The sequence below is a fragment of the Aristolochia californica genome, unplaced genomic scaffold, assembly GCF_029961685.1.
Source record: "Aristolochia californica isolate CCGP_79_NKW_82.1479 unplaced genomic scaffold, dmAriCali1.0.hap1 SCAF_3, whole genome shotgun sequence".
In the NCBI taxonomy this organism is placed as follows: domain Eukaryota; kingdom Viridiplantae; phylum Streptophyta; class Magnoliopsida; order Piperales; family Aristolochiaceae; genus Aristolochia; species Aristolochia californica.
In genome coordinates, this window is record NW_027181992.1 from 11,793,007 (window position 1) to 11,865,095 (window position 72,089).

Below are 72,089 nucleotides of genomic sequence, written 5' to 3' on the forward strand. Positions count from 1 at the left end.
GAAGCTAGCTTTAATCCAGCGTGAGACAACAGAACACAAGATTCCTGGCAGATTTAATTCCAGATACCGACCAGAGGATTTTCCACAAAATCAAAAGAGTCATCGTCCTCCCAAAGCGGCAACCAAGATAGCTATGAAGATGAGCCAGAAGAGTTTTCGGCAAAGGAAACAACAGCTGGTTTGAAATATTTTTTCGGATTCTGAACTCTCTGGAAGGAAGACTAATTTAGAAAGCAATAACGATCTAAACATAAGGTAATTGGCTCGGGAGACAGAAAGGAATTTCTGAAATCAGATTATTTCTACGGCTAGCATGCTCTATTCTGGGCTACTGTTTTGGAAGATGCCACCGAGATAATCTTCCAGCAAAAATGGCAGACGTGCTTCAAAAAAAAAAGTCAAATGTGCTTCCAGCAAGTGCTTCCGAAAAAGAACAATGACAAAACCTTCCGAGCAATCAGCAGCAATTTTTTCATACATAAATAGCACCAATAGGAGGATGATTGTTGTATTAGTTGCTTTTAATATATTCATAAAATCATCAGATGGAACCAGAGATTGAAATTTTTCGCAATAGTGCAATGCCGGTCTTCAAACTGGAATTAATCTCGCAGCAGGTTTTCTTTTCATCGCTATAGATCACTCACGCCTCCAAAAAAGCAGTTCCTCTTACACAAAAAGAAGACATCCCTTACATAAAATGCCAAGTTTGGGAAAAGCTCTCGGCCCAGCTTTAGCAACAAGTCCAGAAGAAGGAAAACCAAATCTTCCCCAAGAAGGTTTCTGAGTTTCAGATTATTGAAATGGCTGAGTTTTCTGGACCAGAGGATCCGTCTACTGGAATGATGATATGCATACTGACAAACGTTCAGCCGGATCTTATCATTTTAGAAATAAACCAATCCGGCAATCTTCCGAACAAATTCAAGCGAACTTAGCACATTGTAGTCTATGATCCTGAAAACCTCGTCGTTCACAAGCAATGAGGAAAAGAAAGCTTTTGTAGCATGAGCAGTGTATTCTCTAGCAACTATATGGTACAAAACATTCATATGTGAGTTTCATTTCCTACCTGGCCCAAAAACAACATCAATTTCATCCCTTGCTGACTTGTACAATTCAAGCTGCTTGGATTATGTAGTTTTTAAAAACTTTGTAAGATTATTGAGTTAAAAAACCTTTCATTGATGCAAGATTCTGTTAAATTTTCCAAGGATAAGACAAAGATGGGAAGAATGAAGGTGATTCCACGATCCACCGGAAAAAGAATCCAAATGATGATAAAGTTTGTCGTGTGGTTGCAGCTTCGACTTCAGATGATGAATAAGGAATTGGCTAGAAGTAGTTCAAAAAGATGAGAACGCAGGACAAAGTACTTGCAGGAGAAAAATAAGAAACGTAAGAAAGCAAAGACAGATGAAAGTTTAGATCAGAAGGCAAAAAAAAATAGCACCGTGTAATGCTAGACAGCAAGAAAAACGAGCAACAAAATATTAAAAAAAAATCAGAAACTATGAAAAAAAAAGGATGAATCTTGAAAAAAAAAGGATGAATCCAAAAAATCAATGCTCTGATACCATGTTGATTTTCAGGAGTCCATGGATTTAACTCATATAGAAAAAGAGAAAAACACCCATCAGGAGAAAATAGGAAGAAGAAAAGATGTTATGGACTTGTGTCTGAACCCTCCCCCTGAAGCTCAATTTATTGATTGATAAAACTATGATATTATAATTATGCCCTTGGAACTTGAACTAATTACATCAATGCCATATGTATGGGATGATTCTTTATTTACCATCGTGTTATCATAATATGGGCCTATGGGCCTTTTCCTTGATCTGTGAACCTTGAACCCATCTTCCACATCTCTTGGATGTGTGGGCCTTCCTTGGTCATGTGGGCTTGGTCCCATCTCCCAATAGAACACGTACAAGTAATAGCAACTGTGGTGGTTTTTTTGCTTTGGGAGCAACCATCATACTTTTATAATTCTAAAATAATTCATGATCCTCTTCTGATAGAGTCAATCTTCCTCTGAGGATACTTCACTGTTGGTAGATGTAGTAAAGGTTGATGCTTGATTAACCTTGAAGTAAGGTCGTTTTCCATGTAGGTTTCAACAATTTTAAACTAGATGGTTTTTGAGTCTACAATGGGTATACTTCCTTTGTTGACCACTAGTGTTAGAAGTGGGAGCATTCGCACATCTACCTCTTCCTCTGCCAGGTATCTTTCCACCTCTTCCTTTACCTCTACCAAAACCATTATTCCCTCTCCTTGGGATAACGTAGTTGAGTTTTCCACTTGTTCTAGTTGATTGTTGGACTCCATAACTGGAATTTGTAGCATAGTTACACATACATCATTAAAAGAAGGTTTTGCAATAGAGCTAAGTACCTATGATTTGGTAACATCCAATTAGGGTGGTAGATTAGCAAGACATATAGTACAGACCAAGTCTTCCACCTATTTTTCTTGTGTGGCAACATCAAGTTCATATGGTTGTGTAACCTTCCAATTTTGTAGCAGCTCTCTGGATCTGGCAAAGTACTCATGAAGACTGTCTTTACACTTTGTGTTGCACATTGTTGGAAGACATAAACAACATTAGGTGTCATTATTTTAAATATTTTATGCTTCTAGTCATTTCGTCACACTTTCTAGGATGAAGGGTAAACTTATAATTTATGTCCTCTTGACATCTATAAATAAAGGTTAAGGGGGAGAGTTTTGGATATCTTCCACAACCCTAATTCTCTCCCTTTCTCTCTCAGCCACCCTCACTTCACTCCTCCTTCTCTTCACCTCTTCGCCTCTTCTCCTCTTCCCTTTTCTTCTTCCTTCTTCTCTCCAATATTTTCTTTAGAATATCTTAATAGTATGGAATCTTGAAATCAACACATCTTTTTGAAAAATGTCATAAATCTATAGATTGTCAGGGGTAGAATATAATTCAAAACATGTATCCCAGATTGATTTGGTTGTCTCTAGGTGGACCACATTGTTTGCCACTTGTTCCTAGATATTATTAATCAACTGGTTAATAACTAGTGTGTTTCCCCTCAATGACTTATGGTAACAAGGTTGATTGTGGCTGAGTTATATGCTCAACAAGGTCTCTAGTAATCAGAAAATGTTTCACACATTGGGACCAAGACAAGTAATTACTCAATCCTTTAAGTGGAACTATAGTAATTCTCGAGAGATCACCTTTGCTGAAATCAGCATATGTAGAGGAAGAGGAAGTATTCGATAAAATAAACATTAAGACTTAAAAATATTTTTTTTTTCAAAAAGCCAACACCTTTAGGTTAACTTAGGAGGAAAAGTATAAGAATTTATCAAAACTAACAAATATTTGAATCTATGGAATGCTAAACTATGTAATGTCAAGTGATCAAATTCAGAAAATAATAAGCAAGGAAACCGACCGATAAATCACACAAGCATGACCCCTTTTATTATTTATTTTTATTTTTTTGTTTGAGATTCTAAACCTGAACTTTTATAACTCAACAACCAATGGTGATTAAAAAGGAGAAAAAAGGAGATAGGTGCAATAAAAAAAAGCAATAAAAAACTATCTAGAACTAGTGATTACTTTCAAAAACTAATCTTCAAACCCTAACTTAGGGTTTTAAAAACTTAATTGAGCAACCATTCCTTCAACAAACCAGAACTTATGGAGAGCTTCAAGGGGACTTTTATCATTCCTAAGGAGGAATTTTAGGCATAAAAATTAGATCAAATAAACAAGGAAAAAAGGAAACTCATGCACATGAAAAAAAAAGGTGATTTCAGCCATTCAATATGAAGAAAAAAATAAATTTTGAGGGGGATAATTAGGCTTGAGTAAAAAAAACTTTGTGACTAACAAAAACTTGAATCAAATCCCTCATAATGTGAAACATAAGGTGAAATCTATCTGATTAAGGAGAGAAGTTGTTGAATTAACTTCATCCTTTTGCTCGTCTTCAAAACTTGCCAAACCCTTTGTTGCTTGGAGGCTGAATTGAGTTTCCTTTCCACTAAACTTTCATAACTTCAACTTTACTTTAAACCTTATAATTTTAGCTCTAATACCATGTTGAATTTTAGTTTTTAATCCATGGATAACTTGGTTTGAGAAGAAGAAAGATGAAAGAAGAGAAAAGAAGATGAGAATGAGCAGACAAGAACACAATTTGCGGAGAGAAACTTCAGGGCTTAATAGAGAGCATGAATTTGAGCTCCTCCCACTCTCTTTCTTATTTATATCGGTGGGGCATGGATGTCCTAATACATAAGAATAAAAAGAACACTTAAACTAACCACTAATTACAACTTGTGCCACTCACTCTCATAATTACATAGAATACCACTCAAACTAATTCAACACGATTAACTAGTAGCTTAATTTGAAATGATACTAATATCAACTAGTATCATGATACTAGTTAATTTGAAAGGACAACACTTCTAGCATGATAGTAATTTGAAAATCATGCTAGAAGGTTGACAGTTATTAGCAAAGTAATCTATAACTATTATCTTAATTTCATGCTAGAAGTGTTGTTCTTTGATTTTAAAATCATTTCATATTTTAGCAACAGATGTTTGGTTCCGTATTTTCACATTTGACATCGATTAAGTTGTGATTCTTTCTAGGTTGAGTACAATTAAATCATTATTTTGAAATATATCATTGCACTTTGTGAATTTAAGTTTGAGCTTATGTCTTTGAATGTAATTTACTTGGCAGTTCAATAAATCACTATAAGCTATTATTTTCAAATCCAATACTTCTTTTGGGTTGTTTTTAAATTGTGCTAATATTCAAATCTTCGTTTAGGTTTGTAAGTTGATCTAGGACTTTGAAATCATCTGAATTTGCATACTTTCAATAGTTGAGTTGCTTATTGGATTGAAAGGCATACATAAAGTAGGGTATATATTGTTGGAAGATAGGGCCCAAGCCCACACGACCAAGGAAGGCTCATCTATCCAAGTGTATTAGAAGATGTGCCCAATCCCACAAGACCAAGGAAGGCCCATCTATCCAAGTGTATTAGAAAATGGGCTCAAGGCCTACATATCAAGGAGAAAGCCCATAAGCCCACATATAATGATGGCAGGATGGTAAATAAAGAGTCATCTCATAGAGATGACATTGATGTAATTAAGTTAAAATTTCAGGATTAAAACCCTAAACCCTAAACCCTAAGTTTAGGGGTATTATTGTAATACAGTAGTTTCATTAATCTATAAGTAGAGTTTCAGGGGGAGGGTTAGGACATCAAGTCCATAACCTCTTCTTCCTCTAGTTTTTTCCAATGGGTCTTTATCCCTTGTTCTCCATGAGATAAATTCATGGAGTCCTAAAAATCAACATATATAAATCAAACTTGTATTATAAAATCAACCTATTGAGGGGGTTTTTGTTTGCATTGAATATTGCAAGTAACTCTTGCATAGTATTCAATAACTCGTGTAAGCTAAATCAAATTATCAACTCTCTTCTATTTGGAGAACCATTGCGACTGGATTTGAGTATTGAAAATCCTATTAAGGGTGTAAGCTTGTATAATATACGTTTGCTATTGCTTAACTCCTTGTGGGTCTATGCTTTGGTAGCTTACTAAGCTACTATAAGTCCCTTTTTTTGTGGGCAAATTATTTTAATTGGCTTTGGTGACATCTTCTTGTAAGTGTTCTTGGCTTTTGATATGGTGGATTAACCTCCAAGTTGTGAAGATATTTTAGGAGTGGACGTACTAATCTGGGTTTGAGTTATGAACCACAATAAAAAGCCATGGATTTTTTTATGTGGTTGATTATTATTTATTTGTTTAAACTTTAATTTCATATTAAGTTGAAAAAATGTGAAAATAGTTTAAAATTTCATTTATTGCTAAGAAACCTATTCAACTTCCACCCTTCCCCTCTTCTTTAGGTTTGTGCTCCACAAAACCTAACTAGAGTTTTTTTTTATCATTATTTTAGTTTTAAAATGGTAAAAAGATGGTGGAAGCCCTCCTATTTTTCTGCCAACCAAGGAATTGGGGAGGAAGCCTTCTCCTTCTCCTTGTACGGTGATTTAGATTAGGTTCAAATCATGTCAATATTGTAAAATTAGTTGTTAAACAATTAAAAATGTGGATGCAAACTTGGATCCTTCAAATTTTTTCTAACATGAATATCTTAGATAAAAATAGATAAGATATACATAAATAGGAAAAATAAGGATGTAAATTCATAAGTAGACAAGTTGCCCTAATTACTAAAATATGTAAGTACTTATGGTCTCATTTTACTCAATTTGGTTCAAATATATCAAACCTGACTGATTAGGCCTGACTAATACCAAACAATTACACCAAGACTCATCGGGTCCTAGTATCACACCCAATACCTTGTCAAACATTAATCAAGCTAGGTAACTAAACCAAGACCTTATTTATAACTTGGATTGGATCAAATAAATGGGTTAGGTTTGGAATAGAATATTATGTCAAGTTAATTTTTACTATCCCAAGTCCCTTGTTTTGATTTACATTTAGGGAGGGGACCCATCCCCCTTTTTCAAAAAAAGGTGAAGGGGGAGGCCCTCTAATGACCATAGGTTGATTTCCTTACTGCTTTCGATGATAGCAAAATGTAGTAGAGTTGTTAATTAGTAAAAGTAAGTATTTTAGATACTTGACCTGCAAGAGTCAATGTATCTCAAGGTATAAAGCTTAAAAACAATGAAGCCTATTTAAGACATCAAACAACATTGAAGGACGTCTCTTGAAGAAGCACCCACAAGGAGGAAGACAAAAAGAAGGCTAGAGTTTAAGTGTAAAAATCATATGTCAAAGCACAGTCACAAATGTAAAGAGCTTTCCTAACTGCCTTTTTAAAGTAAAATTGTGTGCATGGAGCTGTAGGACATACGTTGCACATAACCATGTTTAGAAACATCATATAAATCCCTTAGAACATGTTAGAGAACTTACACAAAATCATTCTCATGCTTTCAAAGGAACCTTAGTTGAATTGTGTTGGAAGATAGGGCCCAAGCCCACACGACCACGAAAGGCCCACATATCTAAGAGTAATATAAGATGGGTCACACAACCAAGGAAGGCCCACAAGATGGGCCTAGGCACATAAGAAGTAGGACCCACCCTGTTTAGCACGAGCTGGCATCGTTATCACATAAGTTGGAAGATCAAGAAGGACTCCCAAAGATAACCACAAACTGGTTGGAAGATTAAGAAGGACTCACAAAGATAACCACAAGTTGGCATCTTTATTTTATGGTCACATCCTCATAGAAGAGTTCTAGTTTGAGTTATGTTGTCTTCTATTATAATAAGTTATTTAATTAATTTAAGGCTTATCCTTAAGTGTTAGAGTTTGGGTGTAATTGGAACAAAGATAGTTTTATTTAATTGGACTCTACTACCTTCCTCTATTATAAATAGCAGTTTATGTACTCTAATTATAATAAGTCAATGAAAAAGTCAATGAAGTATGTCTATTATCCATAAATTCAATATGGTATCAAAGCAGGTTCTATGAGTAAACTTAGTCAATCCACAGAGATAATGAGATCATTTTCTCTAAACCCTAAACCCTAAGTCTAGGTTCGTAGCTATTTTTTTTAGTCCCTATGCCCGTAGTCTGCCTTACATTTTTCACCTCTATAATGAGATTTTCATAATTTAAATTATATATTTACGAAAATATAATTGAGTCTAATTTCCAAGGAAAACTCTTTTTTTTTCAATCAGAGTTATCTACAAAGAGATATCGATATTTGAATGAGTGAAGGTCAGATTGCAAATGAGGTTCGAGCATTAACAGAAAGCTTCAACTTCCGAGGTATTTTATGCAATCAAGAACGAGACCTTATATGGAGAAATATATATCAAAGGAAATATTTGTAACTTTATTCTCTTACCTATTCAACCAATTTTTTATCTGATTTATCTACAAAGATAAAACGATATATGAACCAGTGAAGATCAGACTGCAAAAGAGGTTCAAGCAACAGAAGAAATCTTCAGCTTCTGAGGTATTTTATGATATCAAGAACAAAAATTTATATGGATAATTACATACCAAAATAAATATATGTAAGTCTATGTTCTTACTTATTTAATCAATTCTCGATCTGAGTTTTTTATAAAAAGATATTGATCTTGGAAGGGTCAATGGTCATGCTGAAAAAAAGGAGAAATAGTACTTAGTTCGGCCAGATGACAGAGACCGAAATCTATCAGATTATTTATCTTCTGATAATTATATTTTATGAAGAGAAATTATACTTGGATGAAATTTATTTAAGTTTAGTTTTATAAGGAGAAAATTTTATGTCAAACTTATCTATATTTAAAGATATATTTGCATTGAAAGAATCAAGGGTCATGCTGGTATTTTGTTGTTTTGAAAAATTCAAATTTATGCCCATTGTTTTGCATCACTTTTTGAGTTGATATATCAAGAAAATATCTCACTTCTCCCTGGTTTGAGGGATTATTTATACATCTCTATTGTTTGGGCTTATTTCTACATCTATGATCTTTGGTTCAAGCTGTGATTACTGCCATTACCTTCTAGCTTGAGGGGGAGAAGTACAAAAAGTACAAGAAAGAGGTAATTTATTCCATATTTAGTGGATAAGTTTATGTGACCAAAATATTCAAGAAAGGGGGAGCACAAAAGATGAAGCTTTTGCATCTAAGAAAAAATATTTATATCGAATTATGATTATTTCGTGGGTCCTTCTACAAGGTTTATTATTTTGGTTTGTGTTATATGTGTTGGAAGATGGTCATGTTATATTCAGTTGCAGCTATTATGTCTCTTTGGGGACATTATTATTGAAGAAGAGGTGACCTCGATATCCTTTCTCATACCATTATTTATTTGTCCTCGTCAAAAATATCAATAATGTCAATGGTTGGGATTCCATGACGGAGGAACTTAATACCCCGTCAAAAATATCAAAAATGTCAACGGGTGGGATTCCATGATGGAGGAACTTAATACCCCGTCAAAAATATCAAAAATATCAACGGTTAGGATTCCATGATGGAGGAACTTAATACCCCGTAAAAAATATCCAATGTCAACGGTTGGGACACCATGACGGAGGAACTTATTATTGGATCTATGTTGTACCCCCCTGAATTGGCCAGCTGAGCCTCATGGAAGAGAGCACCAGCATGAGGGGGAGTGTTTTGGAATATGGGAGGACTGTCATTTTATTAAAAAAATTATATACATAATTTAAAGCAAGTTGGGAGTTCATAATGTTCTCTCATCCCCCAGCTTGAGGGGGAGTGTTGGAAGATAGGGTCCAAGCCCACACGACTAAGGAAGACCCACATATCTAAGAATATGATAAGATGGGCCTCATAAACAAGGAAGGCCCCCAATATGGGCCCAAACACATAAGAAGTAGGACCCACCATGCTTACCACGAGATGGCATTCTTATCACATAAGTTGGAAGATCAAGAAGGACTCCCAAAGAAAACCACAAGCTAGTTGGAAGATCAAGGACTCACAAAGATAACCACCAGTTGTCATCTGTATCTTATGGTCATGTCCTCATATAAGAGTTCTAGTTTGAGTTATGTTGTCTTCTATTATATTGAGTTACTTAATTATGCTAAGGCTTATCCTTAAGTGTTAGAGTTTGGGTGTGATTGGGACAAAGGTAGTTTTATTGTAATTGGACTCTACTACCTTCCTCTATTATAAATAGAGGTTCATGTACTCTGATTATAATAAGTCAATGAAGTATTTCTCTTTTCTATAAATTCAACAAATTGACACTGGAATGATTGATCAAACTCTACCAATGATCGATCATCCAAAAGTGCGTAGGCCAAGACTATAAAACATGATCGATCACCCATAATCGAACAATCATATTAGGAATTAGATGCCCTAATTCCAAACTAACAAGAGCAATAATAATAAACACATAAGAAGGAAAAACCAAGCACGAAAATAAATGATAAGATTTATACAGGTTCACCTCAAGGTGAGACAACGTCCTATCTGCCACCGTTGCAATAATCCACTATGAAGATGAAATACTTTACAACAAAAATCGCACAGTTACAAGTCTTTCTCGCTAACCTCTCGGGCTGCAACTCGAGTTGCTCCTCGGTATAAGCTAATAAAACCCTAATAGTGGCGCCCCTCAATTATAAAGAGAAAATTAGAGCAACCGCATTACAAGAGTGAAATTCCCAAACTACCCTTAATTAGGCTCCACAACTTAACAATCTCTCACTTGGAGACTAATCCATCATCAATATCTCCTCTACAGTGGCAACAACTTCTCAATCCTCATAGAGAAGTCCAATTGAAGTTGAACACAACTTCAATTTCTCGATCGTAATAGTCTTTGTCAACATATTTACCAGATTCTGACTTCCTTGAATCTTCTCAAGAGATAAGACTCCATCCTCTAGAGCCAATATGATGAAGTTATAACACACCTGTATGTGCTTTGTTATGGCATGATATACAAGATTCTTTGTTAAATGATGATTATCACAATACAACACATTCTTCCCAAGCTTGAGTCCTAATTCTTCCCAGAAAGACTGCAACCATATGATCTCTTTGTTGACTTCGATCATGGTAATATATTCTGCCTCAATAGTGGACAAAACAACTATCTTCTGCAACTTAGAGATCCAACTAACTGCTATAGCATCCAACGTGTACACATATCCAGTGGTACTCTTCCTGCCATCAGTGTCTCCAGCCATGTCAGCATCTATATAACCCTGTAATCCCAAGTCTGACTTTCTAAAATATAACGCTGAGTCTGGAGTGCCTCTCAAATATCTGAGAATCCACTTCACTGCTTCCCAATATTGTTCATCCGGATTACTCATATATTTTCTCACAACTACCACTGCATGAGCTATGTCTGGTCTAGATAGCCTTATGACATTGGCATACATGAGACTGCCAATAGCATAAACTATGAGGCACATTGACCATGTTGGCTCGCTCCTGCTCCGTAGATAGCCTAAAGTGACTAGCCAAAGGAGTATTCACTGGTTTTGCTTCATACATGTTGAATATGTTCAACACCTTCTTCACTTATTCTTCTTGTGACAGTTTCAAGACATCAGTATCTCTAGTAATCCACATCCCAAGGATTTGTTGAATTTACGGAAAAGAGAAATACTTCATTGACTTGTTATAATCAGAGTACATGAGCCTCTATTTATAATGTGGGAAAGTAGTAGAGTCCAATTACAATTAAACTACTTTTGTCCCAATTACACCCAAACTCTAACACTTAAAAGATAAGTCCTAGCATAATTAAACAACCCAATATAAATAGAACACTAACATGACAAAAACACCTTTAAACTGAAACTCTTTTATGAGACCTATTTCCATAATAATTGTGGCTCTGTTAGACTTCTTATTGCGTAAGACTTCTTATGCCACCTCACGTAATCATGGTGAGTCCCATATCTTATGGGCTTGGGCCCATCTTCCAACACTCTTGGATATGTGGGCCTTGATCATATGGGTTTGCGTCCATCTTCCAACACAATTAGATATGGGGGCCTTCCTTGGTCTTGTGGGTTTGGGCCCATCTTCAAACACACTTGGATATGTAGGCCTTCCTTGGTCGTGTGGGCTTGGGCCCATCTTCCAACACTCCCCCTCAAGTTGGGGGTGAGAAAACAACATGAACTCCCTGTTTGCTACAAATGATGTATATGATCTTCTCGTATAAAATGGTAGTCCTCCATATCTTCCAACACTCCCCCTCACGTTCGTTCTCTCTTCCATGAAGCCCAGCTGGCATAAGATAAGTGAGAGTAAAATCACTCCAAGCCGTATGACATTGTTTATACGCAATGCTTAGAAGTGTAATAAAACTCCTCCATTACCATGTCCCTCCACAGGACAACGACTCTCAAGTGGTAGGAGTAATAAATGCCAATTAAGGGGGGTAACATATATGTAGTAATAAGCTCCTCTATCACGGTGTTCCAACCTGGGTACCGAGTCTCACAGATAGAAATGAGTGATAAATGCATGTCATTCACAAGACATTGATAAAAAATGTGATAAGTGGGTAATGTTTGTCATTCACAAGACGGCGATAAAAGACCCACGGGTATATATATATATATATATAAAGTCTCAATGGACTTACAAATTCCCAACCATGATGGACTTAAACTCCCAACTAAAGCAACACACAAAAGGTTGGCCCAAAGATGTATGTGAGAGTCAAATAAAGGATGGTAGGAGAAAGGATGCTAAATAACCAATGGGTAATGGGTAAAGAGGAAGATAGGATGTTCAGGCCACCACTTCTTCAATAATAATGTCTCATCCAAAGAGACACAATAGCTGTAGCTGAAATGGGCTTGGGCCCATATAACATTAACCAAAATAATAAAAATCCCTGTCAAAAGGACCCATGAAATAATCCGATGCAATATGTTGACCAAGGAATATGTTGCAAATACATCAAAATAATAATCCAGTCGGAGAAATAGAATCGAGTAGAGCGGAGTCAGGTATCATCAATAATTACCATAATTATTATTACGAGTCAGGATTCTTGATCTTCAATTTTCTTTGCTGCAAAAAATTTCTTCTTAGATGCAAAACCTTCATCTTTTGTGCTCTCCATTTCTTAAATATTTTGGTCACATAAAACTTACCACAACATATGGAATAAAATACCTCTTTCTTGTACTTCTTCTACTTCTCCCCCTCTAGCTCGGAGGTAATGGCAATGTTCCCAGCTTGAACTAAATAACATAGATGTAGTAACCAAAAAAGGGGAAAGTGAGATATTTTCCTGATATAGTTGATCAATAAAAACAACTCAAAAAGTGACGCAAAACAATCGGCTTAAATTCGAATTTTCAATGCAACAGGATACCAGTATGACATGTGATTCTTACAATACTAATATATCCTTAAAAATAGATCAGATTAACATGAATCTTTTTCCTTATGAAACTAGACTTATATACCTTTCATCAGAGTATAAATTATCTTCATAAAATATAATTCTATTGAGATATATAATCTGATAGATTTCGGTCCCTATCGAACTAAGTACTATTTCCCATTTTTCTAGCATGGCCATTGACTCTTCCAAGATCAATATCTCCATATAAAAAACTCATATCAAGAATTGGGTGAATAGGTAAGAAAATATACTTATATATCTTTCTTTTGATATATAAAGTTTCATTTCCAATAGCATAAAATAGCTCGAAAGTTGAAGTTTGTTGCTGCTACACGAACCTCTTTTGCAATCTGACCTTTGTTGTTTCAAATATCGATTTCTCTTTTTAGATAACTCCGATTGCAAAAAATAATTTTTCCTTGGAAATTAGACTTGAATGTCTTTCCTTCAATATATAATATGTAATATGATAAGCTTCGTATAGAGGTAAAAAATCAAATCAAATAATCGGTATAAGGACTAAAAAAAGATAAATACGAACCTAAACTGCTAGAGATAATAAATCAGAAAATATCACATTACCTCTATGGTTGACCGATTCAACTCACAAAACCTACTCTGATACCATGTTGAATTTATGGAAAAGAGAAATACTTCATTGACTTATTGTAATCAGAGTACATGAACCTCTATTTATAATAGAGGAAGGTAGTAGAGTCTCATTACAATAAAACTACCCTGTCCCAATTACACTCAAAATCTAACACTTAAAGATAAGTCCTAGCATAATTAAAAAACCCAATATAGATAGAAGACTAACATCACTAAAACACCTTTAAACTAAAACTCTTTTGTGAGACTTGCTTCCATAATAAGTGGCTTTGTTAGACTTCTTAATGTGTAAAGACTTCTTATGCCACCTCATGTAATCATGGTGGGTCCCATATCTTATGGGTATGGGCCCATCTTCCAACACTTGGATATGTAGGTCTTCCTTGGTCTTATGTGTTTGGGGTCATCTTCCAACACACTTGGATATGTGGGTCTTCCTTGATCTCGTTGTCTTGGTCCCATTTTCCAACAACAATTAATATATCATGGACAAGTGGGAGAGGGGGGGGGGGAGGCTCCACCCACTACACTCCCGGGAGGGGGGCTTCCCGCCTCCCTTCCAACCCCCACGATGACCTGACCGCACAAGTCAATCCGCGACCAACTCAGTGTAGGGCATTAATTAGGCTTCACAACTTAACAAGGATGAATATCCCAACTGATTATGCCATAGATTTTTCTTAGTTTCCCTGGTTGAGACAGCATTTATTTGAGGCACGTCCACGTAGTAGAGTCCCCCCTTGTTCACGGTCTCCACCAATCACCTACTTCATTATAAGGTTCTAAAATACACATGAAGTAGGTGAGAAAGTAATTGAGAAAAATAAATGTGGTGTTAACTGACTAATAGATAAAAGGTTCAAGGGAATTGTAAGAACAAATAAAATATCTATGAGCAGAAGGGATGGTGTAATAGAGGTGGATCCTTTCCCGAGAACTTTAGTTTGGGAGTCGTTAGCTATGGTAAAAAATTTAGTTAAGAGACAAGGAGAAACTGAGTGGAGTAGATTTTTGTTACCTGTGAGATGCTCGGAGGCCCCTGAGTCAATTATCAAGGATGAAGAGGAGGAAGTGGCAGAGAGCATACCTAAAGCGGTGGTGGCAGCAATAGCAGTTAAGGAGGAACTTGGAGGTGAGACCATCAGAGTTTTTATTTTCTAGAATAAGTGCTACTCATCATCGGTAAGGGTTTTCTTTTCTATTGGTGGGGTAGACCGGTCCTCCTTTGTATCACTTATTGAGGTTTGATTATCCTTAACACATTCCAGTATGCCATGGATTTTAAAATGGTGATCTATAGTGTGGTCATATTTCCCACAATGGGCGCATTCCCTATCGTCTGTTCTGACAAAAGCATTCCTCCCACCTTTTCCTCGTCCTTCTCTATAATTTCTTCCACGACCTTGGTCATGGTCGGTTGATATTCACTTATGCCCGGAGTACATAGTGGATGACACTTCAATAGGAGAAAGAGAAGAAGAGTCTAGAATGCAGAGTAATGTGGCACATATATCATCAAAGGTGGGAATAGCAGAGGTGCTAAGGAGTTGACTTTTAGCTACTTCGAGATATGGCTTAATGTGTGCTAGGCAAATGACGGTGGCTAAGTCTTCCTTCTGCTTGTCTTGGATAGAGGCATCGATGGAGGTAGGCTGAGCTAGCTTCCATTCTTGAAGAGAGCCAAATATTCATGGATATTTTCTCCTTGTTTAGTGTTGAACATTCTTTGGAGAATATCATATGACCTGTGTAAGTTGTCGGGGAGATAGAGTACAACTTAGCACATGTCTCCCAAATTTGTTTGGTGGTGTCAAGATGAAAAATATTGCAGGAGACAGGTACTTCAATTTTGTTGATGAGCCAACTAATTACCAAAGTGTAATTTTTTAACCACTTAGCATAAGCAACATGTTCTTCATCAATGGGTGGCCCAAGTTTGTTGAGGTGACCAAGTAGGTCCCTTGTTTTAAGGAACCTTCGAACCGATGTAGACCAGCTCAAGAAATTTGATATCCCTCGCAAAGGTATGGTAGTAATCTTGAGAATATCATTCTTGTTACCCATGTATTCTTCAGCCATAAGAGGCAATTCAAGGGTAATAATGTACTTAAATTTGAAGTAGCCTAAGTAATCGGCTTGGAGATTCAAGTGCAGCCAAGGCTAGCTCGGGTAGATGGAAGGAGAACCCACACTTATCAAGTCTTTAGGAAAAGAGGGAACCCAATTAGGTCAGTCAACTTGCTGGCCAAAAATTACTATAATTAATTCTCTAGTCTTCCTTGTAGATAATAGTAAAAATCAATCAATAAGCATGAGATCAAGTAAGGTAAGGTAGCAATTCAGAATTAGATCATTCCAAGATCATCACAAAAATATAATTGACTCCAGCTTGGGATAAATCAGTCTAGATTCAGTTCTTCATAAATTAGTCAAGATATGATAGATCAAAATCAAACAAAATCAGGCCTAATCAAAAATATATTGTGAGATCTTCAAAAACAACAATCTTTCTTCAAATGGATTGGCGTCAACTAGACTTTCAAATGATCACTTCCTTTATTATTTTTTGTTTGATTCCTTTTATGTAAAACACAATATTCTATTCTTGATTTTCCAAGAACAATCAGCCAACTCGTGGCTCTTCAAAAATTCTCCAAAAAATTACAAAACTGAGAAGAGTTCTTCAAACAACTTGGTTAACGGAGAAGGTTAGCTTAGAAGCTAAGTTATTAGATTTCTGAAATCCAAAGGATAAAAAACCACTCATAATAGGCTCAAGAACAATTTTCTTCATCAGGAAAATCTTGTTCCCACAAAATTATGACTTTTTCTGTAGAAAATTTCAACATAAACATATTTTCAGCCAAGAACTTGCAAACCGACAAAACTGCCTTGGTAAACTTCTTCTGATCTGAGATGCATAAATATCAATAATTTCATAAGATGAAAACATAAATAAAATCATCTCTAAACCATCTTCTAAAGATCCGAAAACCAATAGCATGAAGTAATAATAACAAGAATGAAAAACTTATATCACAAGCTTCAATCTTGCTTCACAAAGAGCCTTCTATGAATAGCTTGGATCATAACTTCTTAGAGCATTTATTTGACGTGGGGATCCAAAATTTGATGCTTTGATACCATGTTGAATTTAGGACCCCATGATTGAAACCTCGAGCAAGATGAGAGAGAGAGAGAGAGAGAGAGACCTCAAGTAGAGAGGAGAGAAGAGAAAAGAGAGAAAAAGACTTTAGACTAGAGAGAGATTCTTCCACGAGTTGAGAAGTGAACAGCTTGATTGAACCCTTCAACCAAGACCCCTATTTATACTATTTCCATTACATATTTAGGGAAACTTAAGAGATAAGTTAGGATCCCTAATATCCCTAATTATATCAATCATGATTATCCAAATCTACATAAATCAAGGGATGATAAATCAATTACATTAATCAAGGAAAATCGTCAAATATTCCAATTCATGTTATAAGGATTCCATATCGTGTGATGACTCATCATGCCACCTCATGTGGTGACTCATCATGCCACCTCGTGTGATCATGGTAGGTCCCACCTTATAACAACTTGTATTTTTTTCAAATTGAGTGGACACCATGGCATGAAAAGACTTAAATATGAAAAAAAATCAAATTTTTCTTTGAAAAAAATCTTCTAATAGGTATCCAGAGGAAAAATTAGACATTAGTAAGTGAAAGTGATGGTGTAACAGAGGAGCATCCTTTCCCAAGAACTTTGGTTTGGGATTTGTTGGCTATGGTAACAAAATTGTTTCCTATACCTGGAGACATTGAATCTAACAAACTCTTATTACCTGTAAGATGCTCGAAGACCCCTGCGTAATGATCCAGGATGAAGAGGAAAAAGTAGTAGAAATCATATCTTAAGTAGTGGTGGCAGCAACAGTAGTTGAAGATGTAGGAGAAGATGGAGAGAAAACTATAAGAGCTTTCATTCTCTATAATAATTCATAATCATGATCTGGTATAGTCTTCTCGCCTCTTTGTGACCCAAATTTGTCTTTATTTTTCTCATTATTAATCGAGGCCTGATTGGCGGTGACCCATGTCTGGTTTGCCATGAAGCTTCCACTAGGTATCCACTAGATGGTTTAGTCCTCCACAATGAGTGCAGACTCGGCTATCTTTCCTTAAAGAACCAAAGCCAGCTCTACCTCCTCTTGCTCGACCTCCTCTATAATTCCTACCGCGCACTTCGGTGGTAGAAGATGTAACCCTATTACTTGAGTACATAGCAGATGACACTTCTGTATGAGAGGCGGAAGAAGGGTAGAAAATGACACTTTAGTATGAAAGGTGGAAGAAGGGTCTAGTATTCTAAGTAGTGTTGCACTTATGTGATCAAATGATGGAAGTGTTGAACGGTTGAGGAATTGGTTTTTGGCCACTTCAAGATATGGCTTAATATTGGCTAAAAATAGCAGTTGTTAAGGCCTCCAGCTGTTTTTCATGAATTAATATATTAGTGGAGTAGGGCAGAGCAATTTTCCACTCCTGAATCAGCCATCTAAACTGTGCCAAGTACTCATATAAGTTGTCTCCTCACTTTGTATTGAACATGCTTTGGAAGACCATATAATTTGTGTAGGTCTCTGTACTTGAATACAACTTGACAGTTGCATCCCATATTTGCTTGGTGGTTTCAAGGTGAACTACATTGTTGGCCATAGGGGTGGCTTCGAACCGAGCCAACTCGCGAGAGGCTTGAGTTCAGCTCGGTTTGATTCGGTATTTCTTGAGATTAAGCCAAACTCTAGTTCCAGAATCGGCTCGTTTAAATTAACGAGCCAAGCTTGACTGAATCAAGGTTTGGCTCGATGGCTCACGAGTCGGCTCGTTAATTTAACGAGCGGCGGATTTGGGAAATTTTCGGGAGAGAGTCGCATCACAAGACTCTCTTCCATTCTGTCTTTGCCATTTCCATGCAGTTTCAGCATGATTTTCTTGCGGAAATCGTTCTCTGTCAACGGGGATTCATGGGAAATGGGGGATTTTGGTCTTCTTATCCCTCGTTCTCCCTCTCCCCCTTCAATTCCTCACTAGCTGTCTCAGACTTCGATTTCTTCCTCTGTGATTTCTTCCTCTTTTATCTTCTTCCTCTTCGATTTCTTCATCCGAAGTTCTTCCTCATTGATGAGATGAATGCGACAGTTCGATGGAAGGAGGTAAAATTTTTATTTAATCTTCTATTTTTTTTTCATTGCCGACCTAACCCTATAAAAGCTCTAACTCTCACAATTTTTTTCAGTATCATCCAGATGTATGCAAGGGGAACACCTACGGCGTTCAGTTTCATCGAATCAATGAAGCTCATGATATAAGTAATTAAAAAATACCCCCTTTCTCTCCAAGTTTTAATCCATTCCCTTGTCTTCCTTCCACAAAATCAGAAAGATCGATTACTGATTTCTTCTAGCGACCCTTTTCCATGTTCAGATGGTGATGAGCCTTTTGGGGGAATCCAATGAAGATGAATCATATTCTTACAACACCAAAAGCTACGAATACGCGAATGGTTGCGACGAACCCTTCAGGGGAGTGAACGATTAGACCTGGGATTTATGGGAAGAATGGATGGGTTGGGAAGGAGCTGGAATCCGAGACTACTCATCTCACAACAACCCTTACATTTAATTCCTTTCATCATCATCTTCTTCTTTTATTTTCTTCTTATTCTGTGAATTTCGCCGCTGCAAAAGGAAGAGGTTGTTGGAATTATTATTTGGCATATTTTTTAAAATTTTGTCTTGATCTTCATCTCTTCACAAATTTTCTCATTCCCATATATAATTTTAGCTCTGGAAGGATTAGATATCCTACTTCTTTATTTCTCTTCAGCATATTGTGGAAATTATCTAGTTATCTCGCCCCTCTAAGTTCTTCAATGTATCATCGTCTTCAAAACTTTGTGAGATTTATTTCAACAATTGTGACTTGTTTAATTGTTGTTACTTTCTTATCTTACACTATAACAAACACTGAGTTTTGCCACTATTTTTTTTTTGTCTCTGCTTTTGAGGGTTAGTAGATATCATTCATGTCTTTTGGTGTTCTTATTTTTTTGAGGCTCCTGAAGCTTGAGTGAGAGTTCTGTTTTAGTTGTGGCATCTGGAGCTTAAAAGTATGATAAATATATCTTGTCTTTTCTTATGATTATTCTTGTTTTCATACTCAATTAATGTTCTTATCATATTTCCAAATCTATAAGCTGCAATTCAAGGAACAATCCCAGCATTAGATATTTCTTTGTTGTTACTTGAAGCTTCCAGTGTGTTTTGCTACCAAATTTGCAACATTTTGTATTCTCCATTGCTTCCTTTGGTCTTTGCAATTTTTCACTTGCCATGTCATTAATAGTTTTTACTGTCAAGTATCTATTTGGCAAGTGATTGCATCCTTATTCACTTCAATAAATACTGGAAATTTGAATATTTCTACCATATTCTATTTGAATGACAATAACATGGCAAATATAGTAGTGATCTGCATTCTGATTTCTATGGTTTCATTTCAGGTGGGTTCAACTTAAGTTAGAGATGGAAAACTTCAGAATGTACATAAAACTCTTTCTTAATCCAATAACTTTTTTATCTTAATTATCTGTATCGGTTGTTTTGGTTGTGTGGCCGTCCGGGCTGTTGATTTTTTTCTTCTTCTTTTTGCACTTAAAAGAATTAACTTATTTTTTTATTCCTTCGGCACAATAGAATATGCCTTAGGAGGATGAATCATCATGAATGTGAAGAGTTGTAGAAAGGACTCGAAAAAGGAACTCTTTAATAATTAAAAAATAAAGAGTGGAGTAAATATACTTCTTAGGTAGGTGAAAAGGAATATACTTGTTATTAATATATGACTCTTACCTCATTCGAGGATATTTGTTTGCTTATGTACACAGTAATCTTGATTCATATTAATATGAACCTATAGTTGGTTGGTGATTAGATTTGGACTTTTGAACTATAGGTTCATATTAATAAAGACTTTTCATAGTTACTTTTAACTGGTGGATGTGGCCAGTGGTCACCAAAGTTCAAACTCCTTCCCCTACTTGAAGATTCTTTTTTCTTTTCTTTTTTTCTAGATTATAGGTTTTCAACGAATTTTCACTTTAAAATCTTATTAAAGTCCTACTTAAAAGTCACAGACACAACTTAATAACGTGGACTTAAAGCAATATCAAAGATGAACGTTTGATGCCCTCCTTTTTCTGTTCAGTTGGTGAAAAGAACCTGCCAGCATGAATGATTTTCCATAACTGTATTTTTCTTAGAAATTAAAAGTGAAGGCTCATAAAAAAAATCCCTATTTTTTTAGGGTACATTTCTAGAGAGATAATACTTTTTTTCTAAAAATTAGTTTCTTTCTACCCATAATAGATTTCCCAAGGGGAACGGGACAAAGTGACCCTATAAATCTTTTGCAAAAGTGGAAATCAGATGGGAATTCATACTGGCCATCATGCCCAATCTTATACAGGTATTATATATATAGGTTATGCCTAATTTTATGTAGAGGTCATGCCCAATTTTATGTAAAATGTATACATAATTTTATATACAATTTAATTGATATATATTTTTTGAAAAGTTTTAAATGTATGTTAAAGCTCGAGCTCGGCTCGAACTCAGTTAAAATTATTGGGCTCGAGCTCGATAACAATTTTAGGCTCGAGATTGGGCTCGGCTCGAGTTCGAGTTCCAAATATTTAAATCAAGCTTGGCTCGAACATAGGTAGGTTCAAGCTCGGCTCGGCTCGGCTCGGCTCGATGCCACTCTTAGTTGGCCACATGCTCCACCATGTTGTTTATCAGCCAGCTAATAACCAATGTATCATTCTTCAACCATTTAACATAGGAGGTGTCCTCCTCATCAACAAGTGGAGCTGGTCTATTTAGATGTCTTAAGAGGTCTCGGGTAAGGAGAAACCTTCTAATCGATTGTGACCAGCTTAAGTAATTAAACAACTCTCTCAAGAGTATAGTAAAATAATTTATGAGTTTACTTTTACTTTACTTCCCATGCAGTCTTCAGCCATTAAGTATTAATGACATTTTTCTTATGCAATATAGAGGAAGCTTCAACAACTGATATAATCCAGGGTTTAATAAACTATCAAATTCAATATCCTAAAACTAGCAAGTTTAATATATGTAAGTCTTGTCCTTTTATTAATTCACTTCTCAAATGATTAATCAAATCAAACTCAAGTTAAGCCACCAACCCGAGCCAAAGGATGAACCACTTTGAACTCGACTCATAAAAAACTGAGGGATATAGACAAAATCTAGAGGAACCAACCCAAGAATAAATCAATAAAAATCCCTCATGCAAGTCAATATCAATTAGATAAAAATGTATATTTTTTAATTAAGAAAGGGTATCAATCTAACCATGGAAGATTTTCCTCAAATCAGCCACTTCCAAAGATAGAAAAAGGAATCTTTCCTTTTGTAATTGGTGCCACTTCAAGAGGATCTCAATCTTGACTTGTTTTGATTATTTTTTGCAAGGATGCCAAGATATTTCCAACAATCAAAGATCTCAAGAAGGCCAAAAAGACAATATCTCGTGGGCTGGAAAGGTGATCTAAAGAAGGAACTTTCTTTCTTAACTAAGTGCCAACTATCAATCCAAAGAAAACACTTTCTCTTTCCGTTTTTCTTAGAATCTTTGGGCAAGAAAATCCACCACTTATCTCAATGTGGAGGAGAGGGATATAGCAACTTAAGGTTCAAAAACTTCTTTCATGCAAAAATTATTATAAAAAAAAATTTAAGGCTCAGCAATTGCTAAAAAAAAAGACTTATCCTAGTTGTTTTTAGAGTAGCAACGAGAGCAGCACAACAATTGATTTAAATCAATTCATCAAATCCAAGAAAGATATACTATTTGATCATACTAATCAATGGATGATAGAACTGGATTTCATTATAACTTCCAATGCATAAAATATCTTCTTTTCAAGCACATTATCACAACATAACCGATCTTGATTAATAGAAACCAACTTTACAAACCGAGTGCAAAATAAGCATCATCATAACATCTTCTAAACCAAGAGACATATCCTTCAAAGCTTCTATATGAAAATCATCATCTCTTGATCCCTTTTCAGAGATTAAAAACTTGACAACTATGTCATTAAAAGAGATAAAGAATGAAGATAAAAATCATATCTTGCCATTGGCTTGATACCTTGCTTCGTGAGTGAGGCTTGATCAATAAAGCAACTTAAGCACCATCTTAACATGAGGATCCTAAACCCTTAGCTCTAGTACCATGTTGGATTTAGGATCTCATGACAAAGTCCTCGACCAAGGTGGTGAGAGAGGAGAGAAAGAAAAAGAGGAGAAGAAAGGAGAAGTAGAAAGGAGAACGTAGAAAGGAGAAAGTAGAAAGGAGAGAGAGACGACTATAGAGATGGAGAGAGAGAGAGATTGTAGAAGAGAAAAGTTTAGGGATGAATTTGAGAGAGAAGAGGGGAGACTTAATGATCTTTCCCATGTCTTGTGCCTCTATTTATAGTTGTAAAATGAGGTTTACAATGACTACAATGCCCTTAGGGCTACAAGCTTTGTAAAAGAAAAGACATAAGTAGACAAACATCATTTATTTATACCCTTGTGCCATCCTTATGAGAAGTCCTTTTAATTACCTCCTTCGCCACCTCCTTGACATGGGGAAGGTATTTACTTTGATGCCACTTCGAGGTGTCTTCCAACAGAGCATTTATTCTCAAACTTGAAAAACTTCTCAAAAATGCTTTAGAGTGACAAAGTGAGACTTAACCTTGGAAAATTCGCTATTATTTCCCTTCCTTTCCTTGCATTACATACTAGACAAGCTCCCTCACTCCACATTGAGCTACTAAAGAAGTGGAATTTTGGATCTCTCAAGGAGAAGGAACTCTCCAAGTCAAGGATGTATGTTTTTCTTTCTTTGATTTTACTTTGTGAAATGTTCATCTAGAACCTATTCAATCTAGATAGAAAAGACCTGCTAGAGCTAGAACCTAGCTAATCTCTTGGGGAGATTTTAATAGTAAAAAATGTGTATTGAGTTACACTTGGCTTAAATAGAGAATCTCTTTGTGAAAATTCCAGCTATTAGAATCTTAAAATAGTGAATACCAATAGGAGAACATCGATAACAAAAATTCTCCTTATCTTATGGTGTGTAAATGTTTATTTTTCATTAAAATTGCAAATTTTCATGACTCTTTATTTACATGCCTTACATAGTTTTTAATTTGAAATATTCAATTCACCCCCCTCTTGATAGTTTTTAATTTGAAATACTCAATTCCCCTCCCCCCCCTCCCCCCCCCCCCCCCCCCCTTGAGAAGCCACTTGGGCCAAAACCCTCTACTACATGCAAGAGAGGGATTTCTCATCTCCTAATAGGTCCTAGAAGAGGGGGGGATTGAGGAGGGGAAATAAAACATAAATTTCAGAAAAATAAATAACATATTGATTGATATAATAATGTTATTATTAAAAATATTTTAAGAGTAAAATTAAAATTCTATATATACTTTGACGATTATGTTAATTGTCATGGTGTCATTAGTAGTAGTGTGTCTATTAAATTCTAATCATAAGATAGAATTACAAATATATATAGTTGAAACTAAAATATTATGGAAATTATCCATCTAATATTACTTTTTATGATATCAATAGTTTAATATTGTGAACCGAGAGTTGAGAAAGATCAAATGTTGGTGCTTTGGAATTTTTGTCTGTAAATGATTTTTTAAATATTATTAAACATTATTGAAATGTGTTAATAATATGTATCAGATATTTAAGAAATTGACACGACACAGTTATTTTTTGTTGGGGCTTCAACAAATAGCAAAATTACCCCATTGAATCTGCATGTCTATCTAGTTGTCGGATCCATGCAGCCCCAACATGGTCTGATCTATTGCGATTGAGGGGGTCAGTGCACCTTTGAAGTTAAAGTGAAAGTGAATGAACTAGGGAAAGTGGTGAAAGTGAATTACTTTTTTGTGTTAGTGTGCTTAGGGGTGGCATCGAACCGGTTCTCGAATAGCTCAAGTTCGGCTCGGTTAGGTTCATTCCAACTCATTTAAGTAATGAGCCGAACTCAAATGAGGCTCAGTTTGGTTCTTGACCTCGTGAACTGGCTCGTTACTTAAACCTAAGATCAAGAGTTAGGACTCGAGACTCAAGGCTGAAGGACGAAAGGTGAACGCCGTAACCTCTCTAGTTAGGACGAAAGGCGAAACCTCTCCATCTCAAAAATATGTGGGTTCTTTACTTCGAGCATATCTTGGAGAGTAGGTGATTCTGAATATTTGGAATGCGACTTTCTCTCGATAGCATCCAGATATTCAAAAGTGTTTCCTATTTTAGCCGCCATGATCTTCAACTTCTTCAGTTTCTTCCTCTCATTGCCGAATTTGGGTGTTGTCGACGAAAGCCACGCAATAGACCACACCCACAGGTAAGTCATCTTTCCCAAGTTAATCTCCCATTAAACCATAACAACCTATTTTTTAGATGTTCAAAAACCTAAAATTCTCCATGATTAGCGAATGGGAGAAAATCCAATTTTTTAGTTGTTAAAAAATCTAAATTTCTCCATGATTGGTGAAATGGGGGAAATAGCCCTCTATTAAAAAATTTCTCCATTCACCATTTCTCCCTTTCTATGAGTTGTGAAGAAATTGGTGTGTGACGTCTCTGACTCTCCAATGAGTGGTAAATATCACATTCGTTATTATTTTCTTTGTTTTTCTATTAAAATTTATTTTGTACGTATTTTCTTCTTAATATTTGGGAGGGAGGCTCAATCATCTTTGTTAATCTCCTTATATCTCCTTAAGTTAAATATTTCATTTTTTTTATTGATTTGTATAATTCATTTTTCTAGATTTGGTTAGTCCAATAATTATATTTTCAACATTCAAAATGAGATGGTGGGCCTACTCTTGGAGTTGTATGATTGTTATTGTTAGGATTGTTTTCCTTATTTATGCAAGATAGGACGATTTTGGGTTTACCTAGGTGTAATTTTCATGTAAATATATGTTATAAGGTCTAAAAGGAGAGAATTCTTCTTCATTTAGGGTGGATAGACCAGACTATGCTATTAGGAAAGACGAACCACCAACAATTACAGATACCAGCACTGCAGTTGAAATCACGCTTTATGAACGATGGGAGCGATCTAATTGCCTCAGCATGATGTTCATTAAGATAAGAATTTCTGTTGGTATTCGTGGTTCTGTTGATCAGCATAAAAAGGTCGAAGACTTGCTGAAAGCCATTGATGATCAATTTGTCACTTCAGACAAGGCACTAGCAAACACCCTAATCATGAAGCTCTCATCCCTAAAGATCAACAGCATGAGAGGAGTACGCGAGCACATCATGTAAATGAGGGATATTGCAGCTTAATTAAAAAACTTGAGGTTGAAATATCAGATTCTTTCCTTGTGCACTACATCCTGAACACCCTTCCACACCAATATGTACAACATACTTAAGGATAAATGGTCAATTAATGAACTTTTGACCATGTGTGTTCAAGAGGAAGGGAGACTGGTGATGGAACAAGGAGAAAGTGCATTGCTGGCAATACATGGAAAGGGCAAATATCAAGTCAATCCCCCCCCCCCCCCTTCCAGGGACACATGAAGAAGGAAGGAATGCACAAAGTTTCAGAAATGGCTTAACACATGGTGGATTGATTCTGGATCAACAATCCACATCTCTTGCAAAACCTAAGGAAGCTAGTGGGAAGTGAGCAAAGCATTTTTTTTAGAAGACAAGATGAGCTCATATGTGGAATCTTTAGGAACTTGCTATTTAATTTTAAGTAGTGGCTTTGTTTTAAAGTTAGAAAATACCTTTTATGTTCCAAATTTTTCTAGAAACTTGATTTTAGTTTCAAGGCCTGTACCTTTTGAATATTCCTTTAATTTTTTTAGATATATCTTTCAGTCTATTTTATAAATCTGATTGTGTTGGGAATGGTACTTTATCTAATGGTCTTTATTGCATCAATTTACAAAACAATGCCACTTATGATTCAATGCATGTTCACATTGGCACTAAAAGATGTGTTATTAAAAAAGATTCCTCTACGTTGTGGCATCGGAGATTAGGTCATATCTTCATGGAAAGAATTAAAAGATTAGTAAATGAAGGGGTACTTAATACTCTGGATTTTACTGATTTTGAGACTTGTGTAGACTGCATAAAAGGAAAGCAGTCTAACAAGTCAAAGAAATGTGCCAATAGGAGTTCAAACATATTAGAGATCATACATATTGATATATGTAGTCCAGACATGGACTCGGACTCACATTATAAAAAATATTTCATCTCTTTTATAGATGATTACTCTACATGTTTTATAACAAAATGAAGCATTAGATACCTTTAAAATCTTTATGGCTGAAATAGAGACAATGCAGTAAGCAAATTAAGATTGTGAGATTAGATAGAGGTGGAAAATATTATGGTAGATACATAGAGGTGGACATGCACCTAGGTCATTTGCAAAGTTTCTTCAAGAGCATGAGATTATTGCCCAATACACCATGCCTAGTTCACTGGACCAAAATGGTGTAGCAGAAGGAAGAAACCGAACATTATTAGGCATGGTGCCGAGTATGCTTAGCAACCCCAATGTTCCTAGATTATTGTGGGCTAAAGCACTTAAGATGACATTGTATATATTAAATCGAGTTCCAACCAAGGTTTTTCCTAAAACGTTATTTGAATTATGGAAAGGTTGAAAATCGAGTTTAAGACATATGCGCGTTTGGGGATACCCGTTTGAAGTTAGAATTTATAATCCACAAGAGAAGAAGTTGGACCCAAGGACCATTAGTGGGTATTTCATTGGATATGCTAAAAGGTCTAAAGGTTACAAATTTTATTGTCCATCTCACAGCACTAGGATTGTGGAATCAAGAAATGCAAAGTTTCTTGAAAATGACTTGATCAATGGGAGCAATCAAACTCGAAACATAGTTTCTGAGAATGATCATTCAGAATCTCAACCTTCCACCTCAAGTGATAGATTGGTTATTATTTACGGCACCCTCAAGTGCAAACTGGTGTTGAACAACCAATCATTGAAGTTCCACAAGCTGCTCGTGACATTCTAGTAGATCAAGTAGTTCAAGAGTTGCCAAGAACTTTTGAACAACTAGTTGAACTACATACTTCTCAAGAATATGATGGTACAATATTAAAAATATCAACTAGACCAAAAAGATCAACAATTCCTGATGATTATGTTGTGTATCTACAAGAATCTGACTACAACATTGGAGTAAAAACTGATCCAAGTTCTTTTCACAAGCCATGAGTTGCAAAGAATCAGAATTATGGTACAATGCCATAAAGGAAGAGATGAATTCTATAAAGAGTAACAAAGTCTAGGATCTTGTTGAGTTGCCTACTCGAGTTAAAGTCATTGGATGTAAATGAGTCTTTAAGACAAAAAAAGACTCATTGGGCAACATTGAGAGATACAAGGCAAGACTCGTTGCTAAGGGATTCACTCAAAAAGAAGGAACCGATTACAAGGAGATTTTTTTCTCCTGTATCTAAGAAAGATTCCTTGCACATTATTTTGGCATTAATAACCCATTTTGACTTAGAGTTGTAATAAATGAATGTGAAAACGACATTTCTTAATGGGGATCTAGAGGAGGAAGTTTACATGAAACAACCTAAAGGATTCCCCTCTAGTATTGGTGAACAATTGGTTTGCAAGCTCAAGAAATCCATATATGGATTAAAACAAAGAGCCGCCAATGGTATTTGAAACTCCATAATGTAATTTTTTCATTTGGTTTTGTTAAAAATATTATGGATCAATGTATATACCAGAAGTTCAATAGGAGTAAAATTTGTTTTCTTGTTTTATATGTGGATGACATTTTGTTAGCAACCAATGATAAGGGTTTTCTGCCTGAGGTGAAACAATTTCTCTCTAAAAATTTCGTTATGAAGGATACAGGTGAGGCAACTTTTGTCATTGGCATTAAGATTCATAGAGACAGATTTTGAGGTATCTTAGGTCAGTATCAGGAAACTTGTATTAATAAATTTTTAGAGAGATTTCAGATGAAGAATTGTTCACCAAGTGTAGTTCCCATTGTGAAGGGTGATAAATTCAATTTGAACCAATGCCCGAAGAACCTTGAAAGGGAACAAATGAAGAACATTCCATATGTTTTTACTGTCGGAATCCTAATGTATGTTCAAGTCTACAAAAGACCTGACATTACATTTGCTGTAGGAATGTTGGGACGATATCAGAGTAATCTAGGGTTAGACTACTGGAGAGCTGCAAAGAAAGTAATGAGGTACCTTCAAGGAACTAAAGACTACATGCTGATGTATAGACGGACGAACAATCTAGAAGTAATTGGCTACTCAGATTCTGACTTTGCTGGCTGTATTGATTCACGTAAATCAACATCATGATACATTTTTTTGATGGCTAGTGGAGCTATATTATGGAGGAGTGCTAAACAAAATTTGACTGCCACATCCACTATGGAAGCCTAGTTAGTTTCCTGTTTTGAGACTACTTCACATGGTGTATGGCTTAAGAGTTTCATTTTTGAGCTTAGAATTATGGACTATATCTCTAGGCCATTGAGAATGTATTGCGACAATTCAACTGTAGCCTTTATGGCCAAGAACAACAATAGTGGAAGTCGTAGTAAACACATCGACATAAAGTATTTGGCCATAAGAGAACGTGTTAAAGAAAAGAAAGTGGGCATTGAACACGTAAACACTGAATTAATGATAACTGATCTTTTAACTAAGGGCATGCCACCGTTGAAATTCAAGGATCATGTCATGAATATGGGACTTCGTTCCATTATGTAATTTTTTATTGTATGAACAATATTATTTTGGTGAAATTTTTAATTATTGTGATGTTTTTCTTATATTTATGTATACCTTAATCTTGAGAAAATTCATCTGTGTTGGACCAAAAATAAACATAGAGTTTATTCATTAAGAAATTGTTGCTACAAAAATTATAAGAAATAAATACAATATAATACATGGAAGGTAACTCGTCATTAGATGACTTATTGCCATGATTCATGTATTTATTACTTAAATTCAGATTATTGATGAATTTAAGATTATATTAGAAGTGCGGAGTCGTCAACTTCTATAAGGAGTTATAACACGATGCCATATGGCTTGATGGGAACTTGGCTAAAAAGACATGTTTTTTGTAATCAGAGTTTTGGAATACTAAAGTGAATTAAAATATTTCACTTTCACATTTTTCATTCACTTTACTTCCGCTTGTGGACACGCACTAACTGTTAAATTCCAATCCACTTTCACGTTCCATAGGTGAAAACAGATCATCACGAAAAAGAGCTGGAGTGCTGAACTCTGAAGCATGAAGCAAAAGAGAGAAACTCCACCGTCAGCTCTTCCCTCCCTATTCTCGTTCTTTCTCTAAACCCCGCTGTTCCTTGAGTCAGTAGCACGATTGAGATCCCAAATCAGCCGCAGTTAGACCTACAACAGTAATTAAACCTTTGTGCTTCCTTGGCGCCATGGCGTCTGGTCCGGATTCCGCTGGCACAACTCTCATGGATCTAATCACCTCTGATCCTTCTTCAACTGCTCCTCAATCAACTTCTGCTCAATCAGCTCCTTCAACGTTGGGACACCCTGTACAGGTAGAACGGAAGTCCAGAAAAACGACATTGTTGCAGATCCAAAACGACACCATTGCTGTAGCAAAAGCCCTTAACCCTGTCAGGACGAACATCATACCACAGAGGCAGAAGAGAAAGGTCCTTTCCTGATTAGGGGTTCTATTTGTTGTGAATGATTTCGTTTTTATTAAATAAATAACTAGTTTCAGGGGTCTCAGCTGTCAGATCTTTGTGCGCAAAAAGCATGTTTTTTCTTTCTTTCTTTATTTATTTGAATATGCGGAAGGGAATTGGACGCCGAGGTTATGTATTACATTTTCAATTCTCTGTTTTTCTTTCATATAGTACTTTATTTCTCTGTGTGGTTTTGTCTAAACTCCAAATGTGGTTGATGATTGGGTATTGGAGGGGTCGTTCACAACTCATGAAATGTTATACTCATTGAACCGGAAATAGCTCACAATGTTAAAACTTAATTTTGATATGTAATAGGTTGGTTCTTGGTGAATTTCGTTGTGTGAACAGAAGCTCTTCAATATCTGACAATGCATAGCACTCACTGTTTTATGTTCTTTTTAACATCTTAATTGTCTTACTTTTAATGGAAAATTTATTCATCAAGACGAATGAGTTGAAAGAAGACTCACCTTTCTATCTTGAGGTGCTTAATTCTGACTTGTCATTTTCTGTTACATGGGTTTTTCAAAAGGGGATGATTAATGGCTGATGGAAATGTATATGTTGCTTATCAGTATCCCCTATATAGATGTAGCTTAAACAATATCCTACTGAATTTTTGACACCATTATGAAACTAAGCTATATGAATTTTCTTGAAAGTTCTGTTCCTCCTGTATTTCACTCTAAACATCATTGTAGGTTCTTTTCCTTGTTAAATCTTTGTTTGGTTGATTCTTCTAAAGTTCACTCAACAAAATCATAAATCGAGATCTTCTGGATTCAACCATCTTTGCCATGTTAAATTCAAAATAATCCTAAAATTTTCTATCGTTATCTTTTTTTATTGTGCCTTGGAGGCTGCATTCTTTTGTCTAGAATTTCTTCCACTTTTATTTACCTTGTTTTCTTTGTTCTCCATCTTCTGGATCTGGTAGCAATATTTAATTTGATTAGGGAGCTGAAAGGAACAATTTTTTTTTTAAAAATTATCATCAAAGATTACTTAGTCCTTCTCTCTCTCTCTCTCTCTCTCTCTCTCTCTCTTTCTATTTGATTTTTGTTAGTACTGGTGGTAAAAGCAGCTCCTTTCATCTCTGTAAACTAGAAGGATTCTTGAGTTTCTGAGTTTCGTTATGGTCCTTGTGCTGACTCCATTCAACAACTCTAATGTTCTTTTCTTCACATAAGCAGCCAATTTCATACTCACAACTTGCGAGAAGCATCCATGAATTGGCGGCAACCTCTGATCAGGTTTTTCTTATTTGAATTGCAATTCAAATTCTTTCATGAAAGAAATCGACCATAGATCATTTATTTAATAAAAACCTAAGACCTGTACTTTCATGTGTGTGTAGAAAAGTTCCCAGAAACAGTTGGTGCACCATGTCTTCCCGAAACTTGCTGTTTACAATTCGGTTGACCCTTCTTTGGCACCATCTCTTATCATGGTATATTTTAGTTGCAGTTTCACCTCTTAGGAATTTTAAATTTTAGTAGATATTGGGAGCATAAATTCAATTTAGACTGACACTAGTCCTTCAACTTTTACAGCTACATCAACAATGTGAAGATAGGAGTGTCCTACGATATGTTTACTACTACTTAGCTAGGATCCTAGCAGATAGTGGTGGTCAAAGTGTTGGTGCTGGTGGTGGGATACCCACACCAAACTGGGATGCACTTGCTGACATTGATACTGTTGGTGGGGTGACAAGAGCAGATGTTGTTCCTCGTATAGTAGAGCGACTTACTTCAGAAGCTTCAAATGCTAGTATTGAAGGTACATGCTCCTGGATTTTATTATTCATCACGGTCAAGTGTTTTCATGTTTTCCAATTCTGTTGTTGCTTTTCAATTATTTGATTTGAGTATTTAAACAACATGTGGTGGTGTTTGACTTTTGTTTTTTTTACCTTCTCAAGTTCATGCGAGAAGATTGGCTGCTTTGAAGGCCCTTACTTTCGCTTCATCAAGCAACTCTGAGATCTTAATTAAATTATATGAAATCGTATTTGGTATTCTTGACAAGGTTTGTGCCCTATCATATGCTTTCCTTTTGTCAAATATGTTTTCTACTTTTCCACAATAGTATGGATCAAGTTCAGAATATTTTTCCTCTCATCTTTGTTGCTCTTTATTTTTGAAATCCTTCTAGTGGAAAAAAAGCTTAATGGTTAGTTTCTTCCCTTATTTTATGTACCTTAGGTTGCTGACAATAAACAAAAACGTAAGAAGGGCGTTTTTGGTAAACCAGGTGGTGATAAAGAGGTGAGTCCATAAAACTTCATCTTGGATTTAGAGGTCTTTGATTTTTATACATTATATATGCAATTTAACTCATATGGACTTAACTTCTAAAGCATTCCTAGTCACTGTAGGTAAAAATTTGTTAACTATTGTGTTTGTCATAGTATCGATCAAAAGGAGGGAAATGAAGCTAGTATACATGTTACAAATATTTCTGTTCACTGTATTTAGATCCAGTTATATACTGTACAAAACCATAAACAATTGTTTAGGAAGGTCTTGGATTCAGGAGTAATCTATTGGTTTAACTGATCTTGGACGTTGTTTTTACACATAATAGATTCTTGTCTGCTACTTCATAGAAATTCATCCTTATAATTCCTTATTTGATGTGTAACCATTGACTTTAAAACATGATCTGGACCTGGATGATTAAGTTGGGCATTGGCCTTTTATCTCTTTGAGTATCACTGATAAAAAAAGTAAATCTGGTAGCAAACCTGTATTTAATTAGGACCCCTTTTGGATGAGTTAATACCCACAAATAAGCTGTCTTTTTTACTCCTTTTCTGATCCAGTATTTGATTGCTTTGTGTCTCCATTATATCAATGAAACATGCACCATTCAGGGAAAAAAAAAGGTTGTAGGATTCTTTTGCATATAATCTCTAAGTCAAGAAAGAAAAATAACTGAACAGCATTGCTTGAGAGGTTCTTTATTTGTTTTTAATCCTACTCCCTAATTGAATTTCCTTAAAAGAAAAAGTGATTGAATTTTATTAGAGAGAAAAGAGAGAGGGAGAGCCCCGATCAATAATGTTAAGAGGGGGAGGTCCCGTATTTTGCCAACTTGTCCATTACCAAATTCACCGATCTAGGAAAGTCGCTCTTCAAGAAAGAGATTAAGTTAACAATTCCCTTCAATACTTTCCCTCATTGTGTTTTATCAGCCAGTTGGTCTGGGCCCATCATCACATAGTTCTCCAAAAGATTTTATTTTATTGTCACAGTTAATCCATGCTCCAACTTTCACAATCATATTTCTGGTTATATTCCTAATCATGTTTTGAAAGAGATTCAGGCAGTTATTCTCTCTTTCTTTAATTTTGTTCCTGCATACTACATTACTTGTTATTGTAATATTTGGCAGTCTATTATACGGAGCAATTTACAATATGCAGCACTAAGTGCTTTGCGAAGACTTCCATTAGATCCTGGTAATCCAGCATTTCTTCATCGATCAGTTCAAGGGTAAGTGATATTTTGCTTTGTCCAAATAATGACTCCAAACAATTAGTCATTGAAATCTAATCTGCTTTATCATTTTCTGGAAAGAAAAATAAACCTTATATGTTTCATGATTCAGTTAGTGACTTGCTATAGGGTTTTCTCTCATTCTATCTGCTGCAAACTGAAGAAGATATCTGCTACTTAAATGGTTACAAATTGTTTTTGAAGAATTAAGATAACGGAAGCTATAAAAGTAATAATAACATAAACAAGGAGTACTTTTTTCGAACTATTTGGAGTCATTAATGTGAACCATGTGACACATTTGTAGTCTAGTTTCTCTTCTACTGATCTTTGCCTCATTTTTTCTGAGCCTTCAACCTGCACTCCATCAGGTCTTCTCAACTTTTGTAGCTTGTCTTCACAGCGGAGGAGCATACCATTTCAAGTTCCTTCTCATTTTTTCTTGGATTAGTTTTCCAATTTTGTATTTCGAGTTTTGTATTTTTTATTATTTTATTTTTATGTATATACAACTTCTAACAGGAACATGGATCTCAATCACATTTTACTTCTGTTTTCTTTTTGACCCCTGAAAATTTCCCCATAAAACATGACCCTTTTATTATCTTTTAAAGAAGAAAATCATATTGTTGTTTTTAAAACTTTTTCTTAAGTTGAAGTGCTAATATGCGATGCACGGGCACAAGGCACTTATCGTTATCTCCTATGTTCAAGCCTGCCAGCTTTGGTTGAAGAGTTTTCTTTTATATTCAGTCCTTTATAGAGAGAAAAATGTATGTTAAAATGAAAGAAGTTAACTAAATAGTTTTGCTACTCCTGCATTTGTGTTCATTATAGTAATCTGCTGTAAGTATGAGCTTTATGTCATATCCGTTGGTCTTTCTTTCTAGCTTCAGTCTGTACCCAGATGAGAGTTATCTTTACTAGAAATTCTTGTGGTACATAAAATTTGAAATAGAATATGGCTTATTTCAAAAAATAAAAATATGGCTTCACCTATTAGTTTCTTGGTTCTATGACGATTTTTTTGCCATGCTATAAGACCTGTCATCACATATTGTACTTGAGTTAAAGATCTGGGAATGATTACATTCCATTATGTGTTCCTTGCATGACATTTTATGGTGGCTTTTGAGTAGCTCAACTTAATACTTATTTGTGGCTGCAGCATTTCCTTTGCTGACCCTGTAGCTGTGAGGCATGCATTGGCTATCCTTTCTGAATTAGCTACAAAAGATCCCTATTCTGCTGCGATGGCCTTAGGTTAGTTTGAAGGTTAAAAACCTTTCCACTTCAGTGGCTTCTATCTGCTCAAAAAATTGCTGACTAATGTTTATGAAGTCATATTATTCACTAGAAAAAAGATTTAATTACTCTCATCCCCTGAGAAATGATCAACTTACTGTCATCTCCCTGAGAATTGGTAAATTACTCTCACTCCTTGCTTTCAAAATTTCTTATCTTACACCCATTTCTTCTTGTTTTCTATAAGAAAGGCTAAAATTGCTTTTAATTTTTAAAATTATTTAGAGTTTCCTGTGAAAGAAATTATTTATTTTTAAGGGGGCCACCATAGGCAGGCATGTTGCAGTGTAGTGGAAGGTGACTCTCTTCCCTTGCTCTCTTCTAGAGGGAAGAGGGATGGAGGCCTCTTCCCATTGCTAGGTGACAGGGGTGGAGGTGCCCAACCACCACTCTCCCCCTTCAGTGAAGCACAAGAGGTACAGGGTGCTACCCCCTTGTATACTTCACTGTTTCTGGGGGGAAGACAGGGGGCAGAGCCCCCGTCCTCATGTAGGGATGAGAAGAGGGAAGCTCCTTCTCCCCTCCTCTTCTCCTCTGGTGAAGGCCAGAAAGGCAAGGGCTCCCTTCCCCATTGGTCCCTTCCCCTGACAGGGGAGGAAAGAAGGGGTGTGGTGGGCCCTGCATGAAAATCAAATCAATTAAGTTTTAGAAATTAAGACCAAATTTGTCGTTTTTTGCTTAAAAAAAGAAGTGGGGTGAGAGAAATTTAGGCATTCCTTGAGTGCTGAGAGTTTAACCCTTAAAAATATGTAAAATAGGGCAATAAAATTTAAAGTACTGGGCTAAATTTGATGGTGGGTGAATCTAACTTAGCTGGACTACAGTCAATGTTTCCATGTTTCTTCAGTTTATGTCCCTCTCCCACCCACACCATGCATATTCCTTACCTTTGACTAATGCTTCTTTTTATTATCCTTCTCTTTTGCAGGAAAACACGTGCTTCCTGGAGGTATAGTTGTTTTATATGAGCACAATTGGATTTTTTTTTAATCAAGTTCTTGCAGTATTAGTATCAGAAAACATGGTCTTTCTCAAGTTTGGTCATTTTTTATGTGTTTTTGGTTTGCAATATTGTGGTTGCACATGCTTTCAGACCTTGTCACTTACATGCAAGCTTGAATGTAGGACGGAGTCACTTTAGTTGCTTACGCTCATAGAGCTCTAGAAAAAAAGTGTTGAAACTTAGGATTCCATGATGTATAATCACAGTAGAAGAGGATTAATGGGTGAGAAGAAGAAGAAGAGTTGTGGAGAGAAGGTTTTAGGAGGAGAAGAGGAAGAGTGACGAATTGGAGAAAATAGGAGGAAGAGTAGAGTAATGGACTTAGTACAAACCCTCCCCCTTAAGCTCTATTTATAAATGATAAAATTACTAATATTACAATTATACTCTTCACCCTAGTAAGAGTGAAGAAGAGACAAAAAACATAAACTAATTACATCAATGACACTCTAATTACATCATATCTTCCAACAAAAAGGAACTAATCATACCAGGTTTTTCATTCTTGATTTATCGATTGATTCATTGAAAGAAAGAGGAGGTGCATTACTGGGATGTACTCTCGAGTGATCAAATGGCTCTCTATGACACTTGATTGCTCTGTTCACTTCTGCATAGATTGTATTCGAGAGACCTTGCTTCGTGGCGGAGCATTAGCAATGTCAGTCTGGTGAGGGCTGAGGGCTGGCTCTTTGGGGACAGGTTAAGGCAAGGCTTGCTGGGCTTGCTTCTTATGAGATTGAGAGGGAATCGAAAAGGAGCTCATAACCCGAGCGGGCGGGCTTTTGGGCACACGAGCATAGGGAAGTGGATGGAGCAATCAAATTAGAGTGCTAATGGAGGTCTTACGGAGCCTTTTGTGCTAGGTGCTCTCTCCATTAGTGCCACAGCTTTCGCATTAGACGCTCAGTCCGTAGCTTGTTTGGCTCTGACTTCTGCGATCAATTCGGTGTCGGAGAATTAAAGAATTAGGCCTCCTAAGTCTGACTAGAAAAAGAAGCATCACAAAGACAAACAGAGATCTTACCAGAAGAGTTCCTCTTACTATTCCTACATGGGGAAACATTATAGATGGTCCTAATCTTGTTTCATAATTTATACATGTTTCATAATCTTGCTGTTGAAATACAGACACGGGTATTTTGGCCATTTGACATTGTCATATAGGGGTCATATTCTTCTAGCATTGTAGTTTACATTTCATCATTTCATATACTTGTAAATTTTATTCAAATCTGATGTGTAGAGAGAGTTATAGGGATTATTGTAATCAGGGGCATTTCTATCCTTTTATTTTTAATCACTTAAGTGATGTATTTAAGAGAATGAGTCTGAATTCCTGAGACTGATTAATGCAGCCTCCACCCTGCTGCTTCCTCTATTCTCTCTTCTCTCTTCAAAATCTCCTCTCTTCTCTCTTATTTTCTCTTAATACTGCATATTTATCATGGTAGCAGAACTGTAATGTCCATTCTTTGGGGATTTTTCTTCAAGGCCTGAGTTCTATTCACAGATTTCTCAACCCTGGAGGAAGGAATCCACCCGATTTTGGTACTGGTAGAGTTCATCCTTTTTCTCTTTTCTACTGCCATAACCATCTGGTTGATGGCTATTGTTGCTGATTGAGCAGCTACTATGTCTAACTGTCTCTAGAGGACCTTTGCTGAAGCTTTTTTGGCTTCCTTACTATCTGATCAGCCATTACAAGGCATGCATCACTATTTGTATGCCTGCATCATCATTTGGCCTATGGTATTGTGTGTGTTGGTCGACTCAATTGAATAGAAATTGGTGAATTGCTGCGAGATTTGAAGTTAGTGTGCCCTAATTTGACATGTGGGGCCTACATGATCTTATTTTTGGAAATTTAGAAGTTGTTATCTTGAGTTAGTAACTTATTTGGGGACATCTTATGAAGATCATTTGAGGCATATTGCTAAGTTTAGATGGCTGATTCCAGCAGACAAGGTGCTGCCCTAAGATAGCTTGAGGGGTCTGACAGTAAGGATTCACGTTCCATGCAGATAACTTCCATTAAGTTAAATTGGATCAAACTAAGTGAACTGGTCTCCTTCAATTCTTATGTTCCTAAAAGCCAGACGGAAAGCAAAGTACATCACGGAGGATCTTCCTACCCTCAATACTGAAGACTGGAAGGTAAAAGAGAACCAAGACATGACTTGGTTGGTTAATAGCATGGAGCCCAAGTTCAATAATTAGATTTTAAGCTGTTGAACAGCCAAAGAGATGTGGAATACCTTGTCTTAAATTCTATCATAGAAGAGTAATCTTGTATATATGAACTTTATGGCTGTTATTTCAGTATGAAGAGGGGTGTCTGGTTAGTGACTGACTACATCACTGAGGTGAGGGGCGTTCTACACAAAATAAGCACCTTTCATCCCTTCTCTACGAATGCTGAAGACGAGCAAGGAGAAGAATTAGATTCAGGTTGCTTGCTTTCTTGATGGTTTGGGGCCAGACTATGATACTATAAGGGCCCAATTACTAATCAATGATGACATAACTACATTGGAACAAGCATTTAACCAAGTAATACGCGTAGAAGGTGTAGTGGCTAGCAAAAGTGAGAAACTTACACGGCTTCCTGATGCAACAACTCTCAACCTTCAGTCGCCTTATAATAAGGTTGAGAACCGAGTTTGTGGGAAATTATATGGTGGGGACGCTAGTATGCCCATTGGGCCCAATGGAGCCACCAATTATGGTTAAAATTAATTTTATTTTATCTTTCTTGATTTTACTAGATTTGATCATATAATGATCTTATCTATTTTGAATTTTAAATTTCAATTTGAATTTTAGTTTATCTTTTCTGATTTTACTGGATTTGATCAAATAGTGATTTTATCTATTTTGTATTTTAAATTTTAATTTTAGATATTTAAAGGCTGTAATAGGATGTTGAATTCAGCTTTGTTAAAGAATTTTTGAAATCTCATTTACTCGGGTTTTTCCTTCTCTCCCTCCTCTTTCTTCTTTTTTCCCCCTTTTTCTTTATTGTCTCCAAATCTCTTCACTGCAACAATCTGAAGCTTGTCCCGCTTCAGATTTGGTATCAGAGCCAAAGAATCCTTCGGCACACAACTTTTGTTCGGCAACGATTCTACCTCTTTCTGCTCCTCGTGTTGTCTTCTTCTTCCTTTGTTTTGGAGCAGCATTGCCTAACATTCTAGAAAGAATCACTGCCGTTCGAGCTAACAACTTCCACACCCCTCCCCCAATTTCCTCTCACCACCAAATGAAGCAAAAAAAAAAAAAACAATCTTCATTATCCCATCACCATCACCATTGTCGAACAGATTCTCCATCGCTCAAACCTCCCCCACCATCATTGCCGAACATTTAGCGCTCTTCCACCGTCACTGTCGCCTTGCAATTGAACCTCTGTTGACCCCGTCCGCCGCCGTCGGCCTCTAGCGAATCACCGCTGCCATAGCTTGCCCGTCATCTGCCACCATTGTCTCGTCGCAAGCGCTGAGCCAAAGTCTCGACTGTGGCACTTTTTGATCCGTTTGAATCTGCCTTCGGCTGCTAATTTCCCCCTGGTAGAGTCAAAGACAGACAAGCAATGGCTCGTTAATGCATTAAATTCGGCGCCTATCTAGATGATGGAGTCGGCGTCGCCAACTAATCCAGACTTCCTGTTTGGATTAGATAAGGGATACTTGCAATCCGCCGCCAAGTTGCAGGAGTCCATCGCCATCTCCGGCTGACAACATCATCATTGCCATCACTCCGTCCACCATCAACTCACCGAATGCCAAATAGAGCAGTTGATTTTTTGACCCTAACAACAGCCATCGTTGTCGCCGATTCCCCACCGAAATCGATCCACCCCAATGCCGTGGCAGCCGGACCTTCTCGACCTCCCCTGTCGTTGTCGATTCCCGCCTTTCCATAGGAGTCGCCAGCCGAAGGGCATCTTTTGTTACCGATCTCCGCCATGGCCGTCACCATCATTCGCCTCCTCTAATTAGCCTCGTGGAGCTGTCTCCTTCCATATCATCCTTCACTGTCGCCGTCACAATTCATCTTTTCCATCCGCAGAAGAGAAAGGGGGAAAATGTTCCCCCCTCCCCCCCCCCCTTTGATGGCTTTTGTGAACTCCCCCTTTGCAAATTTTGGATTGCATTCGAATAAACCTAGACCTTGTTTGTTGAGGTATTATCCACACCCTCATGCCGAAACTTGATGGAGTCGAGTTCTCCAACAACGGGAGAATATGCCCATTGGGTCCCAGTGGATCTCCCCCTCCCCCCTTGATGGCTTTTGTAAACTCCCCCTTTAAGCAAATTTTGGATTGCATTCAAATAAACCTAGACCTCGTTTGTTGAGGTATTATCCACACCCTCATGCCAAACTTGATGGAGTCGAGTTCTCCAACTGCGGGAGAATAGGTGGGGATGCCAGTATGCCCATTGGGTCCCAGTGGACCCACCAATTATGGTTAAAATTATTTTTATTTTATCTTTCCTGATCTTACTAGATTTGATCAAATAATGATCTTATCTATTTTGAAATTTAAATTTCAATTCAAATTTTAATTTATCTTTTCTGATTTTACTGGATTTGATCAGATAGTGATATTATCTATTTTGAATTAAAAATTTTAATTTTAGATATTTAAAGGTTGTAACAGGATGTTGAATTTAGCTTTGCTAATGAATTTTGAAATCTTCCTGTGTCGGGTCTCTCCCTCTTTCTCTCCCCTTTCTTCTCTATTCTTCTACTTTTAAATTATTCTTCTCAATTCTCCTATTTCTCGTTCCCAATTACCGAAATCCGATACACCAATTAAAATCCTTGCTTTGTCATGTATTCGTCCCGCATCATTATAGTAGAGGTCATGGATGAGATTCATCTACTTGTGGACATGGTCATAGTGACAGAGAGGATAGGAAATGTGTCCATTATAGGAGGACCAATCATTTCTCTAATTAATGTTGAGTGAAATTTGGAAAGCTAGCTTGGGTTTACACTACTATGATGGGTTTTGACTCATCTTCCTATCTAGGTACATAGGAAGAAATTCAGCCATTACTTCAGAGATTGGATTAGGTGACCATTGATGCTACTACCTTTACTACTATTGAGTGGGATACCTCTACATCAGCAAGTACCACGATGGCTAGTACAGGTAAGCCAACACAGCATGTGTCTCTCTCCTTCCTGGATCATCGATTTAGGAGCCTCTACTCACATGTCGGGTATGGAGTCCTTATTTTAGTCCATTATTCCTTATTTCAGTCCATTAGTCCTTCTTAGTCCTATTGTTAGGTTATTTTGGCAGATGACTCCACCTCTCCGATTCAGGGGGAGGGTACTATATAACCCACTTCAAACATGTCACTGTATTCAATTTTACTTGTCTCTAATCTTCCTATTAATTTATTCTATGTTAGTTGCATAACTAAATCTCTCAATTGTTCCTACTTCTTGTCTGTTTAGAACTTGCATACGAAGAGGACAATTGGTCCAGAACATGAGACGGGTAGGTTTTATTTGCCAGATGATGTATCTACTATATTGACTATGGCACTAGCAGCAAGGAATCACCTCTCTTGTGACACCTGCAGCTGGGTTATCCATCACCAAAAGAACTCCATCAGTTCTTTCCATCCTTGCCTACTGATGTTTCATTCGATTGTGAGTCATTTCAACTGGAAAAACATCATAGATCTAGCTCTCTGGTTAGTTCTTGTCGTAGTTCTCGTCTTTTTGAGTTGATTCATTCTGATGCATGGGGTCTATGTAGAGTCCCCAACCCATTTGGTTTAAAGTACTTTGTGTTTTTCATAGATGACTTTAGACAGGTTACATGGTTGTATTTTCTATGAAAAAATGAAGTCTTTGATGTATTTGTGATTTCTTTAATGAAACGACAAATTAGTTTGGTGCAGTTGTTAATATTTTCGTACTGATAATGGGCTTGAAGTTCTTAATCAACAGTTTGCATATTTTTATGCCTTACTTGGAATTACTCATGAAATCGTGAGTTTATTCTCCCCAACAAAACGGGGTTGTTGAGAACATTTGCTTGAAGTGAACCGTACATTATTGTTTCTTATGAATGTTCCCAAATCGTTTTATGGAGATACATTGATAACGTCGTGTTATTTGATTAACCATGTCTTCATCTGTTTTACAAGACGAGTTCCTATGATCTTAAAATCCAAGTGTAAGTTATTTGATGTAACTCCTTGGATCTTTGGGTCCACATGTTTTGTCCATTTATTCAGTGCTTTTGCTGATAAGTTGTCTCTTCGAGCTGTTAAGTATGAATTCGTGGGTTATTCACGTCATTAGAAGGGTACAAATGTTATGATCTAATTAAAAGAAAGACATGTTGCCTCTGATGTTACCATTTTTTAGAACACAATGTACTTTGTACCTTGTACAAAATCTAAGTTTTGATTTGAACCTTGTGTGGATAAACCCATTCCTTTTGCTGTTATGGATGAATCATTAGCAGATACCTTTCCACCAGTTTAGGTTTTTAATCGACGGTCTCTTTGTCTGTTACCCCCACCAGTGCCTTATGACATTCCAGCACATGAGCTCGCCTCTCAAGACAAGCTATCCTCCTCTTTGCCTACAGGTCTGTTTCATTTGATTTGAAGATTCCTATTAACCTTCAGAAAGGTAAATGATCTTGTACCTCCCATCCTATTTCTCATTTTGTGTGTTTTGATTTCTTGTCCCCTTCATACAAGTCCTTTGCAATGTCCTTGTTTGTGTCTTCTATTCTTCGTTCAGTGCAAGATGTTATAACTTTGCCTGAGTGAAAACATAATATGGATGAGGAGATGGATTTTTTAGTAATAAGAGGTACATGGAGTTTGTGTGATCCACCTTCTAGGGCTCCTGTTGTGGAGTGTTGTTGAGTCTACACCATTAAATACAAGGCAGATGAAACTATTAAGAAATATAAGGCCAAACTAGTAGCCAAAAGTTATACGAAGGCATACGGGGTGGATGTATTTGAAGCATTTTCTTCGGTTGCTCACCTCACTTCTATTCGTATTTTGATCTCATTGATAGTCAATCAAGGGTGGCCATTAATTCAATTGGATGTGAAGAATGTGTGTCTATATGATGAGTTGAAAGAGAAAATGTACATAGAGCAACCTCTAGGGTATGTTGTTTAGGGGGAGACAGCCAAAGTATGCCCGTTGAAAGCCATTTATGGACTTAAACAAAATCCTAGAGTGGCTTGCAAAATCTTATAGTGTGGTGATGCAATTTGTTTTCGATAGAAGCCATTGTGATCACTCTATGTTTGTACTAAAGAGGGAGGCAAACATTGTCATTTTAGTTGTGTATGTTGATGATATTATCTTATCTAGAAGTGACCCCGAGGGAATTGAGGAAGTGAAAAAGCTCTTGGCCACATGTTTCAAAAATCTGAAAAGTATTTCTTTGGCATTGAAGTGACTCAGAGTAAGAAAGGAGTTGTTTTGCCTTGGAGGAGATATATTGGAGACATGTTGAGTGAGTAGAAAGTGCTTAGTGCTAAACCAGTGGAGACTCCCATCGGTGAATACTGATATTCATGAATCTCATAGTCCCATACTCAAGGATAAGATACAATACAGATGCGTAGTAGGAAAAGTGATCCATTGTACAGTAACTAAGCCTGATAAATCCTTTGTAATGGGAGTTGTGAGTTAGTTTATGGAGAATCCGAGATTGGTACATTTAGAAGCTGCTCAGAGAATTTTAAAGTATTTGAAAGGTGCTCTTGGAAAAGGGCTAACTCAAAATGCAAAGGTTCACGTATTGGGATACTTAAATGCAGATTATATTGGCTACAAAATGGATAGGAGATCTACTACTAGTTACTGTTGCTTTATTGGAGGTAACGTAGTTAGAAAAGCAGGAAACAAACTGTAGTAGCAAGATCTAGTGCTATGGCTATATATAGGACAATGGCTCACACTGTCAGTGAACTAATGTGGGTTAGGTCTGTGCTCGTTGAATTCAGTTTCTCTGTTCCAGAGCCTATGGTTATGAAGTGTGACAATCAAACTGTCATATTCATAACGAATAACCCAGTGTTTCACGAAAGAATAAAACACATTGAGGTAGATTGTCATTTTTATTAAAGATGCTATTATGCAAGGTAAAGTGATCACTCCGTATGAGAAGGCTTCAGAGCAACTCAGAGAGGTGTTTACTAAACCTTTTGGAAATCAAGAACACTTTGGATTTTGCAATAAGATGGGACTTTTTGATATCTACGCTCTAGCTTGAGGGAAAGTGTTGAAATACAGACACAGGTGTTTTTTGGTCATTTGACATTGTCCTATAGGTGTTAATTCTTCTAGCATGATAGTTTATATTTCATATTCTTGTATTTCAAATTTCATTCAAATCTGATATGTATAGAGTGGGTTATAGGAATTATTGTAATCAGGGGCATTTACGTCCTTTTAACTTTAATCACTTAAGTGATGTATTTAAGAGAATCAGTCTCGATTCCCGACACTACTTGCATTTAATCTGTCTAATCCTATACATGATAGCCAATATCCATTATGTCTAATCCTGAAATAAACTATACTTTTTCGTAAACTCACTTGGTACTCCTTGACAACCCTGTGAGGAACTCATTATCAATTATTATGAAGCTTAAAAGTCTAATTGTAACCTTCAAGGAAAACATCTTGCTTGAAGGACATTCCCAAGCGTGTAACATTTTTTTTCTAAAAGAAAAAGTAAACTTTTTGGAAACTGTCATATTCATAACGAATAACCCAGTGTTTCACGAAAGAATAAAACACATTGAGGTAGATTGTCATTTTTATTAAAGATGCTATTATGCAAGGTAAAGTGAGCACTCCATATGAGAAGGCTTCAGAGCAACTCAGAGACGTGTTTACTAAACCTTTTGGAAATCAAGAAAACTTTGGATTTTGCAATAAGATGGGACTTTTTGATATCTACGCTCTAGCTTGAGGGAAAGTGTTGAAATACAGACACAAGTGTATTTTGGTCATTTGACATTGTCCTATAGGTGTTAATTCTTCTAGCATGATAGTTTATATTTCATATTCTTGTATTTCAAATTTCATTCAAATCTGATATGTATAGAGTGGGTTATAGGAATTATTGTAATCAGGGGCATTTATGTCCTTTTAACTTTAATCACTTAAGTGATGTATTTAAGAGAATCAGTCTTGATTCCCGACACTACTTGCATTTAATCTGTCTAATCCTATACATGACAGCCAATACCCATTATGTCTAATCCTGAAATAAACTATACTTTTTCGTAAACTCACTTGGTACTCCTTGACAACCCTGTGAGGAACTCATTATCAATTATTATGAAGCTTAAAAGTCTAATTGTAACCTTCAAGGAAAACATCTTGCTTGAAGGACATTCCCAAGCATGTAACATTTATTTTTGCAGACGCTCCAGATAAAGAATTTTGCACGAGGTGGGGCAAGGAGGTTCCAAGCGGAGGCCATTGGGTGGTTTGGCTGATTTGAGGTGGGGTTACTTAGGAAATTGTAGGTTGAAGCAGTTGAGAAAGTGTCTTTTGTACAAGGTGTCTAGATCAGAGTATCAGGATTAAATCTAGGTTTGGCTGTGGAGATGCTCGAAAGGAGATTAGATGCCAGGATGGCTTCAGGATCCGAGGGGTCTCTTCGGAGGTTCAAATTCCAACCCCCAGTTTCAGACCAGAGATCTGAGATAGAGGCATCAATATGTCTAACGAGGACAGAGATAGACTCATAGTTAATGTTGAGGCTGGATTGGCCAATCCACCAATCGGACCAAAGTTTTGTGGAGTTCCCATTGCCAACGTAGCACTTAATAGCTTTCTTAAAATCTGGCAGTAGCAAGGATATTTTTTTCCAAGCTAGCGACAAACGGTAGTATCTTCCCCCCTCAGTCCACCCTCCCAAAAGCTTGTTGGCTTTGGCAGCAACTACGACTCTCCAAATTAGATCAGGAAAAAGATTGAATTTTCAGATCTATTTAAGGAGAAGAGCAGAATTTGTAGTGGCAGTGTTTCAGATACCCAGTCCACCATAGGATTTTGACTTGTAGACCTCTTCCCATTTTACCAAGTGATACTTTTTCTCACCATTTGGTCCTCCCCAAAGAAATCTTCTTTTGATGAGCTCAATTTTGTCTCTAATAGAGGCGGGGCACTGAAACATAGACAGAAAGTAACCAGTGATTCCATGAAAGCAAGATTTAGTGAGGACCAACTTACCAGCTTTAGAAAGGAATTTACTTTTGTAGGACGCCAAATGACCCTCTAGGTGCTCAATAACATGGTGCTAGGAGCACTTGGAGGGTAAACCAGGGGTCAGGGGAAGGCCCAAATAAGTATACAAAGTTATTTCAGTTTTACATCCAAGGTAGTTGGCCGTGGAGTTTAAAAGGTGGGGTTCAATATTAAAACCTGCCATAGATGATTTTGACCAACTTACTTTTTGATTGGATGAGATTTTAAAGAGATTGAGCAAGGCTTTAATGTGATGAATTTGTTTCAAAGAGCCTTCATAGAAGAAGATAGTGTCATCCGCATATTGTAGGAGGGCGATGTCCTGAGCAGGATCTGGGGATATGGGGCTGAGCCATCCCGATCTTTTAGCAAGTTGAACCATGGCCAACAGATGTTTGCCAATAAGGGTGAAGATGAAAGGTGACAAAGGGTCTCCCTATCTGATTCCCCTGGTTCTATTGCAGTACCCACATGGCCTACCGTTGACAAGAACAAAGTAAGATGCAGTGGAAATACAATTTCTCATCCAGAATCTCCACCGCATGTCGAAACCCATTTCACCGAAAAGGTAGTCCATCAACTTCCAATTAACCTGGTGAAAAGCTTTTTCGAAATCGAGTTTGAGAACAACTCTTGGTTGACTTGATTTTTTTAAGGAGTCAAGTAATTCATGGGCTGCCATTGCAGAGTCCAGGATATTGCAACCTCGGATAAAGGCACTTTGACATGGGTTAATAACACTGGGGAGGACGGCTCTAAGTCGATTGGAGAGAATACGGGCTAAGATTTTGTATGTGTTGGTGGTAAGGCTGATGGGTCTGAAATCTTGGTGGGATTCCAAATGACAAGAATGCCACCGAAGTGGCCAACCGCATCTATAGTTGCCTATTCAGGATCCGAGTTATACCATAGACTCCGAGCAACAGATAAATCAAAATTTTGCAGCTTGTTTCAATAAGGATTACAATGTTATGTTGATAGTAAAAAATAGCTGCCTTGATGATGTCTTGCTTGGAGCGGGAGCTGATTCCCCTGACGTTCCAAGAAAGAACTATCATGGTAGGGGGATGTTGAAAATATCCTCTTTCGAGTAGCAGAAGAGGCCATGATAGTATTTGGAGAACTCCCATGTTAGTTCCGGCATCTTCTCCGTCTCTTGCAGGGAGAATTTGTCCGCCTGGAGCAAAATATGTTGTTTCATATTTTCGACCCTCTCCTTGCGAGAGATAACAGGGAATTTGCCCAGCCATTCAGGTCCAGGACAATATCCTTTCCCTTATTTCTCTTCTTTCTTATGGAGTAAGTGAACGGGAGGGTGGTTTTTTGCGGGAGTAGGTGTGAATTTTCTGCGGGGGTAGGTGTGAGGGAAGGGAGTGATGGAGGACTCCCCAACAGGGGCCTCCAAAGGTTTGTTCGAGGTGGGATTCATTGAAACCAATGGGGTTGGACAAAGGATGGTGGGGTATGGCGTGTGGTAGGGAGATAAGTGATTGTTTGGGGGTGGGGGCTCCAGAGGTTTGTTTGAGGTGGGATTCATTGAAGCCAATGGGGTTGGACAAAGGATGGTGGGCTATGGCGTGTGGTAGGGAGATTAAGTGATTGTTTGGGGGGGGTGAGATTGAGAGTGTCATAGTTAAAAAGGCGGTGTCTTGGAATTGGCGAAGAGGTTGAAAAGACATAGCATTTGGTGATGTGGGTTTGCCGAAGAAATTTTTGGAGGGGACTGAAAGGAGGGATCTAGAAGATCTAGATCGAGCGGGATGGACAGGGGATCTGATAGGTTGGGGGCTATCAGAGGGGTTGAATTGACGTTGGCAGATTTGACTTCAGGAATGTATTTTTTGAGGTTGTTATGGGAAAATTGTTTTTGGAGAATGGGTTTGTTGTTCTTGAGGGGAGAGGTGTCGGTTGGCGCAGAGGTTGGTGTGGCAAAAAGGAAGGGGTTATGATCCCTCGGGATTAGGGTGGTGATGGGTGGCGGGGGGATGAACTTTTTGGATTTCAAAATTTGAAAAAACAAATTTGGGGAGGATAACTTGGGGGAATTCCGAGGGGACCGGCCAGTCGTTGTCGGGTTGAGTCAACATTGACTAGCTCCGGCCTTTGCTCAGTGTTGACTCGGTCACAGGTTGACTCATTTTTGGAGCCGAGTTAGACTGAGTTTGACTCAACGCTAGAGCTTGCGAGTCAAGGAACATGGAATGGAGGGCGACCATCTCCTCGAACTCCAGGATGATCCATGCAGAGACACCGGCAGAGAAAAGTTGCATAAGGTGAGATCCACTTATCGGAGACTAGGTTTGAGGAAGAGCCTTTCTCGGAGGAGATTTATCGGTTGGTCTTCGGTCCAAACGAGCTCGCCGAAGATGTTCGCCAAACATTCCAGGGTATGTCAACATCAGAGCTCCGCAGGGATGCCCCGAATAGTCATCCAGTGGCCAGTGATTGGGTGGCTAGGAGCCCAGTTTTCCATGTGCAGAATTGGGGAGTCCATTTCGCTTTGGATGCTTTGCAGAACTCGTCTATCTTCCTTTGATCTGAAAGCAATGAGCCATTTGTTCCCTCGAATGGGTGATTGCCTGTAGTTTGAGAGCTTCGGTTTTACTCTGGATCCAATCTCCGATCTGCTTGGCTGAGTTGTAGTTGGGTCGATTGAGATTACTACTGCCGTGGACAAATGCTTGATTCCGTCGATTAGGGCTTGGTCCGGAAGTGTCAGGGAGGTATGACGCTCGTGGTTGGCTAATTTGTGGTGTGGGTAGAGGCGGAAGTGTGGGGTTTGATTCTTGGGTTTGTGAAGGAGGTATAGACGGTTGAGGTGTGGTTTTTTTTTTGGAAGAAGCTGGTGGGGGGTGAAGGGTCGGCTTTTTCTTGCCGCGGGGCGGTGGTGGTGGTTGCTGGGAGGGTTTTTTGTAAGACTCGAAGGAGCTAGAGGTGAAATTTTTTCCATCGCAGGCCGGAGGAGGGGCTTTGGGGAAGAAATAACATACCCATGATTTTTTTCCCCCGCCGCTGTGTGATAGAGCACTCAAGTTTCCCACCGTGGTATTGCGTGTGGATTTGAAATTCCAGATCTCTAGTGAGGATAAATCTTCCCGAGCCTCTTCCTGTCCTGCTGACTAGGACCTTGTCCAAGATGGCGACGAAAGCATCTACTGCCGCGATACGAATGGAGATGGACTTTTTTGCTCCGGATTGAGAGATGATTCAAATTGCATCTCTTTCTTTCCTTTGTTTGTCGAATGGAGACAGAGGCGCTTCCGTTTTGAAAGTTGAGGGCTGCGGGGTCCTCAACCCTTGTCCTTCTCCTCGATGAGCGGCTGACTATTGTCTGCCAACCGTGTTCCTTTGCTTGTTGTTGCCTTTTGGATTTCTCTTTAGTTGGGCCGTGTTGATCATCTCGGTGCTGCTGTTGTTGTTGCGCTGGTTCGATCTTGGCAGTGCCAGTGTTTGAAGCTTGTCCCACACGGAGAGGTGGGGCAGGGATGGGGACTGTTGTGGAGGGGGAGTGAAAGATGGCCCCCAAGCGGGTTGGGACCGCTGCTTTCCCGTGGCAGGCCATTCAATCAAAACTAGTACATCAAAATAACTAAGTGAAGAAATGAAATCTAAGGGATTGAAAAAAGAGAGAGAGGAGGAGATGTTTTGGTGGTGAGACTGATAGGCTGGAATTTTGAAGGAAGCTCTGCCCCGACTTTTTTGGGAATTCATCAATGTATAATTTGCAATATGGAAACTTCAAATAAAGGTGTGCATGCCAAGGAAACAATAGGTATTGGGACATGGAAAGAAGAAAAAAAGGTAGAATACAAACCTAAACTACTAAAGATGAAAAATCTGAAAATGATCACATTATCTCTGTGGGTTGACCAAGTTAACTCACAAAACCTGTTCTGATACTATGTTGAATTTCTGGAAAAGAGAAATACTTCACTAACTTGTTTTAATTTGAGTACAATGAGCCTTTATTTGTAATATAAAAAACAAGTAGAATCCAATTACAATTAAACTACCCTTGTCCAGGTTATACCCAAAGTTAAAGTCTAAAAGGTAATTCCTAGAACATTTGAACAACTGAACATAAATAGAAGACTAACATAACTAAAACACCTTTAACTGAGACTCTTGTGAGAGATTGCTCCTATGAGACTCCTCTTAGACTTTACCATAATAATTATTTCTTTTGTGAGACTTCTTGCTATGAGAGTCATGTAAGATTCTTCTAAACCTACTCTTCAATAATATGTTTTGACCATCAATACATGAGTTGTTCAGTGATTGCATGTATCCTAATAGCTGACCAGTGATGGTCTGGAACCTTTTTTGGCTTATTTATTTATTTACTTTTTTATTATGCCTTTTCTCTTGTTGATGATGAAGAGAACTCCATTAAGTAGAAAAGGAGATTACAGCGAATGTGAGACCCAAGAAAGAACTATCTCAAACAAAAATACAAAAATCCATGAATTAAAGAAATATAATAAATAGACATCAAAAGGGAGAGAATCTCCTATAGTAAGATAATGCTAAGAAACATTGTGAGCCAACAAATCCACCCTGGAGTTATCACTGTGTAAAATATGAATCTATTGATACTGAATATGTTGACATATCCCAACAATTTCATCATGAATGGGAAGAAACCGCCATGGAGGAAGTTTGCCAGATGAGAACCAGGAAATGACTACCATTGAGTCCCCTCTAATCACAAGGGGACAGGTGTAGCTTCGGCAATACAATTGTAGAACACTCAGACGAGCATGGAGCTCTGCCTCAAATGAGTCACATTACCTGTAAGGAGTAGTGTAAACCTGATCGACCTGTCTTGAATGGTCATATATGACACCCCTACCGCAATGGGTCTAGGAATTTCACTGGAGTTTCCATTAGAATTCAGCTTAAGCCAACCCTGATAAAGAAGTTCCCACGGAACAATATTAAGAATCTTTGAGTCATAGAGCAGTAATATCTTTCCAGTGCACTTATAAGATAAAACTAAATAAAAATGTGTTTTTTTCTCATTGAATGTCGATGACACGCGCATACAACACCCTTCCACATTGAGACTTGACACCTAGACCTCACAATAAAAACCCCTTAAAGTGGCAATTGAGCCAAAGGCACAAACCGCTGACAGTTCTTGTTTTTTTTTTTTTTGGATATATTTAAGAGGATTGTATTCAATTTTTGCTGAAATACCTAGATATGTCATCAAAGTTATATCAGGAGTGGACTATCGATGCCATTAAAGTCATAATGATATATACAGCACATATGCAATGCACTTGTTAGAAGATATTCTGCATTGTTGATTGGATTCCCTATTCCATGTTAGCATTCAAAAATACCAGATTTACTGTTGACCATATGTACTAATTCAAGTAAAACACATAACATGGCAGCATGTCCAACTCCTGGAATCTTGATATGACATGTATGGTTGCATTAAGGGTTTAGGATTTAATTGATCTATTCCTTCTTTGGGAATTTCTGTTCATTCTTCTTGTTGAGGACATTAATGGCATTATCAAAGACTGATGGCTAAAGCTATTGCTAAGGAGAATCAGAATGTAGTACTATTGCTAAGAAAGATGTTTTTCCTCAAAATGGATCAGGTGCTTTACAGGATGTTCTCCATTTGCATGATGTTCTTGCCAGGGTTTCTCTAGCTAGATTATGTCACTCGTTATCAACAGCTCGTGCATTAGAGGGTACTGTGTGCATTTACTTCGTTTTATCTTTATAAAAGACTGATATGAACCTTGTTATTGGAATCTGACTTCAGTTTTGGTCAATGCAGAAAGGCCTGATATTAAAGCTCAGTTCAACTCTGTGCTCTATCAGCTTCTTCTTGATCCCAGTGAAAGAGTTTGTTTTGAGGCAATATTATGCGTGTTGGGAAAATTTGATAACACGGAGAGGTACTTGTTTTCTTACTGTATTTTGTTCCTTTGTTGTGGTGATTTGTTTATCACTCTTGAATTTATATCATCCTGAATTAATTTCTCATATATGCAATTATTATAGGACTGAAGAACGAGCTTATGGGTGGGTTAGATTGACAAGAGAAATTCTGAAATTGCCAGAAGCTCCATCTGTAACGCTGAAGGAAGCACAAACAAAGGATGGGCTCCCACCAAAAGCTGCTAACGACAAACCATCTTCAAAAATAAGACGTCCTCAACCTCTAATCAAACTAGTAATGAGAAGGTCCTCGATGTTTATTGCTTGTCATTATTGTCTTCACTGTTATGTTTTAATTTGTTCATCTCTAATTTGCTACATGTACTCTTTAAATTTATGTGTATTTAATATTTTATTCTTCCTTTATTCTTAGGCTGGAAAGTTCATTCCGTAGTTTCTCTAGACCTGTGCTTCATGCGGCTGCTCGAGTTGTTCAGGAGATGGGAAAAAGCAGGGCTGCTGCGTATTCACTAGGTTATGATGTTGATGAAGGAATGCAACTTCAAGCATACTCTGAAAATGTTGACTCAGTGGATCAAGATATCAATGAATCCTCACAGTCTGATGGTAGGTTTTTCAGATACATAAATGCTATACAGATTAATGTGTTTGGAAATGTCTAAATCTTTAAACTATTCATAATTGAGGAACGTAACAGATAGATTTGGAGTTTGATTGGCAGAAGTCACAGAGGCTCTAGATAATGGACCTTTAATATTTGAAGTGCAGTACAATCCCTATATCTTCTGTCATTATTGTTTTCAAGACATGTGAGGTCGTCGATACTATAATATTCATCCAAATTAATGTCTATCATTTTCTTTCTAACTATTGTTTTATAGCAACACGTTTGAAGTCATTGTCCAATGGGACAACTGGTGGGAAGGATACAATTGCTAGCTTATTAGCATCCCTGATGGAAGTAGTCAGGACAACAGTTGCATGTGAATGTGTTTATGTTCGTGCCATGGTGATAAAGGCTTTGATATGGATGCAAAGTCCGCACGAATCATTTGAAGAACTTGAATCTATCATTGCTTGTGAACTGTCTGATCCAGCATGGCCATCAACTTTATTGAATGATATTTTGCTCACACTGCATGCTCGGTTCAAGGTATTCTGTTCACCCAAAAGAATGGTTGCACTTTTAATTGTTATTTTTGGTCAACCTCCATTAAGTACTTTTTTACTGTTATTCATTTTTTTTTTTTTTTTTTTTTTTGAGGGAAAGGTGTGAATTTTACTGTTATTCATTGTTATGGGGTGTTGTTTTAATGGTTTTCTAGGCAACTCCAGATATGGCAGTCACTCTTCTTGAAATTGCAAGAATATTTGCAACTAAAGTTCCTGGGAAAATCGACGCAGATGTGTTACAAATTCTCTGGAAAGTAAGTTCCTCTTTTTTTTTGGCACATCACAGAGAATCTTTTTTAACTAGATTTTTTTCCAATTTTATGTAACATTTACATTTGGAGGCATTTACAAATTTGCCCTGTCTCTAAGTTTTCTTTGATCGAATTGTTTTAGCAATTCTTAAATTGTTTTTTGAATAATACGGCTTTAATTCCAAGTTTCCTTTTTTTTTTCTTACAGAAACTACCTTTTTCTACTTTTATTTTGTTTGATGATTGTCTTGTCTCCTCCTGGTTGCAGCCTGACATCATACATCTGACTCTTGGCATAAGGACACCAGCTCTTGCTGGGAAGCTTTTTCTTTTCTATTTCTCACAAAATTATATCATTTAAGTACCTTTTTGTTTGCCGAACTTTATAATCTTATTATGGAATTTTTTTATTTAGTGGTGAAAGAATTGAATACAATACCATCTGTGTGGGCAAATTTTGTCATCAGCACTCCGTTGGTCCACCTGATGTTTATATAAGAACTCTGGAATTGTACAAATTCATTTTCTTCCTAATCATTTTTGGAAAAAGTGCATCCAAAAGGGATTTACATTTTTTGAGGATCTCTTGTCATCGCTATATGAATAATTTGTCTTATTCAGACTTCATTTTGACATCAATGATAATATTAGTCTTTTTTCCTCAAAAAGTGTTAATAATATCCTTTAACTTGTCGACAATGACAATATGTTCCCGATTTTTATTTTGTTGTTAATGTTTACTGCTTTGCTGCCTAACAATACGCATATTGTTTCATATATATCTTTTCTAGAGTTATGGTTACTCTTTGTTTCCTTGGCTCTTCAAAGGGGAAAAGAAAGATCAACTTACCTGAGCCAATTTGTAATTTTTCATGCTCAAGACATGCCTTGTTGGTGCGGGACCCGGGGGAAAGCACATGGCTCTGGAAGCAGTGACAATAGTTCTTGACCTACCTCCTCCACAACCCGGATCCATGTCTGGACTTACATCAGTGGATAAGGTGTCAGCATCTGATCCAAAGTCTGCATTGGCATTACAGAGATTAGTCCAGGCAGCTGTAAGCATATGGTTCTTAACTATTCGATTTTTGAAAAAAAGAAAAAAAAAGAAGACTTAACTATTATTACAGCTGATAGTTGCACCTAAGTTCAACTAAACTACACTGCTTTCTTGTATGACTCCTCTTAGAGTTCCAATATTTATAGGTATGGTTTCTGGGTGAAAATGCAAACTATGCTGCATCAGAATATGCTTGGGAATCTTCAACACCGCCTGGTACTGCACTCATGATGTTGGATGCAGACAAAATGGTGGCTGCTGCTAGTTCTCGGAATCCTACACTGGCTGGGGCTCTGACAAGGCTTCAAAGGTGTGCTTTCACTGGGAGTTGGGAGGTACAGATTTCTTGTAACTTTTTTGTCCCTAATGTCAACTTACACTTGTCTTATTTGAGTAAAGTTATTGGCTTCTAGTTATGTTTTATGCTTATATTTAGTTCTTTATGTAGTGTTCACTTGTTATGTGCTCCAGGTGCGAATTGTCGCTGCGCAGGCTCTTACTACAATGGCTGTCAGGTCGGGTGAGCCCTTCAGGCTGCAGATTTATGAATTTTTACACGCTTTAGCACTTGGTGGAGCACAAACTCAATTTTCAGAGATACAAATCAGTAATGGCGAAGATCAAGGTGCTAGTGGTACGGGTCTTGGGTCATTGTTAAGTCCCATGTTAAATGTTCTTGATGAAATGTACAAAGCGCAGGATGATTTAATCAAGTAAGAGGAACATTTTGGTTTCTGTGGTTGGTTTTGATGTAGTGTGATTTGTCAGAGTTTGGCTTTCCGCTCCTTCAGGCTAGACATTTGACATGATTATCTTCTGATGGTAGAGTGATTTTATTTTTTTTATGTGTGCAGAGATATTCGTAATCATGATAACAATAAACAAGAATGGTCTGATGAGGAGCTTAAGAAACTCTATGAAACCCATGAGAGGCTTCTGGATCAGGTTTCACTGTTTTGTTTTGTTCCACGAGCAAAATACCTCCCACTTGGGCCAATAAGGTATCTTTTATCTTTTGCATGAAGTAGAGTGGTTAGAGTTCCTAGAGATTATCCATCTCATCTCCTACTGATTCTTACACACTGATATTTTGGCACTATACTTTAAAATAACAGAATACTGAAGGTTAAGGTAGTTGAAAATTGTCTTGTGCAATTTTGGTGATATCTTGCCACTCGCTTCCCATTTCTGATCCCCATTTGATTCATGTTCTGATCCAGTGCAAAACTTATTGACATCTACCGCAACCGACACAATATAAGTGCATCAGCTGGTTTGAATGATCCTGCTGTTGCAACAGGAATTTCTGACCTTATATATGAATCTAAGGCACAACCAGCAGAGCCTGATACCCTTGACCCTGACCTTGTGAATGCCTGGGCAGCAGGCCTCGATGATGGTCAGTGGGGGAGCAATGCACCAGCTATGAATCGGGTTTGAAACTTCAGATCTCTGAGCTTATTGGTCCTTTCATTTGTATTAGTTTTTATTTTCAATTCATGATTTGCATACAGATTAACATATGTCACAGCAGTTGAAGTGTTCTTGTATCTTTTTTTTTTTTAAATGAAGAGATGACACCTACTGTTATTCTTTGCAAAATTGACTCTGAAATCCTTTAAAACAAAAAGACTTTGAATAAAAGCATTTATGCCTTTGGGAGCAATATTAATCCAGGTCGAACTCTGAGTTTGTCAATGCATTGCACCCCTTCTCATGGCATATTCACCATTTCTGTCTGGCTGAACTGACTTGGTTTCTGTCTTGTAGGTAAATGAGTTTCTTGCTGGTGCAGGAACTGATGCTCCTGATGTTGAAGAGGAAAACATAACCTCTAGACCGTCTCTAAGCTATGATGACATGTGGGCTAAGACACTTTTAGAAACTTATGAAGTGGAGGTGTGATTAAGAATTCCTAAGCTGCCTCTTTGCTCTTGGAGACAAGTGTTTGAGATGATATGTGAAAATTAATATGTTTACACTACCACTGGTTTTTTGCAGGAAGATGGTGGCAGATCTTCTGGGAGTTCTTCTCCTGAATCAACCGGCTCAGTTGAAACTTCCATATCATCCCATTTTGGTGGCATAAATTACCCATCATTGTTCAGTTCACGACCTTCAGGCTTTGGGGTTTCTCAACAAGTGGTAATATAGGGCAAACACTCGTAAACAATCTTTTGGTTTGGTTTGCTGTAAACAATGGGAATAACGGATTAGAACAGTGCTTTTGAGTTTGAAGTTTTGTTTGAGTTTCTGGTGATTACAGAGCTCAATATCAGCCACTTATTCGTCTGTCTATTGATTATGTATCTGGTCTCCTTGCTTCTTACATGAAAGTAAAATGCCTGATTAAACTGGGGAAAAAACAGGGCACTCGAACACCTCCTGCTGCAAGTAGGTTTAGCGACACTTCTTTTGGTGGTTCGTCTTCAACTTATGAAGAGCTTGAGTCTCCGGTTAGATTTTTTCTTATGATCGATTTTTTAAAAATAATTTCCCTGCCTTGTAAAGAAAGAAAATAGTCTTTATTTATTATGAAAATCTGGAATCTGTCAAAGTTAGAGAAACAAATACTATGGAGGGCCTGACTTGATTACCTGTTCAGGTGAGAGAGGACCCACCACCATATACAGCATCTATGCAGAGATTTGAGTCATTTGAAAATCCTATGGCTGCCCGTGGTGATCAGAGTTTTGGATCTCACTCACAGGATCAGGAAAGAACTTCAGAAAATCCTCAATTTGGAAAAGCTCTTTATGACTTCACTGCTGGTGGGGATGATGAGGTGAGATTTTCAGGACAACAGTAAACTGAATGGCTAGTAATGCCTCTTTGGTCGGATGAGTATATAGCTGGTTTCTGATATCTGCCCAACAAAATGAAGTTGGAGGATTCGTCTGACTGCAGTGATCATGACCAGCATTGTAAATAGTATATGTTTCAGGAGAAGTTTGCATTATTTTATTATGTTTATACACATATATATGCACCTCAACTGCTATTTTCCCTTTTGTAGTTAAACCTGACGGCTGGAGAAGAAGTTGAAATTGATGATGAGGTAGACGGCTGGTACTATGTAAGTAAACAGATCTGTCCTGAACTTTGGTCATAGTGAAACACTTCTGTGGGTATTCACATCTGATTTTGATTGACACTGCCTTATCCAATCCTGTTTCAGGTGAAGAAAAAGCGGCCTGGACGTGATGGAAAAATGGCTGGATTGGTCCCCGTTCTCTATGTCAGTTCATCGTGATAGCGGCTTCTCAAATATCATCTTTCCTTTTCTGGCTGCCCAAATTGCTCGAGCCTCCATCTGTATCACACCTATGTTCCACTTGGGAGGATTTCTACTTGTTGGTGGAGTAGGTTCCTGTGAAATATTTGCTGGAACTTCATTTTTTTTTTTTTGTTCTGGTGCCTTTTGGGGCTGATTCTTCATGCTTGGCCTTCATATGTGTCCTGCTTTGCCTTCTTATTTGGCAGCTTACAATGGGATCCTGGCTTGCATCTGCTACAGACCTCACTTCTGATTGGCCATTTCCTGCATTACCTGAGGTTTTTTTGTAGGGTCGAGTATCTATTCTTTGTGTTTATTCGGTTTTGGTTCTAACTTCTGACAAACTGCCGGTTGCAACATCGGGAATGTAATATTTGATTCTTATGAGAAGGTGTGGCGCTATTGAGCGTCTACTGTAATACGGAAACAGCTGATTTAATGCTTTATATTTGCGAGTCCAGAGTTTATTAAATTGTTCTGGGGGTCTGTGTCCAACTGGCAAATGTAATTTATGTGGGTAACAATACATTCTTTAGGTAGAGAGGATTCGCAACAAAAAAGGGGAAGTTCTGGTGTTCGTTTTGAGAGGATTAAGAGGTATTGTTATAGAAATATTACCGTTCTGGTTCTGCAACAACGTCGATTCGTCTTCTTCTCTGCACAGCCTTTCTCAGCGTTGAAAGAGCAGATTGTGCAGAAGTTTAATTTTGCAGCAGCAGATTTAATGATGGGTGATTTGAAACCTGTTTCGTAAACAGAGGTTAATAATTGCTGTTGCAGATTTAATGACGGATGATTTGAAACCTGTTTCGGAAACAGAAAGGTTAATAATTGCTGTTGCAGATTTAATGACGGGTAATTTGAGAGCTCTTCTTGTTAATGACTCGCAGAACTGGGGCGTGAAGAGTGGGCAGGAAAAAAATGGTAGGTGAGATTACAGGAACAGTGGCAACCGATCTACTACTGCAGGCTCAGAAGGCATTCAACTAGCGGAAAACACGTGTCGTATGCATGGGGGAACTAAATAATACTTGTGTTGACATTGAATGTTTTTTTGTCAAACCATTCACCAATCACATAAAATAAATTAAATAATATCTTAAATAGTCAAGGTTTATATTTCGTTATCTACAAAAGATATTCGTCCTCCTACATACACTAAATGCTGGCAACCTCTCCTAGCTACAATGGACCTAATGCACTTCTTAGATGTGCATACTATTAAGATGGGATTCATCTGATTCATCGATATAAATCAGGTGATTGTGTACCACTAACGATGTCAGGAAATAAACTGAGTAATACGGCCGAAATTCATCTCCTGATTCAAGTTGACAAACCCCCACCCCTCCCTCCCCTGTTGAACGTAGGTTGACTCCCCTCACATTGTTTTTTATGATAACATATACATATGGTATTTCAAATACTTCACCTTCAAGAGTATTTCAAGGTCTAATACTTCAAAGTCAAATTGAAGACTTCAAGCAAAATTGAAGCTTGAAGAAGCATCCGCAAAGAAGAAGACAACGAGAACACTCGAGTTCAAGCATCAAAGACATACGTTTAAACTCAGTCAATATTTGTAAGAGAGTATTCTAACTCCTATTCCTTAAGTATTTGTGAGATCAGAGTTTTAATATATAATTTGCATATAGACATGTTTAGAATTACCATACATACCACTTTGAAACATGTTAAAGTTGTGAACACCGCATGTTATATCATTAATCGAGTAAATATAAGGCCACAAAACTCTGTATAAGTTGTATACGGGCACCCTTCCAAACATTACTTATTTCAAAACATTTGGGTGCAAGGCATTCATATTGAAAGAACCAAAGGAAAAATGAGGAAAATTTGACTCTAGAGCTGATATAGAAGTTTTCTCGGGTTATTCTACTCATAACAAAGCTTGTAGAGTTTATAATAAGACATCTATGAGAATAGAGTTGGTTCATGTTCAGTTTGACGAATCTGATTCGCCAAATCCTGCTCCAACTCCAATATCTGAAGACGAAGAGGAAAATTTCAACCTTAAGACCAAAATCTTAAAGAGAACCCAATTGACCAAAATAACCAAGAAGAGCCACCTATGGAGCCTAAAAACTATTTTATTGCTGATCATCCTCTAGAACAAATTATTGGTGACCCTAAAGGCAAAATTGCAATTAAAAGAGCAACTCATGTGACTATGGCAAGTAGTGCCTTTGTTTCTCAAATAAATCCCAAATGCTTTGTCGATGCTGGAAAAGATGATTTTTGGATTATGTCAATGCAAGAAGAACTGAATCAATTTGAAAGAAACAAAGTTTGGACTCTAGTACCTAGACCCGAAAATCAACAAGTCATTGGAACAAAATGGGTCTTTAAGAACAAAGCGAATAAAGAAAATCAAGAAGTGGGAAACAAAGTTAGGTTAGTTGTCGAAGGATATAACCAAGAAGAAGGTATAGATTTTGAAGAAACCTAAGCACTTGTAGTAAGACTATAGCCAATTCAAATCCTCCTAGCCTATGCTTGCCACATGAAATTCAAGTTGTACCAAATGGATATAAAGAGTTCATTCTTAAATGGGTACATACAAGCAGAGGTATATGTTGAACAACCCGAAGGATTTGAAGACATAAGCTTGACCATATATACAAATTACATAAAGCATTATATGAGTTAAAGCTAGATCCAAGAGTGTGGTATGAAAGATTAAACAAATTCTTTGAAAAGAATGGCTATGAGAGAGGAAACATAGATAATACTCCATTTTCTAAGAACCATGATCAAGACTTGACTATCGTGCAAATTTATGTGGATGATATCATATTTGGTTCTACAAATCCCTCTTGTTGTGAAGAATTTACTAGTGTAATGAAAAATGAGTTTGAAATGAGTTTAATGGGTAAACTCACAGTCTTCCTTGGTTTTCAAGTAACTCAAACCAAAAATGACATATTCATAAATCAGTCCAAATACATTAAGGGATTGCTTAAGAGATTCAACATCGAAAATCTTAAGTCAATTAGCATACCCATGAGTTCATCCTTGAAACTTGACTTAGACAACTTTGGTAGGATCATAGATCAAAATTTGTCTAGAAGCATGATATGATCTCTACTTTACATTTCAGATAGTAGACCGGATATAATGTTCTCGATATGCCTATGTGCTAGATATCAATCTGATCCTACAAAATCTCACGTAGTGGAAGTAAAAAGAATTTTTCATTATCTACTTGGGACACCCAACTTAGGTCTTTGGCACTCAAACTCTTCAACAATTGATCTAGTCGGTTACTCAGATGTTGATTTTGCCAATTGCAAAATTGGCAGATAGAATACAAGTGGTAGTTGTCAATTACTTGGAAATATGCTTGTCTCTTGGTTTTCCAAGAAACAACACTTAGTTGCACACTACCGAAGCGGAATCCATAACATGTGGAAGTTGTTGTGCTCAACTTCTTTGGAAGAAATAGTAACTAGATGATTATGACTTAGAGCAAAAATAAATTCCAAGCCATTGTGACAATATGAGTGCCATAAGTTTAAGTAAGAACCCGGTTCACCACTCTCGGTCAAAACACGTAGAAATTAGATATCATTTTATCAGAGAGTTGGTCCAAACCAAGGTTGTTAGAATTGATTTTGTTCCCACTGAAAATCAATTAGCAGATATTTTTACAAAGCCATTAGGATTTGACTGTTTCTCTAAGCTTCAAGGAGAACTAGGCATGAGCAAGCCACATTGATTCACATCGATTGAAAAACTAGAGCTTCGTGCACACATCCCATAATTACAGTGCCAAAAAAGTGAAATAGAAGTCAAAATATCACATTTCAATCACTTTGCTAAGGTCATTGATCGATTAATGCCTATTGGTTGATCGATCAACTTAAGCGATTGATCGATCATTCATTGCACAAACAAAGAAGATGAAGAGTCACATTCGAATTTTCAACCAATCTCTTCATCCCAAATCATTTCAAAACCCATTCCAACGATTTTCCCAAGCTCCAGTGACCCCAAACTCTTTTGAGAGATTTTTCTTTAAATCCAAGGCTAAAACCCTCATTTCTTCCATTTTCTCTCCAAAACCAAATCAAGCAACATGGTGAGAACAAAGGTCATGGCAAAGGAGAAGACTCCAAGGAAAGAGAACGATATTTGCAAGGAAATGCCAAATTGGAGGGAGTACTTCCATAATTGATCTCAAAGAGAAAGGTATGTCTCTACTTCTGCCCCAAAGAGCATCGTTAAACTGGGAAGTAGATATTTCCTTTTGTGAAAGGGAAATAGATGACTTTGCAGAGCTCTTCCAGGCTTACAAAGGTTTTTTGGAGAGAGCGGGGTCCGTGTATCCCCTTCTATTGAAGTCGTTTTATACGAACTTTGAAATTAAGGAGTTTGGGCCTCACAATCTTAAGATTTCTTCCTATGTGAAGAAAATGCCCATCTCTATTCAGAATCTTGCTCTGAATAATCTCTCCGACTCCATCGTCACAAGCATAACAAAGATATATTAAGGAGAATTGGCTGGAGGATCTCCATGAGGATCTCCTTCAAAACATTCAAGATGATATTTTCACTATCTTTAGACGGACAATAGGGAGTTCCCACAAGGTGAGAATATGGGACCTCACTATGCCACAACGAGTCACCATGGAGATAGTGACTCATGTATTAAATCCTAGGAAGGGAACCTTCTCTCAACTGGCAACGACCGATATTTTTTGGTTGATGGCTATCTTCTGGAAAGTCCCTCTGGATTACAAGTATTTCATGGCCAATAGGATGACTGATATAGTTGTTAACTCAAAGGTGAGTAGTCTACTTTTTGCACGAGATTATTGTCATCCTTCTTCACAGTAGTGGTGTAGACCTCTTATCAATTATACTTGCAATGCATAGCCAGAGAGAATCTCAATTGATCGATCATCTATTGGAAATTATAGATCAACTTAACTTTTCTGGACCAATGGTAATATATTGATCGCATCAATAAATCAATGGTCTGATTTTTGTCAACAAGCAAATAACAGCTAGTTTGCGTTGGGAAAGTTGTAAATACTCCACCAAATCGTGAGTAATGAAGAGAATGAGCATTTATTGATATATCTTCTAGCTATAAATCTTTATCTTACAAATTCCCTTCAAAAGTGTTTTAGAGAGAAAGAGAGAGTACCTTAACTTTGAAAAACCTTTTATCTATTTCAATCATCCTTGCAAGCATCATAGTATAAACTCCTTAATCATTCCACAATGTGTTACAAAGGGGGCAACTTGAATCTCTCAATGATAAGTTAATTTTTCCCTTTCTTTTGTTACTTAAGGATATAAAGCATGATCGATCATACTTGCAATACACTGCCAGTGGGAATTTTGATTGATCGATCATACCTTGGCATCAATCGATCAACTTAAAATGACAAACCCACAAGGAAGAATATTGATCGATCATAATATCGATATATAAGACACATTCTGATAGAAACATAGTCATTACACTTTACAGATCAATCAATGTAAACACTGACTTTTACAAACAGGTAAAAAATGGCTAGTTTGGCTTGGATAACTTATAAATACCGCACTAAAACTCCCATTGAGAAGCTAATGAGCATATATTGGCATATTCTTAAGCCTTTATTCTCAAATATTTGAAAACCCTCGTGATTTTGAGAGAGAGTGAGCATACATTCTTGAAAATCTCACATTCTCTTCTCAATTCTTCTCGTTTGCATTAGCATTAAACAAACTCCTACATTTACATTGTGCTACAAAAGCTAGAGGCTTGTATTTCTCAAGGAAAAGATACTCTCCAAGTGGTGTAAGTTTTAATCCTTTCTTTTGTATTTTTCTTCTGAGAAAGGTTCATCTAGAACCTATTTTAATCTAGATATAAAATAGAGTCTAACTAGAGCAAGAATCTAACCAATCTCTTCGGGAGATTGTTCGTAAAATCGTGTATTTGAGCTGCAAGAGGCTTAAATAGAGTCGGAATATTTTTTATGTAAAATCCAGATAACAAAGCTAAATGAGTGGAATTTTCCAAGCACGGGTTCTTGGCATGATGGATATCAATAAGGAACATCGATAACAAATAAAATTGTGTTATCCTTGTGGTGTGTGAATCCTTTACATTTGAATTTTTATATTTGTATGTTTTCTATTTTAACGGCTTAAGTAAAATTTTAATTTGTAATCCTCAATTCACCCCCCTCTTGAGAAGCCACTGTTGGCCCAGGTGGCTTCACATGAGCTGGTGAATTGTGATAATCAAATTAAAAGTGAGTTGTGCATGTAACTAAAAATTCATGTATAAAAGCAATTCAAGATCAAATAACATACACACACCACAAAGTAAATAGATTTTTTGTTATCGATGTTCTCCTAGTGGTAATCACCGCACAAGAACCCTTACTTGGGAAAAATTCATTGTTCTCAAAAGCTCTAATAGTTAAAAATACAAAAGAGATTCCGGCTCTCTTTGGCCATGTGTTGCTCAATACATGACTTTTACAAAGCCAATCTCCCCAAGAGATTGTTGTTAGATTCTATCTCTAGTTAGGCCTTTCTATCTTGATTAAAAAGATTTTAGATGAACCTTTCACAAATACTAGTAAAAGAAAGGTAAAAATTACACTCCTACTTGGAGAGATGCTTCTCCTTGAGAGATTCAAGCTTCCTCCTCCCTATTAGCACGATGTGAAATGATCAAGGAGCTAGGACTATATGAATGTAAGGATTGATGAAAGAGCAAAGAGATTTTTCAAAGGTGTGAGGAATTTGCAAGATAGAAAATAATGTCTTAGGTATTTGCCAATTAATATTCATTCCCCAACTCAAATTAGCCATTATTTTTCCATTTCAGTACTTTGTTTGATTGATCATTGTAAAGTTGATCGATCAATTGATCATAACAACTACTTTTCTATCAAATAGTGACTTATTGCTTGATGGACTGGTCAATCAAATATGTTACCATTAGTCTAGAAAAGTTAAGTTAATCTATCATTACCAATGGATGATCGATCATTAATAGTGGATAATCGATAATCGAAATTCCCTCTAGTTGTGCAACACAAGCATGATCAATCATTGTGTTTTCCTATGATCGATCATGTTTTATGTCCCTTACTGGCAAAGTTCATATGATTGATCAATCAGGTGGGATGATAAAAAATTCCATGAGAAATTTGCTTGCCTAGGCAGAGAAGATCGATTAATCCAAGTGGGATGATCGATCATGTGTTATAACATGAAATGACCATGTTATGAATGATTGATCAATTGACTATGGTTGATCGATCATGCTTTATGTTTCTGGCTTGCATGGTTATAGTTGATCAATCATTACCAATGGTTGATCGATCATTCCAATGCCAATTCAGAAGTATAGACTTTTAAAGACTTTTAAAGCATGGGAATATTTCTCGCTAAGTGCTCTAGCATATTCTAAATAATGCTTATGATGATCCTAAACATGTCTAAGTATAAATTATGAGCTAAAGTTCCGATTTCACATATGTACTTAAGGAAAGGAGCTTAGAATACTCTCTTATATAAGTAACCGAGTTTGGACATTTGACTATTACACTTGAACTTTAGTCTTTTCGTTATCTTCTTCCTTAAGGGTACCTCTACAAGTGATATTCTTCAATTGTGCTTGAGATATTGAGTTTGGCTTGAAGCTTTAGACCTTGAGATGCATTTACTCTTGTAGGTGAAATACCTAAAATACTTAAATTTTCAAGTTATTATATCAATTAAGTTTTGATATCATCAAAATAAACATGGAAGTCAACCTACGGTGAACAACCACCTGGGCCAACAACATAGATGTACATTCCATGAGTACACAACAAATTGCAAGTACTCTTTATCAAATTGACGCTAAAGTTTTTAATTTGCCAAATGTCTCAATGCATTTGTTTCATCCACACATATATTGGTATGTCACCTCATGCCCTAGCTATTTTTATATAAATAACCACTAAAGTCATAGTTTGAGTGAGAAATAATGTAAGACTTTGAAAGGGACTGACTTCATTTTATTGTTTGATTCTATATACGTTGACTCACTAAATTATGAGCCTTTTCTTCGTTCTCATACTTTTCCAAAAACAAAACAATCATCTTTTATAGATGCATGTATCTTATCATTATGTAATCCCAACTCAGGCAAAAAATGTTTTAGGTTCATAGTGAGAGTATATCATAATGCCTATTTCGGTAAAACAGGAAAAGAAACCTCGTATGGCTAATGTCTCAAGAAGATTTCTCAAGCAAATTTATTCTACCCATTAAATGACACCAATTTCAGTAAAATTCAAATTATGCCAACACATCATGTTAAATTAAAAAAAATAGTAGATTTCTACATGTAGAAGAACTATAGATGTCAACAATGATTCCTGACGGTGAAGCAAGACCACTGAGTAGCTACGGCCAGAGTTTACGCTCTGGTTTCTCGGGAGCGAAGACGACATTTGTCGGACAACAACGAACGGCATAGCAAGAGCTCTCAGCTCTTACGGCGGTGGACGGAACCACCACAGCCTCACGGGACTGGCGGAACAGTCCAGACGGAGAGCGTCACGCTCTCTAGACTCTCGGTGAAGAGGACAACACTGGAGAAGATGAACACTCTCTCTAAAATTTCTCTCGTGCCTTCCTTTCTCTTCATTAGCTATTTAAATTTAGGTTTTAGAGATTATTACAAACTGGCCCATGGGCCCAATACAATGCCTTCTCTAAATACCCTATTTACATAACCCAAATTGTACAACAATTATAATAAAAAATTCTATCTAAATTACAATGCCAGATATTATAAACATCCCCCCTCAAATTGATGCTGGTGAGTCAACTAGCAACAATTTGCCAACCAGAAAATTATGTCATGGTTGAGACAATGCTTTGGTGAAGACATCAACCACTTGAAGATCCGAAGAGATGTACTGAAGAGATATTACCCGATGCTCCAAAGTGTCGCGGATAGAGTAACAGTCAACCTTAATGTGCTTGGTGCGCTCATGGAAAACAGGATTGGCCGCAATTTGAATAGCACTCGTATTATCCGCATGAAGTGGTGTAAGGGAGGTATGAGGAAACTAGAGCTCAACAAGAAGACCGCGGAGCCAAATAACTTCAGAGCACGTAGTAGACATGGCGTGATACTCGGCTTCGGTAGAAGACTTGGACAGCCGGTCATGTTTGTTACATTTCCAAGAAATTAGTGTATCCCCTAAAAACATACACCAGCTTGTAGTAGAGCGACGGGTATCAGGACACCCTGCCCAATCAACATCACTGTATGCAACTAGCCGAAGGTAGGAGCCGATAGGAAAGAATAATCCACGAGCAGAGGACCCGATCAGATAGCGAATGATACGCCGAACTACCTCAAGATGAAGGTGCCGAGGGGCTGACATAAACTGATAGACCCGATGAACTACATTGGAGATGTCCAGACGAGTAGTGGTCAAATATATAAGACTCCCTACCAGACGGCAATAGAGAGTCGGATCTTCAAGGAGAGTCCCTTCATCTTTTCTATATTTGACATTGACCTCCATAGGGTAGCCACCTAAGATGTGTCCTCCAACCCAACAAGAGTAATAACATCTTGATTATACTTATGTTTTTTGAGAAATTACCAGTGGGTTTGTGATGTACCTCTAGCCCTAAGAAATATGTGAGTTGTCCAAGATCCTTCATGTGAAAGGTGATATGTAACACCTGTTGCAGCTTGGTAATCAATCCAGAGTCAGTGCCAGTAATAAGGATGTCATCCACATAAACCAGGAGAATGACCATGCCCGCAACAGACTTATGATAGAATATAGATGAATCATACTGACTCTGTGTAAATTTGTGGAGAATAAGTGTGCCACGAAACTTCTCAAACCAAGCTCGGGGAGTTTGCTTAAGCCCATACAGAGGACGACGAAGCGTGCAAACTTGATCAGGAGAGGAGGTAGTCATACCCGAGGGGAGCTTCATGTATATATCATCCTGGAGGTCACCGTGGAGAAAGACATTCTTTACATCCATCTGATGCAGCGACCAGGATTGAGAGGCTGCAATGGCTAATATAGTACAGACCGTGGTCATCTTGGCAACCGGCGCAAATGTTTCCTCATAATCAATCCCATATTCCTACATGTTCCCCAGGGCCACAAGGTGGGTTTTGTACCTATCCAACGATCCATCTGAACGCAGCTTGACAGATAATACCCATTTACTCCCAACAGGGCCGAATAGTAGGAGGGCAAGTCACAATGTCCCAAGTATGATTTTCTTCTAGCGCTTGTAGTTCTATTTGCATTACCTTTTGCCAACACTCATGTGTCATAGCTTGTTTATAGCTAGAAGGAATGGAAATAGAAGATAAAGTAGCTACAAGTGATACAGGGGAGGGGAAACCGTACCTGGCAGGAGGGTAAAAATGACACGTGGATATGCGAAGTGTGATGGGAGCAAGAGCAGAGGGAGGATCAGGAGCAAGTGCCTAGTCAAGATGGGGAGGGGGGCAGCGGTACAGTGGGGTGAGGCTCATCAAAGCTAAGCATACTAGACAGAGATGCAGAAGGCAGTGTAACTTGAGAGGGAAAGAAATATTGATTTTCAAAGAAGACCACATTCTGAGAAACATTGACTTGACACACCTGGGGATCATAGCAAACATATCCCTTTTGAGAAACGGCATACCCAAGAAATGCACACATAATTGATTGGGCTGTAAGTTTATGCCGTTCATGATCAGGTAGATGCACCAAAACAAACACAACCAAACGTCTGAAGATCAGTGTAGGATGGAGAATAACCAAATAATTTAACAAAATGGAGAGACATGATGCAAGGTAGGAAAAGGCATGCGGTTGATTAAATGAGCGAAGGTAGAGAGAGGTTCACACCAAAACCGAGGAGGAATGGATGATTCAATGAGAAGAGTGCTGACCATATCAAGAGGGTGACAATTTTTCGCTCAACAACGCCATTTTATTGTGGTGTTGAGGAACAAGAACGCTGAGAGATAATGCCTTTGATTTGAAGAAATTCTAGGAATTCAGTCAACATGTACTCACCTCCAAAGTTAGAGTGTAATACTTTAATGTGAGCAAAGAACTGTGTTTCAATGAGTACAAGAAACCTCTTAAAAATGACAAAAACTTCAGACTTAGCCTGTAAGACGTAGACCCAGGTAAACCGACTAAAATCATCAATAAAGGTGACAATGTACTTATTTTGTGCATGCAAGACAACACGAGCAATTCCCCATATATCACTATGAATAAGGTCAAAGCAGTGGTGGGCATGCGAGACACGATGAGGAAATGGTAAAACTTTACTTTTGCCAAGTTTGCATGATGAACAATCAAAATAAGTATAAAGAGAAGTGCAATATTGATTGCCTAATAAACCCGATTTAAACAATGTATGAAGGACATCCGAGTTTGGGTGGCCTAGACGTCTATGACACATTTTAGTGCCAGAGCCAACAACATTATATACAAAAGAAAGTACAAGAGAACGTGAATAACGGTGGAAAGAAAGACTTTAAGTGGAAATAGCTTGCCCACTTTATACCCCTTCGTGATCACCTTCCCCGATGCTTGATCCTGCACAACACAGCAAAAGCGAGAAAATGGAACATTTCAATTTTTATTAACCAATTGACCAACAGACAAGAAGTTTGTCGATAGGTTAGGAGACACAAAAACATTAACTAAAGAAGGAGAGAGATCACCAACAACACTAATAGGCAGAGAGCTGCCATCAACAGTGTTGATGTGCAGGTTGCCATCATACTTTCTGACATTAGAAAGAGACACTACATTGTTGGTCATGTGGTTAGAGACACCAAAATCAAAATACCATGGCTGAGTAGAGATTTTCTGCTTACCTGAGATACCAAAAGTAGAAAAAGCAGATATGATCATCTGTTGTACCATTTCAAGAGTGAGAGTGGTCAAACTTGCAGGTGCTGGAGAAACCAAAAATGCAGTGATGGAGATTGTAGTCGACAATGCTGTAGAACTAGAAGCACCAGTGGAGGCATGATAAGTTGTATTCTTCTTCTTTTTAGGGCGAGTAGGGCAAGCTGCGATGAGATGAGTCGGCTTCTTGCAGTAGTTACAGGACTTCTTGGGGCATTCACGAGCAAAGGGACCGTATGCCTTGCAGTAGAAGTACTTAACAGAACTCATGTCCCGACCCTTATTTTTTTCCCTTGTGCTACATAAGCCACTGGAGTCAAGATATCAGTCTAGACTCGATGTTCCATCCCGGCTTGAGTAGCAAGGTGCTGCTCTTCCCACAGAAGTTCACTCAAACAGGCATCCAGTGACGACATTGGATGATGCTTCATCAAATGTGATCAAGCAATCTCAAATTTTGGACGTAGCTTCATCAAGAATTAGTCCCATTTACCGGTTTCATGTACGACTTGTACAGCAGAGAGAGCAGCAATAGGGACATTCTCATAAACAATATCAGTATAGTCTGCCCACAGATTATTACAAACTGGCCCATGGGCCCAATACAATGCCTACTCTAAATACCCTATTTACATAACCCAAATTACACAATAATTATAATAAAAAATTGTATCTAAATTACAATGCAAGATAACGTAACAATAAAAAACTAATCTTCAGGGAAGTTCAAATTTTATCAAAGAATGGTTTATTAAAAAAATATTCGAACACAGGGAAACTTCAAAATTCAAATTTTTTAAGGAATTCATTTTCATGGAAGAATTTCTTTACTTTAAGAAAAATATAAATTTTAACATTAAAAATATATAACTAAAATATTAAAAATATAATGGTATAATAATTATGCGTTTATAATAAAACAAATATTTCATAACATTAATAATAATTTAATTGTTTAAATTTAAGATACACTATTTAATAAATTTTAATTAAGCTTTACATTATTAAATGCTACTATTTTAATGTATAATTTTTTATTAAGCTTAAGTTCAATCCATCATAGTTACATGTAGACACTTTTTTAATTTATATAAAATAAGAATATATTTAAATATTTTAAATTATTAAGTGATACTATTTCAATACATAAATCCATAATTAAATTTGCAACTTATTTCAATCTATTAATCTTTAAGCACTTACTCATATTTATCTAGAATAATAATCATATTATCGAATTTAAATTTTACTTAATTTACCACCCTACAAATGTATTGTTATATTACTAATTTAATTGAAATATGAATATTTTTAAATTGTTTTAATTATTAAATGACATGATCTAATTACATAAATGGACAATTTAGAAATTTTATATTCAATGATATTAAATCCATAGTTTGTATATAAAAATATTATATTTATGATTTATATTCTTTGAGACAAAAATACCCCTATTGTCAGCCCACAACTATCTCATAGTAGAGGATTATGATTGTGCATAACATAGTATTTTAACATAGTTATTATTTACTATTTAATATAGTTTTCCCTTATAAGTAACATAGTCCATAATACTCTATAATGGAAAACTATGTTACATCAAATTCACACAAAAAACACCCACGCTATCAGCTTTTTCAATTTCTTGGAAGACCAACCTAATTACACAAATTGTCGTCCCAAATGGTCATTGCCCAATTCTGTACATGAAAATCCACCCTTCGATACGGGGAACCCATAAAAATGGCGGAATACCGACTCCAGAGCACCCGGTAAGGAGACCGGACTTGGACGGATCCAATTAACGAGATTTTAAGAAGCTCCTCGCGTCCGCATCTCCGGAAGCTTCTGGTCTGCCCTCCCTTTATAATTGCTACATGCAATTGCTATCTTCCAAATTCGTGTTTG

General features: G+C 37.2%; 2 protein-coding genes across 4 annotated transcripts in view; both read left to right on the forward strand.

The window, feature by feature from the left end:
- Nucleotides 1-30,012: 30,012 nt before the first annotated feature.
- On the forward strand, nucleotides 30,013-58,882 carry LOC137960614 (uncharacterized). Of its 2 annotated transcripts, XR_011114197.1 has the most exons (27): nucleotides 30,013-30,441; nucleotides 31,674-31,733; nucleotides 31,838-31,930; nucleotides 32,034-32,262; nucleotides 32,405-32,511; nucleotides 32,688-32,750; nucleotides 33,880-33,980; nucleotides 35,152-35,246; nucleotides 36,217-36,237; nucleotides 52,175-52,270; nucleotides 52,360-52,480; nucleotides 52,587-52,769; nucleotides 52,897-53,090; nucleotides 53,366-53,637; nucleotides 53,810-53,911; nucleotides 54,790-54,966; nucleotides 55,115-55,303; nucleotides 55,440-55,681; nucleotides 55,823-55,969; nucleotides 56,189-56,402; nucleotides 56,739-56,867; nucleotides 56,970-57,113; nucleotides 57,338-57,424; nucleotides 57,574-57,753; nucleotides 57,985-58,044; nucleotides 58,147-58,330; nucleotides 58,452-58,882. XR_011114197.1 is itself a non-coding variant. In XM_068808276.1 (26 exons), the coding sequence occupies exons 1-26, from the start codon at nucleotides 30,199-30,201 to the stop codon at nucleotides 58,219-58,221; spliced, it is 3,624 nt and encodes a 1,207-aa protein (XP_068664377.1). In that variant the 5' UTR covers nucleotides 30,013-30,198; the 3' UTR covers nucleotides 58,222-58,882. The 2 variants fall into 2 exon arrangements, 1 of the variants encoding a protein (XP_068664377.1); XM_068808276.1 differs by having other exon boundaries at nucleotides 58,147-58,882.
- A 13,029-nt stretch (nucleotides 58,883-71,911) lies between these two features.
- The window catches only part of LOC137959032 (serine/arginine-rich splicing factor SR45a-like), a 3,577-nt gene continuing 3,399 nt past the window's right edge, over nucleotides 71,912-72,089 (forward strand). The window contains exon 1 of one of the 2 annotated variants that reach the window (XM_068806296.1): nucleotides 71,912-72,089. This exon is cut by the window's right edge and continues 50 nt beyond it. The gene's annotated coding sequence lies outside the window, so the exon portion shown is untranslated. The other variant, XM_068806295.1, reaches the window with a different exon arrangement.

Excerpts from the sequence above, each read along its gene's own strand:
- LOC137960614 (XM_068808276.1), top strand. The coding sequence starts at position 30,199 with ATGGCGTCTGGTCCGGATTCCGCTGGCACAACTCTCATGGATCTAATC. Across the intron at positions 36,238-52,174 it reads AAAACACGTGCTTCCTGGAG|GTGCTTTACAGGATGTTCTC; the intron begins GTATAGTTGTTT and ends AAAATGGATCAG. Across the intron at positions 55,304-55,439 it reads CTTTCACTGGGAGTTGGGAG|GTGCGAATTGTCGCTGCGCA; the intron begins GTACAGATTTCT and ends TATGTGCTCCAG.